Raw genomic sequence first — 72,089 nt, 5'->3', positions numbered from 1 at the left:
ACTACAAAGGATGAAAACAGAGACAAATGGGAGAATGAGTGGACACGCTCTGAAGATTAGATCCTGGATCTCTTATCTCCTCTGCAGCTTGAGAACAAGATAGGAAGAATGCCAGAGAGCTCTTATCCCATGCTTCATCTCCTAGTGCACTTCGACCTCTCCTGCTTGCCATATGGCCCAGTAAGGGTCTTGGAATCTGACCAATCAGTTTCATGTTTACCCCTCCTGGTGAGAAGTGAGATGGAAAGAGATGTTGAACAAGGACGTAGATGTTCTCCTTTCCTCTATTCTGGGGACACTTGGGCTAAGTATAAGAGGTTAATATGGAACCCAAGTTACTAATGTTCTAATAGAACCCACTACTTAATATGTCAAAGAGGATAGGACTGATGAAATTGTTTCAGATAAGAGAATAGTTTTGTTCAATGTGAAACAGGAATATAGTTTAGGCCCCCTTCATATTAGGCCCACCTTAATAACCAGAACTATTTCTAGACTAGTTAGATACACACGTTCCACTGTTGTAAATAGAAAGATGATTCTTCTTCTTCCCCACTTAATATGTTACGTTGTCACTTACTAGGAGCAACCTAAATAGAAACTTGACTATGTCATTTAATAGTTGTCAGAAAACTTTGGCTTGAGATCAACTATACTAATCCAAAAGCATTATTTTTTGGCAGTTATTCTTTATCACTTAATTAATTTCTATGCAACACTCTAACAGAGCAAGTCAAGTCATTCAGTTACCTGGCAGTACATTGTATAACTAATCGATCTTGAAGGATTCCCCAAGAAACTACTTTGTGTAAAATGAGATCTTATATGGGTTTTATTGAAAATATATTAAGTCAATAGTGGGATAATGTTAAAAACCATATTGAAATTTTTCCATGGTCAAATCATTTTGGCCATGCTCTCTGGGGTGGAGTACTGAGCCTCCTTCATATGTATACTGGAAAGACCAGAACTTTTTCAAGCACATATTTAGCCTATCTATAGATGCCTATGTGTCACATCTCCTTATGAAGTTGGGGTGGCTACATTTTTACACCCATGTCTGGACACATTTTCATAAGAAGATGCCAATCATACCCAACTCTCCTTGTGCTGAAAGTTGAAACGTATGACTCTTCTGTCAATAACATAAAATATTTGTATCTAGAGTCATATCAGAGAATACAAACTCAAAATTTGTCTCCAATTTTTTTCCAAAACCCTAATTATATATATTTCTTTTGACATCCTAAATCGTATTCTTAAATTCCGTCAGACCTTTAGAAACCAGCTTACTTGGACTATATCAAGTGTCTTTATGAAAATACACACAAACATGCAAATTTCTGCATGACCTCAAGCCATGCTTTTGCTGAGAATTAATTTGTTTTTTTTTTTTATCATAGGGGTACTGTGAGTGTATTTCACTTTTTGCTTTGGCTAACTAGGAAGCTCAAAGTCATATTTTCACCCAGCTTTAACAATTGCAGACTTTGTGGTCTGGCTTTCAAGTATTAATCCTAAATTTACTTTTTCATTCTGATACTCCACTGGTCCCTAAATTTTCATTTTTTCCTTTCCTATTCTTCTATTTTGTTCATCAATGACCACATTTATGTAGCAAAGCAAAAATCATTTTGGGGAAGGAAGTAGGCACTCCAGTAGCTTTGCCTTCAGCTAGGAGGCCACATCACATCAGATGTTAAAACATCAGCAACAACAAAAAACCTCTTCACAGTTCCTTTTTCTGTGACATATACCCCACCGAGAAATGCCCTCTGAGTGAGGGCAGAAATACTCAAATACTTGACACTTCAGTTTGTTTCTCATGACCTTGCAAACTATCAGTTTTTGTTCCTTTGACTAAGAGATTTTGGAAATTCAATGGAGAAGTTCAGTTAGGTTTACAAATTATTAAATGAATATTTTCAAAAGCACCACACAGTTTCCCCCTCACCTCTCCTGTCCCTTGGAGTCACAGCACAAACCCACATTTAGGTCTTTACTACTTTCCTCATTGAATGTATAGAGATACATTATTACTTCTTTAGGATTCCCTCTCAAGATTCTGGAATTCCAGAGCCTGGCTCTTCTGTAATGCTTCTTTTGGGACTCATGCCCTCTTTCCCTTCATATTTTCCCCCTGATGCCTGACTCTAATTATTAATCAACACCTTGATTGTTGTTGGGACTGTTCACTAATGATTTTGTATGGTGATTATAAATGCAATCTTTAGCCTATAGAAGATCATAAGGGAAAAAACTTATCAGCATAATCACCCCAATTTATAGGGTTTATAGCATTGGGACATGTAGTCGTGGTAAAGCAGTAAAAATAAAACACATGGAATCGGGTCTGGGTCTTGGGAACTTAGGAAATTTTACTGATCTTACGATGCCATCCCATTCCGGGCTTGACCAAGGAAAGGGAACTCTTTATAAAGACTCATGGATAAGCCCTTGGAGATGAGCATAATGGCTTCTGCAGTCAGTTTTCAACTCTGTAAAACACTCCCTTTCATCCTAACATTACAATTCGCACCTTAAAGTGAAGTACCAGCACTGTTCATTAATTCCACAAATGTTTATTTAATGCCTATTAAGGGCAAGGCATCATACAAAGCACTTAATAAATATTAACAAATGAGGTAGAAAAGATGTTTCCATTTCCAAGTGGCTTATCGTTTTTAAAAAATTCTAAGGTTTATAATTTTACCTATTAAGCGAAAGTCTTCAATCATTCCAGCCTTCTTATCAATCACCAACATATTTTAATCCTGAATTCTCCCAGTAACCAATATTTATGCGTCAAAATCCTTAAGTTGAACAAATTTTTATAGAACAGAAAGAATAGGCTTGAACTCCTTCACCTCTTTTTTTATCTATCACTGGGATAGTCACAGGTTTTTAACAACTAGAGAATGACCCTGGCTTTCTGGGGATTAGGAGAAATATAGTGAGTGGGAAAGTTATACTTCATCATGAAAACTTTCAACTGGGAAAAATAGAGGTGACTGATATACAGTTCCAATATACATTACACATTACATTTGGTGTGTGTGTGTGAGTTACAAAAAAAAAAATTCCATTTAGTTATTTCACTTCAGTATAAAAGTTTTTTCTCTGTTAGCACATGCAACTTTGCTTTACATGGCTGTTTCAATGACTGTTCCTGTTTATGATATCGCCTATTTAAACATTCTCTTATTAATTATCATTTAAATCATTGCCAGCTTTTCCTATTGTCAACACTGCTGCAGTTAACAAGTTATACATGCTCTTGGTGAACATATGCAAGAACAACTCTAGGACCCATAGGTAGAATCAGAAGATTCAAGTCCTACCTATACATACTCTATTTTGTATGAAGTTCTTCAAATTTTGCACTGACTTTTCTCTGAAACTGTAGCACACTGATTTTTAGAGATTGGTATTTAACATGTCACAAATTCAAAAGAAGGACTTTGAAGAATTCCAATGGAAACATTGTCTCCTTTCCAGAAGAGAGATTTTTAATTTATTTTCTTTGCATTATCTTCAGATATTAACAGTTCACCTCATATGGATTGATGAGTTCTCAAAATGTATAGAATATTTTTATTGAGTTATTCTTCATTTTCCATCATGCCTAAAAGTACCAAATCAAAAAATGTCTAAGAAAATCATCAATGTTACTGGCAATAAAATGGCGAATTTAGTAAGAATGTAGTTACGAAATAAGGTCTTTTTAAAAAATCTTCTGAAAATGTCTCCATGACAGAGTATCATGAGGAAGGAGCATTTTTTTATAGAAGCTTTATTCATAATTTCCAATAAGTAGAGGCAACCAAGATGTTCATCAGTAGGTGAATGAAGAAACAAACTATGATACATCCATTAATGGAGTAAGGAAGGAAGGAGCATTTATATCTAGGTTTCACAAACAAGTTCTAAATGGGTACATTTTCCCAAAATTGCCTTTTTAGTCAAATGCTTCTTACAATGCCAGTATGATTCTTAGTCTCCTCAAGTGGCTTAAATTAAGGAGAGTTGAAATAAAAGTGTTGAAGAGAAAATGAATTTAGAAAATCCAAGGTCAGCTGGCAAATTTTATGCCCTAGTGTAACCTTTTGGTGGTTGTCTCCTCTTCACAGGCTATAGGAACCCTGTGGGAGACTTTGTGCTGTCTTAGAACACAACAAAGAAAATGTTTCCGAAGAATTGTTTCCTGTGATAAGTTTGCTTTCTAGCCAAACAGTGACACAAAGAGACCCATCAACGATGTGTAAAGGCTGCCCTGTAGAGTTTAGAATAGTCTAGGCAGGAGCACTTAGAGTGGATTGCAGGAATTGACCTGTGCAACGTCTCATTTTAACTTTGTAAAGCATAAGTTTTCTAGTATTGCATACTTCTCAACTGACCTTTGCCTAAAATGGAAGATCTGTCCCATAAGGCTGGAAGAAGTTATTCTGTATTGCATGTGCTTTGATGTATATTTCAAAGATTTCTGCTACAGTCAGACATGCTGTGTTTGCTCAGATGCAGTGGAAAGCCTCTGTGTCTGGCATGCCCTTGCAGATGAATTTGTCTATTTCCCTTCACAATGAAACAGCATTTCATGAAATTTAATTCCTGATTAGTTCCCAAAGGCATACTTCCACCGGTCACAGAATAATTTAAAATATTCCATGCCTGGGATAATTTTGGAAACCCTAAAAAGTGCCAAACATCAATTAAATGAACTGGGTTCTGTGTCTAGGACAAAGCAGGGGACAGGAAGTTATCTTTTGAGCCCTCAATATATGAAATCAAAGCCTCCTCAATGGGTTGTGTGAGTCTTGCTGTATCCTCCCTTCAGGAAATAGTGAAAATCCTCAGGTCCCTCTAATACTGTTGAACTTGTAACATCTAATACTATTTATTGCTGAGGACTTTCCCTTTTTTTCTCAGCATGTAATATCAACTTCAGCATGTTTGGAGAGAGGTAGTTTTATTATTTTTTAACACCTTTATTGGAGTATAATTGCTTTACAATGTTGTATTAGTTTCTGCTATACAAAAAACGGAATCACCTATATGTATACATGTATCCCCATATCTCTTCCCTCTTGAGTCTCCTTCCCACGCTCCCTATCCCACCCCTCTAGGTGGTAAGAAAGCACCGAGCTGATCTCCCTGTACAATGCAGCTGCTTCCCACTAGCTATCTATTTTACATTTGGTAGTGTATGTCCATGACACTCTTTCACTTCGTCCCAGCTTACCCTTCCCCCTCCTGGTGTCCTCAAGTCCATTCTCTATGTCTGTGTCTTTATTCCTGTCCTGCCCCGAAGTTTGTCAGAACCTTTTTATTTATTTATTTATTTATTTAGGTTCCATATATATGTGTTAGAATATGGTATTTGTTTTTCTCTTCTTAACTTCACTCTGTGTGACAGTCTAGGTACATCCACCTCACTACAAATAACTCAATTTCGTTTCCTTATATGGCTGAGAAATATTCCATTGTATATTGTGCACATCTTCTTTATCCATTCAAATGTTGATGGACACTTAGTTTGCTTCCATGTCCTGGCTATTGTAAATAGTGCTGCAATGAACATGTGGTACATGAATGTTTTTGAATTATGGTTTTCTTAGGGTATATGCCCAGTAGTGGGATTTCTGGGTCATATGATAGTTCTATTTTTAGTTTTTTAAGGAACCTCCATACTGTTCTCCATAGTGGCTGTATCAATTTACATTCCCACCAACAGTGCAAGAGGGTTTCCTTTTCTTCAACCCTCTCCAGCATTTATTATTTGTAGATTTTTTGATGATGGCCATTCTGACTGGTGTGAGGTGATACCTCATTGTAGTTTTGATTTGTATTTCGCTAATGATTAGTGACGTTGAGCATCCTTTCATGTGTTTGTTGCAATCTGTATATCTTCTTTGGAGAAATTTCTATTTAGGTTTTCTGCCCATTTTTGGATTGAGTTGTTTGTCTTTCTGATATGGAGCTGCATGTGCTGCTTGTAAATTTTGGAGATTAATCCTTTGTCAGTTGCTTCATTTGCAAGTATTTTCTCTCATTCTCAGGGTTGTCTTTTGGTCTTGTTTATGGTTTCCTTTGCTGTGCAAAAGTTTTGAGTTTCATTAGGTCCCATTTGTTTATTTTTGTTTTTATTTCCATTTCTATAGGAGGTGGGTCAAAAAGGAACTTGCTGTGATTTATGTTATAGAGTGTTTGTCTATGTTTTCCTCTAAGAGTTTTATAGTGTCTGGCCTTACATTTAGGGCTTTAATCCATTTTGAGTTTATTTTTGTGCATGGTTTTAGGGAGTGTTCTAATTTCATTCTTTTATATGTAGCTGTCCAGTTTTCCCAGCACCACTTATTGAAGAGGCTGTTTTTTCTCCATTGTATATTCTTGCCTCCTTTATCAAAGTTAAGGTGACCATATGTGTGTGTGTTTATCTCTGGGCTTTGTAATCCTGTTCCATTGATCTATATTTCTATTTTTGTGCCAGTACCATACTGTCTTGATTACTGTCGCTTTGTAGTATAGTCTGAAGTCAGGAAACATGATTACCCCAGCTCTGTTTTTCTTTCTCAAGATTGCTTTCGCTATTCGGGGTCTTCTGTGTTTCCATACAAATTGTGAAACTTTTTGCTCTAGTTCTGTGAAAAAATGCCATTGGTATTTTGATAGGAATGGCACTGAATCTGTAGATTGCTTTGCATAGTATAGTCATTTTCACAATGTTGATTCTTCCGATCCAAGAACATGGTATATCTCTCCATCTGTTTCTATCATCTTTATTTTCTTTCATCAGTGTCTTATAGTTTTCTGCATACAGGTCTTTTGTCTCCTTAGGTAGGTTTATTCCTAGGTATTTATTCTTTTACTGCAATGGTAAATGGTAGTGTTTCCTTATTTTTTCTTTCATATGTTTCATCATTAGTGTATAAGAATGCAAGAGATTTCTGTACATTAATTTTGTATCCTACTACTTTACCAAATTCATTGATTAGCTCTAGTAGTTTTCTGGTGGCATCTTTAGGATTCTCTATGTATAGTATCATGTCATCTGCAAACAGTGACAGCTTTACTTCTTCTTTTCCGATTTGGATTCCTTTTATTTGTTTTTCTTCTCTGATTGCTGTGGCTAAAACTTCCAAAACTATGTTGAATAATAGTGGTGAGAGTGGTCAACCTTGTCTTGTTCCTGATCTTAGTGGAAACGGTTTCAGTTTTTCACCATTGAGAATGATTTTGGCTGTGGGTTTGTCATATATGGCCTTTATTATGTTGAGGTAAGTTCCTTCTATGCCTACTTTCTGCAGGGTTTTTATCATAAATGGGCACTGAATTTTGTCAAAAGCTTTTTCTGCATCTATTGAGATGATCAAAGGTTTTTATCCTTCAGTGTTTTAATATAGTGTATCACATTGATTGATTTGCATATATTGAAGAATCCTTGCATTCCTGGGATAAACCCCACTTGATCATGTTGTATGATCCTTTTAATGTGCTGTTGGATTCTGTTTGCTAGTATTTTGTTGAGGAGTTTTGCATCTATGTTCATCAGTGGTATTGGCCTGTAGTTTTCTTTTTTTTGTGACATCTTTTTCTGGTTTTGCTATCAGGGTGTTGGTGGCCTCGTAGAATTAGTGTTGGAGTATTCTTCCCTCTGCTGTATTTTGGAAGAATTTGAGAAGGGTAGGTGTTAGCTCTTCCCTAAATGTTTGATAAAATTAACCTGTGAATCCATCTGGTCCTGGGCTTTTGTTTGTTGGAAGATTTTTAATCACAGTTTCAATTTCAGTGCTTGTGATTGGTCTGTTTATATTTTCTATTTCTTCCTGGTTCAGTCTCAGAAGGTTGTGCTTTTCTAAGTATTTGCCCATTTCTTCCAGGTTGTCCATTACATTGGCATATAGTTACATGTAGTAATGTCTCATGCTCCTTTGTAATTCTGCAGTGTCAGATGTTACTTCTTTTTCATTTCTAATTCTGTTGATTTGAGTCTTCTCCCTTTTTTTCTTGATGAGTCTGGCTAATGGTTTGTTGATCTTCTTATAGAACAAGCTTTTAGTTTTGTTGATCTTTGCTCTTGTTTCCTTCATTTCTTTTTCATTTATTTCTGATCTGATTTTTATGATTCCTTTCCTTTGCTAACGGGTTTTTTTTTTTTTTGTTCTTCTTTCTCTAATTGCTTTAGGTGTAAGGTTATGTTGTTTACTTGAGATTTTTCTTGTTTCTTGAGGTAGGATTGTATTGCTATCAAATTCCCTCTTAGAACTGCTTTTGCTGCATCCCATAGGTTTTGAGTCATCGTGTTTTCATTTGTTTCTAGGTATTTTTGATTTCCTCTTTAATTTATTCAGTGATCTCTTGGTTATTTAGTAGTGTATTGTTTAGCCTCCATGTGTTTGGGTTTTTTTTTACTATTTTTTTCCTGTAATTGATATCTAGTCTCATAGCATTGTGGTCAGAAATAATACTTGATATGATTTCAATGTTCTGTAATTTACCAAGGCTTGATTTGTGATCCAAGACATGATCTATCCTGGAGAATATTCCATGAGCACTTGAGAAGAAAGTGTATTCTGTTGTTTTTGGATGGAATATCCTATAAATATCAATTAAGTCCATCTTGTTTATGTGTCATTTAAAGCTTGTGTTGCCTTATTTATAATCACTTTGGATGATCTGTCCATTGGTAAAAGTGGGGTGTTAAAGTCCCCTACTATGATTGTGTTACTGTCGCTTTCCCCTTTTATAGCTGTTAGCATTTGCCTTATGTACTGAGGTGCTCCTATGTTGGATGCATAAATATTTCCATTTGTAATATCTTCTTTGTGGATTGATCCCTTGATCATTATGTTGTGTCCTTCTTTAGCTCTTTTAATAGTCTTTATTTTAAAGTCCATTTTATCTGATATGAGAATTGCCACTCCAGCTTTCTTTTGATTTCCTTTTGCATGGAATATCTTTTTCCATCCCCTCACTTTTAGGCTGTATGTGTTCCTAGGTCTGAGTGGGTGTCTTCTAGACTGCATATATATGGGTCTTGTTTTTGTGTCTATTCAGCCAGTGTATGTCTTTTGATTGGAGCATTTAATCCATTTACATTTAAGGTAAGTATCAATATGTATGTTCCTATTCCCATTTTCTTAATTGTTTTGGGTTTGTTATTGTAAGTCTTTTCCTTCCTTGTGTTTTGTGCCTAGAGAAGTTCCTTTAGCATTTGTTGTAAAGCTGGTTTGGTGGTGCTGGATTCTCTTAGCTTTTGCCTTTTCTGTAAAGGTTTTCATTTCTCTGTCAAATCTGAATGAGATCCTTGCTGGGTAAAGTAATCTTGGTTGTATGTGTTTCTCCTTCATCACTTTAAATATGTCCTGCCACTCCCTTCTGGCTTGCAGACTTTCTGCTGAAAGATCAGCTGTTAACCTTATGGGATTCCCTTCTATGTTATTTGTTGCTGCTTTTAATATTTTTTCTTTGTATTTAATTTTTGATAGTTTGTTTCATATGTGTCTTGGCGTGTTTCTCCTTAGATTTATCCTGTATGGGACTCTCTGTGCTTCCTGGACTTGATTATCTATTTCCTTTCCCATATTAGGGAACTTTTCAACTATAATCTCTTCAAATATTTTCTCAGTCCCTTTCTTTTTCTCTTCTTCTTCTGGGACCCCTATAATTCGGATGTTGGTGCATTTAATGTTGTCCCAGAAGTGTCTGAGACTGTCCTCAATTCTTTTCAGTCTTTTTTCTTTTTTCTGCTCTGCAGTAGTTATTTCCACTATTTTATCTTCCAGGTCACTTCTCCGTTCTTCTGCCTGTGTTACTCTGCTGTTGATTCCTTGTAGGGAATTTTTAATTTCATTTATTGTGTTGTTCATCATTGTTTTTTGCTCTTAGTTCTTCTAGGTCCTTGTTAAACATTCCTTGTTTTTTCTCTATTCTATTTCCAAGATTTTCTATCATCTTTACTATCATTACTCTGAATTCTTTTTCACGTAGACTGCCTATTTCCTCTTCATTTGTTTGGTCTGGTGGGTTTTTACTTTGCTCCTTCTTCTCATGTGTATTTCTCTGTCTTCTCATTTTGTTTAACTTACTGTGTTTGGGGTCTCCTTTTCGCAGGTTGCAGGTTCGTAGTTGCCGTTGTTTTTGGTGTTTCCCCCCAGTGCATTGTTTTGTTCAGTGGGTTGTGTAGGCTTCCTGGTGGAGGGGACTTGGTGCATGTATTCTGGTGGATGAGGCTGGATCTTGTCTTTCTGGTGGTCACGACTGCGTCTAGTGATGTGTGTTGGGGTGTCTGTGAACTTATTTTGATTTTATGCAGCCTCTCTGCTAATGGGTGGTGTTGTGTCCCTGTCTTGCTAGTAGCTTTTCACAGGGTGTACAGCACTTGAGATTGCTGGTCATTGAGTGGAGCTGGGTCTTAGTGTTGAGAGGGAAATCTGTGGGAGAGCTCTCACTGACTCATATTACGTGGTGCTGGGCAGTCTCTGGTGTTCCAGTGTCCTGAACTCGGCTCTCCCACCACAGAGGCTCAGACCTGACACCTGGCCAGAGCACCAAGACCCTTTCAACCGCACAGCTCAGAAGAAAAGGGAGAAAAGAAAAAGAAAGAAAGAAAACAGTAAAGAAATAAAATAAAATAAAAAGTTATTAAAATTAAAAAATATTATTAAAATTAAAAAAATTTTAAAGTAATTTAAAAAAATCGGAGCAACCAAATGAATAAACAAATCCACCAATGGTAACACGCACTGAAAACTATAATAAGATAAATATAAAAATCAGAAACTTGTCAGTTACATACAGCAAACCTCAAGTCTAGAATTGCTCCCAAAGTCCACCGTCTCAATTTGGGGATGATTTGTTGTCTATTCAGGTATTCCACAGATGCCGGGTACATCAAGTTGATTGTGGAGATTTAATCCGCTGCTCCTGAGGCTGTGCAGAGAAATTTCCCTTTCTCTTCTTTGTTCGCACAGCTCCTGGGGTTCAGCTTTGGATTTGGCCCTACCTCTGCCTGTAGGTCACCCTCTGGCATATGTTCTTTGCCCAGACAGGAAGGGGTTAAAAGAGCAGCTGATTAGGGGCTCTGGCTCACTCAGGTGGGGGGAGCCTACGGCAACAGAGGCCAGTATGACGTTGCCACAGTCTGGTGTGAGCAGTGTGTTCTCCTGGGGAAGTTGTCCTTGGATCATTGGACTCTGGCAGTGGCCGGCTGCACAGGCCTCCGGGAGAGGAGGTATGGATAGTGACCTGTGCTTGCACACAGGCTTCTTGGTGGCTGCAGCAGCAGCCGCGTTAGCATTTCATGCCTGTCTCTGGTGTCCACGCTGATAGCCAGCCTGTGCCCGTCTGGTATAGGCGGTGCGCTGAATCTCCTCTCCTCACGCACCCCTAAACAATGGTCTCTTGCCTCTTAGGCAGGTCCAGACTTTTTCCTGGACTCCCTGCCGACTAGCTGTGGCGCACTAGCCCCCTTCAGGCTGTGTTCACGCCGCCAGCCCCAGTCCTCTCCCTGGGATCTGACCTCCGAAGCCCGAGTCTCAGCTCCCAGCCCGCCCCCCCCGTCCCGGCGGGTGAGCAGACAAGCCTCTCGGGCTGGTGAGTGCCGGTCGGCACCGATCCTCTGTGCGGGAATCTCTCCGCTTTGCCCTCCGCACCCCTGTTGCTGTGCTCTCCTCCGTGGCTCCGAAGCTTCCCGCCTCCGCCACCCGCAGTCTCCGCCTGCGAAGGGGCTTCCTAGTGTGTGGAAACCTTTCCTCCTTCACAGCTCCCTCTCAGAGGTGCAGGTCCTATCCCTAATCGTTTGTCTCTGTTTTTCCTTTTTTCTTTTGCCCTACCCAGGTACGTGGGGGAGTTTCTTGCCTTTTGAGAGGTCTGAGGTCTGCCAGCGTTCAGTAGGTGTTCTGTAGGAGTTGTTCCACATGTAGATGTATTTTTGATGTATTTGTGGGGAGGAAGGTGATCTCCACATCTTACTCCTCCGCCATCTTGAAGCTCTCTCGAGAGGTAGTTTATAAGCTGTGGTTTTAGTAGTATTTTTCTCAAAAGGCTAGAATGATTAATTTTATCATGTTAATAACTGTTCTCCCTTTAGGCTAGAATTATGGGGAATTCTTTTTTAATATTCTGACACATAAGGAAAATGTTATATCCTGCCACTTATATGTATCACGAAGTTTCTCCGTAAGGATTGGAGGTCTGTTTCTGCCTATAATTGTACTTCTACAGATTTTGAGTCTCTGTCCCATTAAGTTGTGCTAGGCATAGAGATTTTTGTTTCTTAAAAATGACATGCTCATGAATCTCTGAACATACTCCTATAAAGTCAGGTGTATGTATCAAAGGTGAATAAGATTTTACAGTTGGATATGGTGGGATCTGCATAGCTTTTGAAAGGGTAAGGATTTTGTTGCTTTGTCCAAAGAGAAGAGCCTGGTAGGATTCTTTTTCCAGTGAAAACCCTGGTAAAAAAAAGACAATTCTGTAAATGAAATAATTACTCAATTCCAGTAGTGAATGTTGAAAGGAAATATAATGTACAGTGTACAGGTATACGCATGGACACATACTTTCCAGGGGGAAAATAGACACTTTGTCCCAAAATTCTTGTGGTTAATGACCAAAGATGAAATTAAATCTATGAAATATTTCATTTCTTTTGAGAGTTAACGTAACCCATAAACCTAAGAGCAATTTTACTTTAATTGAATTGCTGTATAATTCATCATTTGGCCAAAGTTATTGTGAAAAGTGAAAAGAATTTGCTATTCTTAATATTCTACACTTATTCTGAAATGAATCACAAGTTACATTACCTGAAACAGAGTGAGTTTCAAAGGTAATTTCTATACTATTATTTCTTAAGCTAATATATTCTCATACATATTTTTTATTGGAGAAAATTACATTTCTTCTGTCATTGTCTTCCCCTTTGTTTTCGCCTGACAATTCCTCAACTAATTTTTCCACTGTAGACGGTGTTTCTTAAACTTAGTACTACTGATATTTTGATCTGGCTAATTCTTTGTTGTTGGACCTGTCTTGTGCAATGTAGGCTCTTTAGCAGCATCTGTGGCCTCTGATCACAAGATGCCAGTAGCACCTTCCCCCTAGTTTTGGGAACCAAACATGTCATCAGGTGATGCCAAATATCCCCTGGAGAGTCAAATTGCCCCTTGCTGCAGACAAAGCAATAGACCATGTCTAATTTTTTGGTCCCTTAACTACTGGTTCACTTGGAAATAATTTGTCATTTATTCATGTCAAAATAAATTATGAACAGTGAGCCTACTTTTCCTAGGGCTTGAAAAGCTTTGTAAGGTTGAACATGTAAGTTTAGTTTACAAAACATTTTACTCAGGGGCAGAGCTCCTCAAATACTTTACATTCTAAATATGAAGAAAGCATCATGTGTATGACTGAGAAGAAAGGAATTGCTTGTGATGATACATTTTTAATAAGGCAGTGCTATTATTATTATTACTAGAAGCTATTAGCCATTAGTCATGACTTTCATTTAAATACAAAATTAACACATGTTAAACATTTCTTTCATTTAACACATAATTAATAAGGGAATCAGTAAGATGTTAAACTGGTCCAAAGAGCATTTGAGAAGCAGGTATTCATAGGCAATTTAATAAATGCATCTTAGACACAGAACTGGTTAATGTTGTCTGAGGGTAGTAAGGAATAACTTTTGGGGATTTATTTTCCATCAAACAGAAATGGTATGTATCTTTACAAGATAAAAGTCTACAAGTTAACATAGAACTTCACTAAGGTGTGGACCTTTAATCAATATTCTTAATACTGTTTAAACAGCTTCTATTCATACACAGAGATATTTACCCTTTTTCAAGGTAAATCCCTCCAGATCCAGAATCTCTCTCTCCCCCATGGGCAGTCTTCTCCATTTTCTTTCTTCTTCCTTCAAAATAAAGGCCTTTTGAAAAATAGACTTGAGGTCTTTGTAAAACAGCATATGTTATGACCCATCTTCAGAATCCTGCCCATTTTAGATAAGCCTGTCTTAAACTTAGATGCCTTTGCAGTTTTAATGCGTGACATTGTTTCTCATTCAGCCCTGAAATACAATAAACCTAACCTTAAATGTCACTCCTTTTGCATCCTTCCTATTCACTACCCATCCCCCACCACCAAGGAAGAAAATGAATAATCTTGCTAAAATAAGTCAGTAAAATGTTCTTTACATTTTTGTCAGCCTTTAAATAAGAAATACACAGACTTTTTTTTTTGTGGTACGCGGGCCTCTCACTGCTGTGGCCTCTCCCATTGCGGAGCACAGGCTCCGGACGCGCAGGCCCAGTGGCCATGGCTCACAGGCCCAGCCACTCCACGGCATGTGGGATCCTCCCGGACCGGGGCACGAACCCGTGTCTGCTGCATCGGCAGGTGGACTCTCAACCACTGCACCACCAGGGAAGCCCCAGAAATACACAGACTTTTTGATGTGTGTGTCTTATGACTTCTACAGAGGCTCATATTTTTCCATAACTTAAAAATTGTAATATAGGTGGAAGGTGGTCAAATGATAGTTCCATAAACTATATGCTAACAATTCCTTCCACTTTGGTATGATTTGCTTCATTTGATGGTAGAATGTGTCCAACTGAAGATAGATGAATTAACATATAGCACAGCTATATAATCATGTTACAGTTTCTCCTGAAATGTATGTGGTCAAACACGTTGAAGATAGTTTCTATGGAAGCACAATAACTTTCAAAGCTTTTAAAAGATTATCAGAAACTATAGATGAAAAATTCCAGATACAATCACCTTTTCCCTCTCCAAAGCCTGATCTCTGTTTATTTCCATGCAATAAGAACCTCTTAAATGCCTAACCTTTTCACTTCAATTCATTTAGTGTTTTAGGAGGGTCCTGTTGGTTTTATGGAACACTATTCTTTTGAAAAATTTAAGTGCTTCCTTTTTTTTTTGGCGTTACGCGGGCCTCTCTCTGTTGTGGCCTCTCCCGTTGTGGAGCACAGGCTCCGGACACGCAGGCTCAGCAGCCATGGCTCATGGGTCCAGCCGCTTCACGGCATGTGGGATCTTCCCGGATCAGGGCACGAACCCGTGTCCCCTGCATCGGCAGGCGGACTCTCTACCACTGCACCATGAGGGAAGCCCTAAGTGCTTCCTTTTAACAATTCCAAGAGTACAGCAGTTAATTTCCCATTGCATTTTATCTCACTCTACAATTTAGGTTAGTCATGGAGTTAGGGTTTCATTTGTCATTTTGTTAAGGAGGTCACATCATGTGGTTGTATTAAACTTCGGTTGTACTTTGATGTTCTGGGTTGATGTATTTTCTGAGTTAGGACCAGAATTACTTGGCAAACGAATTATCTTTCCTGCTTTCTTTTTTTCTGTGACCTCCCATCTTCTCTAATTCTGGTAGTAGTTTAAGAGGGAGTATGGAAGTGGTTTAGCCCTTGGAGACTGAAAGCAAAAACAGTAGCATCTGTAGGTTTGTTGAGATTCCTCCAAGACAATTCATCTGAAAGAACATAGACTTAAGGAACTGTTTTAGTTATCCATTGCTGTGTAACAAATTGACCCCCAAATTTAGCAATTTGAAACAATAAACATTTATTATCTCACAGTTTCTGAGGGGCAGAAATCTGGCTATGGCTGAACCAGATGGTTCTGGCTCAGGTTCTCTCACAAAGTTTTAGGGAAGCTGTTGGCTAGGGCTGTGGTTCTCATCACTCAACTGGAGCTGGTGAGTCTGTGTGCATGATCACTGCAGTGGATATTGGCATGCCTCACTTCCTTGCTGGCTGTTGGCTGGAGTCTTTGGTTTCATGTGTGCATCTCCACAGGGTTGATCACAACCTGGGAACTTGCTTTTCCCAAAGTGATATGAGTGAGAGGGAGGAGGAATAAAGACCATGTCCAAGACAGAAGCCACAGTCTTTATAAGAATTTGTCCATTTCCTCTAGGTTGTCCATTTTGTTGGCATATAGTTGCTCATAGTATCTCTTACTATCCTTTGTATTTCTGTTGTGTTGGTTGATCGGCACTGCCCAAGAGCCTTTGGAAATGCTTTGATTGGTGAGGAATTCAGAAGTGATGACATAACTGGCAAAACCCCCAAATGTTACCAGATTGGTAACAATATTGATAAATTCTTCAAGTGCAAATAAAGCAACTGAGCCAGATCAAAATATCATAAAAATATCTATAGAAATAAAAGTGGAACTGTAAGATTTTTAAAATTTCAAATTCTACAATCACGAACGAACTATATGCCATTTTTTCGGAATTATTGAGAAAAGTTTGTAATGCCCAGTATGAGTTATTCTTTAGAATATTATTATAGGATGGCCCTATGCTGTGACATTTTAATCAAATTAACCTTGGCTACAAGGTTAAGAATCCTTGCTTATATTTAAGAATCTGTGCTGATGTTTTAAAAATTAAGTCAAAATAACTAGCTAGTGAAGTTCTAGTGATTCCCTTTTGTTTAAAGGTTAATTGAGATAAATGATGGACAGTGCTTACCATTCTCCTATCTCCATCTCCATTAACATTCAAGATAGGCACTAAAATAATGTTAGGTATCTGACCCCGTTCTCCTTACCATACTAACCATAATTTCTGAGATTTCAGATTATCCTTAAAATGACTCCTTTTGGAATTGATTTTGTAATAGGTGTAATTTTATTGAATTTAAGGGGTTTTTGTTTTTGTAACATGTCTGTGCATTATTTAGCAGCAATTATTTTAACTCACTTGTTTACAACAGAAAATTATAAGGAACCATAAATCTACTAGTCTAGCCAGGCCGTTTGCACTACTTTAGTTGAATGCTGCAATAAACTTTATTTCAGTTTTTTAGAAAGATTGGTGGTTTATGACAAATAAGTATGGCTCTTGATTCTCATGAGCATCTTGTACTATTTTCTAGGTGATTCAGGATTCTGAAGTTAAAAAAGGGAAAAAGGAAAGAAGGGAATACGTGAAACAGTGGAAAAAGCACAGGACTAGGAGTAAGTAGAATTGAGCTCAAGGCCTGCTCTAACATTATCTACATGTATGTTTCCTAGTGCAAGTTATTTAACCTTTCTTGGCCTAAATATTCTCTTCCAAAAAAATGTTAAGAGTAATTATTAGATGTAAGATTCTATTCATCCTTATATATGAATATTATTATAGACCATATGGCAATCTTGAAAAATAAGATAGTAATTAATTCAGTAGGGAAATGAGACTTGCATTTTATCTATCAACAAAATTTGGATGATTGCCCAAATTCAAGGAATTTGACTACTGGCAAGGAGGGGCCAAAGCAGAAGGACCATGTTAAAATGTGCTCATCAGCTGGTCTGGGTAAAACATTTTGTTTGACTTGGTTGAAGACTGTCGTGTTGGGAGCAGGCTGAAATATAATGGTTACTGCCTTAAGGAGACAATTGGAAATTTTAAATTTTGCTTTGTATAGTAAAAGTTCAGATGAACTCTGTAGCTGAGACCGAAGTTTTTAGAGCAGAATGAGAGCAGCCTGATGTATATTGTTCATTTCTCTGTATTTTTCATGTGGCTGATTAATTATTTAATTTCTAGCAAATGTAAATGTCAGTTTCCTTCCTCTTCCTTTTGACTAAGGAATTGTGGAATGTCTGCAATCTTAGACACCATCTGTTAGTGGAAAATTACAGTCTAGTTTTATGACAAAATACACTAAATAAATACATGTTTATAAACGTTTTCTGCCTCACAATTTGGTGTCATCAGATAGTCCTGGTAATTTGGCTACAGTATGACACCCCCCAAAAATACAGATGAAAAAGTGCTGGATTGTATATGATAGTACTTACAAAAGTATATCCTCACATTAATGCATCAAAAATTGGAATAAAGAGCTTAGAAAAGGGTAAAAACAATCAATGAGAGAGAAAAATGAAGTGTAGTTTTCTGGTCAATATGAAAGAGTGAGCTAATATAAGAACTATCATTCATACTGGATAAAATGTAATCAATCAATCAGTAAGTCTGAGCTTAAAAGCAAAAAGGGGAAGGTCCCAGATACAAAAATTAATGCAAAGCCAGGAAGATGCTTCTGTACTAAAGTTGAAAGTCTACAAAGGATAATTAATATCAGTCTTAGGACCTACTATATAACTTAATTTTGAAAGCATAAATGAAGTGTACGATTCATTTGGAAATTATAAATGACAAAAATTGACTTGAGAAGAAATAAACTATTAAGCACTAAAGATTTTGAACCAGTTGCCCTTTCCCCTCCCCCATCAAGACACCAGACCCAGATGGTATTACAGAATATATTAAATAATCCTTCAAGGGACAGATGATTTTTATTTTGTGCAAGCTGTCACAGAGAAAGAAGCTAGAACTACCCACCCAGTTATTAAGCTCATATAACTATAATACCAAACTTGATAGAAAAAGGTAATAAAATCACAAGAGTCTCCATATGAACATTGATGCGGAAGTTCAAAATATAATGTTGGTACATCCATCATTAAAAATGTTTAAAATTAGATATATTATCATTAATTAGGGTTTGTCTCAGGAAGGCAGAAATGTTTAATATTAGAAAAATCTAATGTGGTGAGTTTTTAATATTCATGTTCATTAATTTTATACTGAATGGCCAATGAGGCATTCTGAATGAGAGATAGGTTTATTATTAGTTGTCTTTAATAAATAATAGGCACATCACTTCTCCTACCCCATTCATTCCAGGCCTTACCCTTGTTTTAACACAATGAAAGCCAGGTGGACAAACCTACATGAGTAGCCTGACACTCCATAGGCGAGGGTTGGAGAACAAAGAATTTAATCTTTTTTATATAGAGGAAAGAGACAGCCACCTCCTTGCCTCGTGAAAGAGAAGAAACCCATGTATTTTTACTTAATTGAGAGGGGATAGAAATGATCCTGGGTTCTCAGTCTAACCTTTTGAAATGTAAATATATTTTTCCAAGGGCCTGATAAATGGCTGGTGTCTCTGGCTTTTAAGACCTGGAGATGTGTTCAAGGTCTGGCGTTTATATTATTTGAAATGTAAATACTTAGGGAAGTAGGGCTTCATTCTTCCTGGCACCTTAGGGACCTAGACCAGCCTATAACCATTTGGCCCTCTTGATTCTTTTAGATCAGAGCAATTAACTAGGCAAATGGCCACAGACGTATTTCTTATAGCATGTTTCTACAGACAGTGAAGGCAAACATTATCTTTATACCATTATACATTCCTGTGTCTCAGAACACTAGGACATTAATAATAAGCCAGTATAAAAGTTTTACTGTAAGTCTTAAACAATACAAAAGATAAGAATAATAAAAATATACAAGGATTAAAAAAAAGACAATCCTGGTTATAGATTGCAGTCTAAACAGTGTGTACACAGAACATTCAAGGTACCATACAAAGAAATTATTAATACTAATAAAAAGTAGAGAAAGTTTGAATGCAAAATCCATATATAAAACTTGACAGAATCCCAATGCTGTAACAGATTGAAACTGAATTTGTACAATAAAATTTTGTTATAGTAAAAAAAAAAAACAGTAACTAGGAATTAACCTTATGAAAACTATCTAAGTTCATCGTGTGGAAAATTAAAATATTTAATTGGAAAAAAGAAGACAAAAAAAGAGGGGGGACAGATATAAAAGGCTCATGAAGGTCAGACTCAGTCTTGTGAGATCTCAATTCTCCCAATTCTGTGAACTCACTGCATTTCTAATTCAAATCATCAGGGACCTTTTGAGGAATTTGAAAAGCTGATTCCAAAAGTCATAGGAAAAAGTGAAGGTCTAAGGAAGTGAGGAAAATTTTGAACAAGAAAGAAAATTTCGTCTATCAAAAATCAAAAAGTAAATAAACTTAGGGTTGGGAACGGGAAGAAGAAAAAGAAGAAGGAGAGGAAGGTGGTGAAGGTAAAGGTGGAGGAGAAGAAGATCATTACAATGAATTGGCTCACGCAATTATGGAGGCTGAGAAGTCCCAAGATTTGCAGTTAGCAAGCTGGAAACCTAGGAGAGGCAGTGGTGTAGTTCCATTCAGCATTCAAAGACCTGAGAAACAAGAGAGCTGATAGTGTAAGTTCCAGTCTCGGCACAGGAAAAGATGGATACCCAGCTCATGCAGTCAGGCAGAAGAAGTTCCTTTTTATGCAGCCTTTTGGGCCTATTCAGGTCTTCAGTTGATTAGGTGAGGGCCACCCACATTAGGAAGGGCAATCCGCTTAACCCAATTTACCAGTTCATATGTTAATCTTGTGTGAAAACACTCACATATATATGTCTACAACAATGTTTGACCAGTTGTCTGCATGCCCTGCACGGCTTAGTCAAATTGATACATAAAATTAACCATTACAATAGCTAGTTGTATATTTTACTTACTATATACCAGACACTATTCTAAACACTCTGGGTATGTTAATTTAATTTAATTCTCAAAGCAATCTATGAAATAGGTACAATTTTATCTCCATTTTATTAATGAAACTGAGGCTCACTGTGATTAAAATCCTAAACATTTATTCTAGTGGTATAGAATAGACAGCTCAGAAAGACACCCACAGGTATGTGGAATCTTTTTTTTTTTTTTTTACATCTTTATTGGAGTATAATTGCTTTACAATGGTGTGTTAGTTTCTGCTCTATAACAAAGTGAATCAACCATACATATACATATGCTCCCATATCTCTTCCCCTCTTGTGTCTCCCTCCCTCCCTCCCACCCTCCCTATCCCACCCCTCTAGGTGGTCACAAAGCACTGAGATGATCTCCCTGTGCTATGCAGCTGCTTCCCACTAGCTATCTATTTTACGTTTGGTAGTGTATATATGTCCATGCCACTCTCTCGCTTTGTCACAGCTTACCCTTCCCCCTCCCCATATCCTCAAGTCCATTCTGTAGTAGGTCTGTGTCTTTATTCCCATCTTACCCCTAGGTTCTTCATGACATTTTTTTTTCTTAAATTCCATATATATGTGTTAGCATACGGTATTTGTCTTTCTCTTTCTGACTTACTTCACTCTGTATGACAGACTCTAGGTCCATCCACCTCATTACAAATAGCTCAGTTTCGTTTCTTTTTATGGCTGAGTAGTATTCCATTGTATATATGTGCCACATCTTCTTTATCCATTCATCCGATGATGGACACTTAGGTTGTTTCCATCTCCGGGTTATTATAAATAGAGCTGCAATGAACATTTTGGTACATGACTCTTTTTGAATTATGTTTTTCTCAGGGTATATGCCCAGTAGTGGGATTTCTGGGTCATATGGTAGTTCTATTTGTAGTTTTTTAAGGAACCTCCATACTGTTCTCCATAGTGGCTGTACCAATTCACATTCCCACCAGCAGTGCAAGAGTGTTCCCTTTTCTCCACACCCTCTCCAGCATTTATTGTTTGTAGATTTTTTGATGATGGCCATTCTGACCGGTGTGAGATGATATATCATTGTAGTTTCGATTTGCATTTCTCTAATGATTAATGATGTTGAGCATTCTTTCATGTGTTTGTTGGCAGTCTGTATATCTTCTTTGGAGAAATGTCTATTTAGGTCTTCTGCCCATTTTTGGATTGGGTTGTTTGTTTTTTTGTTATTGAGCTGCATGAGTTGCTTGTAAATTTTGGAGATTAATCCTTTGTCAGTTGCTTCATTTACAATATTTTCTCCCATTCTGAGGGTTGTCTTTTGGTTTTGTTTATGGTTTCCTTTGCTGTGCAAAAGCTTTGAAGTGGTATGTGGAATCTTGGAAAAAGTTGAAGGTAGCACTGCCAATCAGTTGGGGAAAAGATGGTGTTGAGATGATTGCTTATCCTTAATGAAAATTTACTATTTGGGGTCACAGCACACACACAACAAATTCCATATGAATTAAAAATCTCAAAGTGAAAACAAAAGTTCAAAGAGTTAACAAAAAATGTGGAAAAATATCTTTACAACATAGTAGGGAAGGAATTCTCTGAAACAAGATGCTAAAAAAAAATTGTTAGTTTGCATCAAAATATAAAACATCTATAGTCACTATACCCTAAATGTTTAACAGTTGCTTCTCCCCTGCCAAGCATTGCTAATCACTTTAATATATTAACTCAGTTAAGCTTCACAAAACAAGCTGAAGACGTACATACCAATGACCTAGCAATTCTGCTTGTAGGAAGATACATTAGAGAAATTCTTGCATATCTTCACCACTGTTCTGCTTGTAATCACCCCAAATTGAAAGCAATCTAAATATACCATCAGGAATCAAACTGACAAATAGATATATAATAGTGGCATATTCATATAATTGAACATTTTCAGATTAATGAACTTTATATAACTCAGCATAGATACAGCCCACAAAATAATGTTGAGTGAAAAAAAAGTTGTGGAGCCGTACATAGGTATAATATCATTATCTACTTTTATAAACAAATACTATTTTGCATATTGTTTGGTAATATGTAAAATTTTAAAAATATAGAAATGCGTAAGAAAATTTAAACAATATATAGTGAGCTTCTACTGTATCTTTAATATTTTTTTAAAAATGAGAATATCAAATGTTAACATTTATAAATTCTGGGTGATGAGTATATAGATTTAAAAAAATATTACCATCTTTAATTATTTATAGTTTTGAAATATGTAATACTAATTGAAATCAAATAAGAGATAAAAAATTTTACCAAAGAGACGGAGTGGAGTAGTTATGGTATTTTTATATGCTTGCAGTGATTTTGATTAGATATTGACTAGAGAAGGATGATAGGTTAAAAGAAGGAGAAAGCTGTCATTCTTCATACTCCCCTTCTACATCCGTGGAACCTAAGGTTATTGGCTCTCAGAGTAGATCATCAGACTATTTTAGGATGAAATTATAAAGCAAAGAAAAACAGTTCTGACAGAGATTACAGATTGGAGCTGAAGAGTTCCAAACAGATTCATGGTGGCAGTCCTTGATTATTTTAGTTATGACCATGTCAGGACATAGATGTAAAGAACTTAGCAGAGTATCTGCCACATTATAAATGTTTAGTAAATGTTAGTAATTATTATTACTACTACTACTACTACTATGTGACTTGAGTTATTGGTAAACTTGAACTTTATTTTTCAGTGTGTATGTAAGGTATAAAGCCTCTATAAGTCTTCAGAGGTTGGGCCAAATGTGAAGATCAAGAGTTAGAAGAGTTTAGAAATGACTGTTAGAGATGTGTTACCTCCCTGCCAGCAACAATCTATTATTTAATAGGAATTTGTTCTTTCACCTAAAGCATCCCCATACCTTATTTATGGCTCAGTGTCTGCCTGCAATAACTAAGGAACTTAAGCCTCTAAAATCAAAGATGCTTCCCTAACTGCTCCCCAGTGCCCTGCTGTTGCAATTCTGTAGTTTCTGACAAGAGCCATTCATAGTTAAGAGATCTGCCTCAACCTAACAGAAACATTTATGTAGTGTAAGGTATGTGGGAAGAAGTGGTTCACTTAATTAATCCAAAAAATTACAGTTTGGGTCCTGAGCATTTACAAATGAAACAGAGATGAGGCTATGGATAATTGATAATGTCTTTCAGCTGGGCTAATACAGCAGTCAGAGCACAGGAATGTTAACTCTATTAATAGATTCAGAACTACAAGGTAATCTACCATGTACATTACCTGGTTGCTGGCCAGGAATGGAGGAGAATTAAGCAATGTGATGGGAAGACCATATTATGTCAGTTTAAAGGATTTCTTTTAACCTAGGAACACTGTGCATTTCTGTTTGAAGGAGGTAGGCAATGAACTCTGAGGCATTGCCCCAGAAGGCTGGCTGTCTGGACAGGTCACCAAAGGCTTTCCTTGGGCCATTCACCACATCGCAGAAGCTGGTCTTCAGTGTTTTAGACTGTGAAACCTGATTGGTTTATTAATGTGATGAGAGTGGATCTGCCTCTCAGGGGAGGACTCACCTTTAACTAAACTCACAGAGGCTAAGGTACACAAGCCAGAATGTAGGGCTATTGATTTACAGTGACCTGAATGCTCAGGTCGGTCTGACCAGCACATTTTCACCTTATTGGAAAGGCTCATGGAGAGTTTACTAGCCAAACAAACGATAATGCTTCTGTCCTGCTTAGCCAAGATCTGTACTTTTAGGACATTGCTTTGACAGACACTATCAGCTTTTCCTTCTGAATTTATTTACCCAGGCTTCCACATTTGATGAATTCTGTTATAGTCACATAACTAAATCACCCTCACATTCCATGTCTACCTCCCTGAGGTCACCCGCACATCATGTTGATTGAATTTTTTGGTTGCTCTCTAATGCTTTAGTTACACATTATAAGTCATCACTTGGTTTACCCCCCAAGTGACAAATCACGCTCTTTAGGGTAGGTTTTGCTAGTTTAACTCTGAGGACACCCACCCTTATTTCTGAGTTCTCGGGGACTACTTGCTTTCCATGTATGTGTGGACATTAGCTTTGCCTTTTCTCATTCCCCTGTGTTTCTGAGACCTTCAGTTGTCATGGAAGTACCATTTCTCTTCTATTTCTTTGAGGTAGATTTCACAGGGTGGCTCCATTAGAGACGTCTCAGAGTCATCAGGGGTGAGAATCTACAACCTTATGTGTTTGAGAGGTCCAGTCAGAAAGTGTCATCATTTAGGAGTCCTGAAGGGAACAGGTTCTTGAAGCCATTACCCAGGGTCATATGTTAGCCTGGGAATAATCTTCACATGGCTCAGGGAAGTTCTTAAATGTTTACATCATGAGAAATGCAGTATAAAGAACTCAAAGCACCCTATATTATGCCCACAGTGGCTATGTATTTTTAATGATTTCTTTACTCAAGGCTACAAAATTGAGCTACAGAGCCCTCTAAAAAAACCTGCTGCTGTAGGCTCTTCCAACATTTGTCCCAAGTCTTCCTCGCCTACTATCCCAATCTTCATCTCTTGGAGCTTCTCCGTCTCTTCCCAGCCTTTGCAATTGCCAACTGATTGTCCAGATATTTCACTAATCAATTTGGTCCCTTGGATTAGAGTTGCCATATTTAGCAAACATAAATACAAATAAAGATACCAAATTAGCAAATAAAAATATGTCCATGCAAAATTTGGGGCATCCTTAAACTAAAAAAGAATGTTTGTTGTATATCTGAAATTCAGATTTAACTGGGTGTCCTGTTTTTGTTTTTTTTTTAATCTGGCAACCCTACTTCAGATCCTTCCCCTGTCATCCAGCTCCTCAAATGCCTCAACTCCATGACCAACTACATTATCTGAGATTCTACACTGAGCTCAGCTCAGTCTCTGGGCCTTTGAGTCCTCAGAAGAAGAAGCTGGATTTGTTTTGCTCAACTATGCCCTCATATTTTACTCACATTGCTAGAGAATTGTCTCTGGGCAAATTGAAACAGGTTATGCTAAGAATACATCACGAGTACTGAGACACTTACTTAGTACTGATACTCCTTATCCGTTTTCTCTTGCCCCAAATTCTTCAACTCATCCCACTCCCTGGAGGGAGAACCCAAGCCTTAATCAGGTAATTGTGTTCCAGCACAACAAGGCGATCCTTTGAGTTAGTGCTGTTCAGATCCCACTCTTAATATCTCCTTGGCTGATGATAAAGAGCTATATAAAATAGACTGAGATTCTTCCACAATAAAACTATAACCAGGGAAATTTCTTCAGAAATATGTGTTTTGCTCTGTTGGTTTGTGTGTGCATGTGTGTGTGTGTGTGTATGGGGGCGGTTGTTTCTTTTGTCTACAGTGATGGTAAATAAACTTATTCCTTTGAAGTTTTGTGAATCAGTTCCTAAATGTTGAATAATATCCTCTTTTGCAACCAGTCTCTCTGCTTCAGGACTGTCCCTGTCCCAGGATTCAAGCTCTGGAAACACAGAAATGAGAAAAGATATTTGTTTTCAGAATGAGTGCAGCCTGTAAATGTGTGTGATTTTATACTTAACATTTTTTAAACAGCTTTATTGAGATATAATTCACATGCTATACCATTCATCCATTTAAAGTGTAAAATTCAATGTTTTTTAGTATATCCACAGGGATATGCATGCATCACACAATATGATTTTAGATTTTAGAACACTTTCATCCCCCCAAAAGGAACCCTTATCCATTACCAATCACTCCCCATTTCTCCCCTTTTCCCACTTCCCCTATTCTAGGCAACCACTAATTTAGTTTCAGTCTCTATAGATTTGTCTATTCTGGATATTTCATATAAATGGAATCATACAATATGAGGCCTTCTGTAACTGGCTTCTTTCCCTTAACATGTTTTCAAGTTTCATTTATGTTGTAGCATGTGTCAGTTATTTTATCTCCTTTTATGGCTGAATAATACTCCATTGTATGAATATAACTCATTTTTACCCATTCCTTTGTTGATGGACACTTTTTGGTTTGTGTGAGTGATACTGCTATGAACATTCACGTACAAGTTTTTGTAGGAACATATGCCATATGTTTTCATTTCTCTTGTGCTGATACCTGGGAGTGGAATGGTAATTCTGTGTTTAACCATTTAAAGAACTGCTGAATTGTTTACCAATGTGACTGCATCATTTTACATTCCTACCAACATATGAGGTTGCCAATTTCTCTACATAGTTACCAACGCTTAATATTGTCTTTCTTTTTTATTATAGCCATCCTAGTAAAGTGAAGTGGTATCTCATTGTGGTTTTGATTTACATTTCTCTGATGGTGACTGATGTTGAACATTTTATTTGTTCATAAGTTTATTGGCTATTTGTATATCTTTTTTAGCGAAATGTCCATTCAGATCCTTTCCCCATTTTTTTTTTTTTTTTTTTTTTTTTGCGGTACGCGGGCCTCTCACTGCTGTGGCCTCTCCCGCTGTGGAGCACAAGCTCCAGATGCGCAGGCTCAGCGGCCATGGCTCACGGGACCAGCCGCTCCGTGGCATGTGGGATCCTCCCGGACTGGGGCACGAACCCGCGTCCCCTGCATCGGCAGGTGGACTCTCAACCACTGCGCCACCAGGGAAGCCCCCCATTTTTAAATTGAGTTGTCTTTTTAGTATTAAATTGCGTTTTATATATTCTGAATATAAATCTTTTATCAGATATATTCCTTGTGAATGTCTTCTCCTGTTCATTGGGTTCTCGTTGCACTTTCTTGTTATTATTTGCAGCTTAAAAGTTTTAAATTTTGATATAATCTGTCTTTTTTTTTTCTTTTTGTCACTTGTGTTTTCGATGTCATATCTAAGAATACATTACCTAGCCCAAAGTAGTAATTCCTTGTTTTCTTCTAAGAATTTATAATTTTAGGTCTTACATTTAGATCTGTGATCCATTTTTAGTTAACTTTTGTATATAATGTGAGGAAGGAGCCTAATTACATTCTTTTGCATGTGGCTATCCTGTTCTTCCAGCACCACTTATCGAGAAGACTATTCTTTCTCCATTCAGTTATCTTGGCATCCTTGTGCAAAATCAGTTGACCATAACGTAAGGGTTTATTTTTGTACTCTCAATTCTGCTTCATTGATCTATATGTCTATCTTCCTGGGAGTGACACTTTTGTGTTAATACTGTAACTCTGCAGTTAAGTTTTGAAATAAAAAAGTGTGAGTGCTTCAACTGTGTTCTTATTTTTCCAAGATTGTTTTAGCTCTTTTGGGTTTCTTGTATTTACATATGAATTTTAAGATCAGTCTATCAATTTCTGCACAAAAAAAAAAAGCCAGCTGGAATTTTAATATGATTGCATTGAACCTTTAAATCAATTTGAGAAGTATTGACAGCAGTATTTTGTTTTCTGATCCATGAACATGAGCTGTCTTTTCATTTATGTAGAACTTCTTCAATTTCTTTTAATGATGTTTTATAGTTTTAAGGTATGTTTTGCCCTTCATTTGTAGAATGCATATCTAAGAATTTTTTTTCTCTTTGATGCCGTTATAAATGAAGTTGGTTTCTTAATCTTATTTTTGGATTTTTTATTGCTGGTGTATAAAAATTTACCAGATTTTTGTAATTTATCATTTACCTCAGAACTTTGCTGAACTTGTTTATTAGTTCTAATAATATTTCAGTTGAGTCCTGAGTATTTTCTATGTACAAGATCATGTCATATATGAATAGAGATAGTTTCATCTCTTCCTTTTCGATCTAGATGTCTTTTATTTCTTTCTGCTGGCTAACTACTATGACTAGCACCTCCAGTACAATGTATTTTTATTCCCTCTTTCATTTATTTCTGCTCTAGTCATTATTTCTTTCCTTCTGCTTGGTTTGTATTTGGTTTACTCTTATTTTTCTAGTTTCTCAGGATGGAACATGAGGTTATTCATTGAGATCTTTCTTCTTTGTTAATGTAGGCATTTACCAGTATAAGTTTAACTCTGAGCATTGATTTAGTTATGTCCCATAAGTTTTGTTTTGTTTCATTTTCATTTATTCATTCATATTTTCTAATATCCTTTATGATTTCTTTTTTTGCCAATTGGCTATTAGTATGTTTAACTTCTAGATATTTGTCAGCGTCTCAAATTTCTTTCAGTTATTGATTTCTGATTTAATTCCCATATGGTCTGAAAACGTATATTCTATTATTTCAATTATTTTAGATTAATCAATCTAAAGGTTTGTTTTATGGCTTAGTACTTTGTCTACTCTGAAGAATGTTGTGTGTGCTTGAGAAGAATGTGTATTCTATTGTTTAGTGGCATTTTCTAGAGAGATTTGTTAGTTCTAGTTGGTTTATAGAATTATCTAAGTCTTTTACTTCCTGTTGATCTTCTGCCAGGTTGTTCTACCCATTATTGAGGTATTAAAGTCTTCAACTATTATTGTTGAATTGCCTATTTTTCCCTACAATTCTGTCAGTTTTGCCTCTTTTCACATTGCCTCTCTCAGTGCAGAACTTCCATCCTGTGAGTGAGTGGGGATGGAGGTGATCAGGGCCCAGTATTCTCAGCCTATAGCAATGGGGATAAGGCTTCTACACTACAAGTTGTAGCTGGGTGGGGAAATACAGACCTAGTCCTTTTGGTCTCACCTGCAATGTGGGGCTTGCAGGAGAGTGAGACGAGCAATGCAGAAGCCTACTTTTCCTGTTGTGAAGTTGTGATTTCAAACTGGGAGCTGTAGGGAGAGGGAACTCTTGTCTTCTTGGCTGCACAAGCCTGGGATAGAGTTTTCTGGGAGCTGGGGAATGGGTGTAATGGACTGGGTTACAGATCAAATGCCAAAGTCTCAGTCTTCTTACTGAGATTTAGTGTATTTTCTTGAATGAATGTTTCTCCATTTGTTATATGCATTTAGGGCAATTTTCAGAGAATATGAATGATTAATGATTTTTTTAAAAATAATTTGATCCTGTTAAATTGTTGTTTTTCTTTGGAAAGAGTCTGCCCTGGTCCTTACTCCTTCATTCCCAAAGTTCACTCCCCTCTGTTTGAAAATTCTGAAATATAATGATTTTTTCCTTCCTTATATTTCCTCCCCCACTTTTGGTTTACTTTATTAATTATTTTATAAGGAGATAATTTCAGTATTAATAACATGAAATGAAATTTTAGAAGGTTTATTCAATAAATAGTTTCTTCTCTGTGGGATCTGTATCTGCCATTTCTTAGCTAATTCATGAACACAGATGGCTTTGTTGAGATTTATGAGTTTGAGTCTGATGGAAATCATAGATAATATAACATTGAATCTGTTCTGTTTCCTATAAAACACAGATGTACTACAGTCAGTGAGCTTCTTCATGGAGCACTGTGAGGACCGAATCTTAGAACTTTATCCAGGCAAATCATCACATCCTTCAGTTCTTGTACAATGTCTTGTTACATGGCATTAAATTTCAGGCCAAACCTGAAATTGGTCTCTGATTCTTACGTGGATTTAAGATTGGAGCTACAGTATTACCCCCAATCCAGACATAGTGTACATCTTTATAATTTTAATAGCTTACCAATTATATTTCCCCCTAGTAGCCATGGCTCCTGTGGTCCTGGTATAATTCAAATTAAGGCAGAAATCATTTGCATGACAAAATTGATTTCATTGGACACAAGGCTTTCCCCATATCATGAGAATCAAGCACAGACCTAGATAATTGTGTCTCAGAGAAAGATGTATTCTCAAATATTTTATAAAACCCCAAATTAAAACAATTTTCTAGGTCTTTCCTATCAATTCCAATAATTTTCTAATATAATACTTTACTCATATCTGTATAATGGCAGCAGGCATAGTGGGGATAGTAGAAACCTTACCAAGGGAAATAGTATAATGGAGTCCCTTTCTTTTTATTCTTAGAGTTCTAGAAAATCATCTTGTTATTGTGAGTTCCTGATATTTTATGATACTGTATTTCCATCCCAAAACATTAAAGAATCCTGGTTTTATTAGATATCTTGTTTAACATTAAAATTTATGATTAAAAATCATAAATATTGGGTAGTATATAATATATAGAATGAGGAAAAGACATTATTTACCTTTTTAAAAAAAATTTCTGAGGACTCCAACTGGGTCCAAACTCTGGAAGTATCCTGTTTAACAGAGGAATTCCAACTTAACAGGAAAGGAAAGCTGTTAAATGTTTGTCCCACCATTCAAGGCAACTTTGCTGAGTGGAAGTTGCTCCTGACAGTGAAGGAGGGAGGGAGGAGAGTTTTAAGTTTTTTGGCCCTTTTGGATTTAATGTGTAATTCTATTTTAGTTTTAGACCTCTTTTGTTTATTATTGTAAGAAAATTCTTACAACATGGCAAAGCTCACCATCTAAAGCCTTGAGCCTTGTGTGACAGGACAAGTTTCTAACATCCTAATGTTCCTCTTCCCACAATCTCATCTAAATGCCTCATTTTGCAGCTTAAGGCCCAGGAAAGCCAAGTGTCTTGTCCAAAATTAGACAGTTTCTTGCCGCCAAGTCTAGTGATCCTCTGAGCTCACCATGCTGCCTCAAGGAGAGGTAACTTTTCAGGATGTAAAGACAGTTCTTAGAGTTCAGCATGTCTTTTTCTCCTCCTGGGTTTCCTAGACAACTTTGCCAAGTGAGTAGAAGTGAAAATGAGGGTGAGAGTTCTTCATGTTCTATCTTCCTTTCCACAGTGTATGCTGGAGCCACTTTTTTTTGAAATGGCAGTGTCACCTTATAGGGGAGCCTCCAAAACCCTGAGTGATTTCGTGGAGCAGGCTCTGGGCTTACCAATTCTAGACATAAAGAATGAGAAAAACATACATTTTGTTGTGTTAATCCTCTGACATTTTGGGGTCAATTTGTTACCATAGCATAACCTGCTATATCCTTATTAGTACAAGTTCCAAAAATTAGTAGGCGATCACTTCAAGCCACTGTTGCATAAAAGACTCCGTTTGAAAATGGTATGCTGAGTTCTTTGAAAATGAGGAGAACTGAGAAGGACACAGCATCAAGCTGGCCAACTGAGGCATAGCAGGAAGAAGTAAGCCAAAATGAAGGCAAAAGCATGGGAGGATTCTTCAAGTTTTTCTTCTAATTCTTCTAATTCAGAATTCCTATGTTTTGGTGAAACACTGTCCATCCTGGTGTATAGGTAAAGTTGACTAAGGTTTAGTTGTTGTGTAACACAAAGAGCTCATAGGACATGCACTTAAACTTGAGGTTCTTTCTTTTTAAAAAAATATTTTTAAACATATTTGAGAATAGTCTGGTCAAAATCACGCAGTGTGGGAGACACTGAGGATATTAAGTTTGCTGAATGACTTTGCAGTGACTCCTCATGACACTGAAGTATTTACCAGTAATCTGATTTCTTTGTATGCTGCACAGTCATTTTTATGTTGCATTAACTTCATTTCGTATTTTTTGGATCATTCCAATGCTGTTTAGAGTGTGCTGGTTTGTGGCCTAATTGCCTTATTATGCAGTATTAAATAATCTATAAAAAATGAGTAGAACTGAGAATTAAAAGGAATGAGACTTGGTCACTGTAGGTAGGATAGGAGAGCAAAATGGTAGAACCATCACAAATGTAAATGGAATATTAAGCAGAACATAGCACTAGACTAAAGATATTTCAGAAGATTTTTTTGGGGAAAGAAACCCCCCAAAACACACTAATCGTGACTTATTTAAATCTTAACGAAATGAAGAATAAATATAACTCATTTAAGGATAGTCTCTATTTTACAAACAGTATTTCTTTCTCAATATTTTACTCAATTTAAAATGTCCAGATCCTAACTGCTCTCAGCAGTATATTAGAAAACATAAGTGATGATACTTACAGGCTTTAAAAAAAATTACCTAAGTCATTCCATTCCAAAGGCATCTGCTTCCTACTATAATTAGATAGGAGAGAGTATGAAAAAGACAGATTTATTTTGTTATTTTTCAAAAGTAAGATTGTTAATGTGCTAGATAGTCCTAAATAGTAATTTCCCACTGTGAGTGTTCTTTAGTTCATTCAAGGAAAGACCTCAAGCCCAAAGTTCATAAAGATTGCTGATTAGTTGGGTTTGTTTCCTCCTTCTTTGACTGTATTTTTTGTTTGTTTGCCTTGTTTTTATTTTTATGAAGTAGGCAACTGTAAAAGACTACTTAAATTCAATCTAAAACAAGAAAAAACTTGATGTATTTGCTAACTGGCCTAACCAAGATACTTGTTTCTGTGACTTCAGCTATCAGCTCCAAGTATATGAACTCCCACATCTAGAGCCCTTAAGACTTTCCCCCATTTTCTAGGATTAGTTCTAATCTCTATCCCCTCTCTGAGTACTTCCATTTGGATCTTAGGATACACCTAAATTCAATGTGTCTAAAACCAACTTCAGATTTTTTCCTTCCTAGTATCATTTCTGTCAGCGACACCATCTATCTTCACTGCCCCAGGCCTGGATTTTCCAAAAGACCTTTCTACCTGTCTTTCCTTTACTTCCTCCCTCCCCCTCCCCCTCTTTTTTTAAGCACCACATCTTCTTCCTTGTGAATTTCTCTCAAGTATCTCCTTCTTTCCCTCACCCTCCTCAGCCCTTCCAGACTCTCCTCAGCTCACCAGCACTAGCTCAGGGGCTCCCTTGCTGGTCCCTCACCTCCCTGTCCTGAACCCAGTCTGTCCTCCACATGACCATAGCAGCCCTCCTCAAGTCCTTCTTTCATCGTGGCTTTCACCTGTGTAACACCCTCATGCATTTCTTTTGCTTGTGGAGTAGACTGAAAAGATCACAGCCTCAAGGATTTACATAGGTCTGGCCACATTCTGTTTTTCCCTCTCACTTTGTGTCATTTCTTAACCCAAAGTCTCTCTACTCCAGCTGAGCCAATCTGTTGTCTAGACAGCAAAATCATCGTTCCTCTTTCTGATTCTGAGTCATTTTGTCCTTATTCCTCACTTAGAATTTCACACCCGTGCCCACCCAGATCCATCTTAGTGTGTATTTACCACACTCCTTTCCTTTTGTAGACTTTTTTCTTTACTAAGCATGTATTTAGTGAACATCTACAATGGATCCTATCTCCATAGCTGTTCTTGATGGGAGCTGAGGGAAGTGTCTTTGTGCCTCGCTTTCTTGTGACTAGTTCCCCCTTTGCACTGTAGCAGAAAGAACACTGAACTGTGCGGAGGCCTCTCACAATAACTGCTCTCTGAACTTATATACACCCTCATGTCGTTCACTTTCTCACCACCTCATGGTGTCAGTAGATAAAATTGGTACCCAGTGTATTTTTTGTTGATGAATAAACTACCTTGGACAAGTTCTTCCTTTCCTAGGACTCAGTCTCCTCACGTGTGGAAGAATTGAAAATAGTGTATTATTGATGTAATTCCATGATTCTGGTCATTGCACATGTATTTTCTATGACCATGAATTGCTGGCCAACTTTCTATACCCATACCTATTGTATTGTGTTGTCTTTGCAGAAAGATCTGTAAATTCTCAGTTGATGTGTGTTGCTTGATTTTCAGCATCTTAAGCCTTTTAATTTAGATCTTGTCTACCCTCCCCACCCCCCAACCCTTCTTAAAATCACTGTAGGAGTTTTTCCTTGTCCTTGAAAGAAAGGCAAATAGGAACATTCCTAGCACACTGTGTCTATCTCAGGATGACTTTCAGGAACATTAAATCTGCTTATGTTTACTTCTTGAGGACAGTTTAGGAAAGAAAACATTAGGTTGTTCTCCTAAATGATTTTCATCTCTCCAGTGATACTCAACACACCAGTTGCCCAGCCCTGACATTTACATGATGAAAGGCGTGTTAGAATGGGGATGTCTTATCACAAGGAATCAAAGTGATAGCAAATTCAGTTGTTTGACTAAAAGCCGCATCTCGGTCACAAGTGATTTAAAGATGTATGAAGCCCAGAAGAAGCAATACATGTCAGGGCTAAATTCCACAGTGGGAATTTAGGTAGTAAGCGGGACTAGCACTGGATTCTAGGCCTTTTTATGCCACTTACTGACTCTGTACAGATTAGCATTACCAACATCATATCATAGGCTCAGAGATTCAAACAGAAATGAGAATAATTCACATTTTGTTGGTACAATAAGACATACACACTTCTCTCCATCTATGACAGAAAATCAAACATAGATACAAATCAGTGCTGCTACAAATTCAAGGTTTCTTACTTCCTCTTGGTCCTCAAATCTTCCAGAAAATATCTCTGTGTCAACTGTGTCTCCCAGTTGTTGGGATAAATGATCCAGACTCCTGTCCCTTTCTTAAATCTCCTCCTTCTGGCCTCACTCTCAGTAGAAGATTTTACCTTTAACTTCCTGGAGAGGATAAAAGCCATGAAGTGCTAATTCCCATAAATTCCATCCCTTTTCATCCATCTTATGCTGACTTCTTTCACTCTTGTTTAAATGCATGAGGACGGTGTCCAAGGTCAGATCTAGTACATGGCTGTGAAGTGTATTGATCAACCCATCCATCTTTCTAGAACAGTAGATCTCAACCCTAGCTGTACTAGAGAATGACCTGGCATCCTTTTATGAAACTGATGCTCAGGCTCCACCTCTGGCCAATGAAGTCGGAGTCTCTGAGAGTGAAACTTATGTATCAGTGCTTTTTAAAAGTTCCCTGGGTGAGTCCCATGAACAGCCAGGCTTACAAATTGGTCCTTAGCCTAAAACCTCTGCAAGGGCAGGCATCTTTGTGTGCTGAAACAGATCCATTCAACACTATGCAGAGCACATCTCCATCCAGTCATAATCTTGGTATAATGTTTTTCTTCACATCCATACCCTTATTACTATATCTGACTTGAGTGAATTTTACTCTTCATTTAACCAAAGTAAAAAAAAAAAGTATAATGCTACAGTAATTTTAAAATTTAAACTCTATAGAAGGTTCCAAATACCCATCAAACAAAAGTGTAGTTACTAGTGATAGTGAGAAGCACAGGGAGGTGAATAGTTTGTGCCTTGATTAGTAGTTTTGATATGTGCACTATTTCTCAAGTATACACTTGACCTCAGAAATTTTAACCAGTTCTCACTAAGAAAAGTAACTACTCAGTGCTTTGTTCACTGAATGCTAGGGTCCTTTGCTCTGAAAAAACTGTAATGTTTAAGGTGGTATAGTGATTGGTCCACTAAGAGATAACTTTACTGAGAATGTTATTTCCTCTGTAGACAGAAAAAGATCCATGAAACTTCTTTCTTTCCTTCCCCCTTGTGTATCTGCCTGGACCTCTAACAGGGCTCATTACTTCTCCATATTGATACCCATATTTGTGGTTGGTTTCATGAAGTACTCAACATTTTACTTCAATTAAGTATTGGAGTTTTATTAAAATAAAATATTTTATATTAAAGTATGAAATACTTCCTACTCTTACAGTATTAAATATATTTTCTTGTTATATTAAATATATTCTCTACTTGTTAAGTATATATTAAACATCATACTTAATATGATAACCATATCAAGTATAATGCTGATAAGAGAAAAAAACTGAGTCAAACCATTTCTTAAAAATTTTTGTCAACTCTTATTTCCATTCAAATGTTAATTCTACTTGCTTGATTCTACATATACAGTGGAATATTATTCAGCCATAAAAGGAAATGAAGTACTGATACCTGCTATAACATTGCTTAACCTCAAAAACATTGTGCTAAATGAAAGAAACCAGTTACAGAAGACTATATAATGCATTATTCCATTTCTATGAAATGCCCATAACATGCAAATCTGTACAGACAGAAGATAGTAGTTGCCTAGGGTTGGAGTTGCAGGGAAATGAGTGGTGACTGATAATGGTGAAAAGTTCCTTTTTGTAGTGATGAAAAGGTTCTAAAATTGATTGTGGTACTGGTTGAACAACCTTGGGAATATACTAAAAACCAATGAATTGTAAACATTAAGTGGGTAAATTGTATTATATGTGAATTATATCTCAATAAATCTGTCATAAAAATTTACTAACAAAAAGGAAACATGAATCACATTTTATCTTCAGTCTACCTGAACTTTAAGTGTAAAGGCTGAGTAGAACTCCTATGAACATGCAGACTCAAGGCATATTGCTATCATGAGCTCTTCCTGCAGAATACACTAGACGATGGCCTTCAGGAGACCAAAATGACTGGAGAGATATCAGTGTAGGAACAGGTAATAAGTGTTAAGTATATATTTACCTGTAGTAGTAAGACTAAATGGTTGTTACAAATAGGATGATCATATGTCTAGTTTGCCAATACAGTCCAGTTTATACCTCTTGTCTTGGTCTAATCAGTAGTGGCCACCTTCACTCTCAAAACTTTTCTGATTTTGTAGATCATATGAATGTCTTCAAGCTATGGGACCATAGTTGATTGTGTAAAGGCTATATTCTCTAACAATTCAGATATAACTTATTAGTGATAGGGGGAAAAGTGGGTATGTTTACAAAAAGTAGCATAAGCCTCATAACTGCCTTTGAAGTGTTGCTGAGAGAAAAAGGGTATTCCTTTAAATTAGATGCAGAGGAAGAGGAGGTTATTAACTAATTTTAGACTAGGAAACCAATAGAAAATTTGAATGTTTGGTTCCTCCAGCTCTCAAGGCCATTAGAAATTCCTTTATCTCTCCCACCTACCCCCCAACCCCAACTTTCCAATATGTTTCATCCCACACTACTGTTGATAAAATTCAGGTCTTACTACTTCAGTGGTCCTTCCCCACTCACTCATATTTCATGATGTTGGAAGAGGTATTGTAGGGGTTTGTTGTAGGTGTTGTCCATCCCATTAGTTTTTGTTTAATTTATTCTATTGGTTTTTTCTTTGGGGGTAATTCAGGGAGATTTAAAATCTGCACTGCAAGCCTCAGCTTCTTCCCAGAGTGCTCCAAAAACCACATCTCCCTCTTTTTTTTTCTTCTGTGGCATATGCTCCAATAAATTGCCAAGAAGGAGCTTAGGGGAAGTTTGGTTTGGTTTTGGTTTGTGTTTTTAAATTTGAATTCCTGAAATGTCCTTATTTTATCCTTGCATTTAGATGATAGTTTGCCTAAGGAGAGAATTCTGGTTAAAAGTCCATTTCCTTCAAGATGTTGAAAGCATGTCTTCATTTCCTCTTAGCCCCCCAGCATTGTTATTGAGAAGTCCATTGTTGTTAAGGTCTTCCATCCATCATAGGTCATCTGTCTCACTATTACTGAGGGTCTTGCTGTTCTCTGAGAATTCTAAGGATTTCTCTTTGTCTCTGGTGTTCTGAAATTTCACTGTGTTATATCTCAGCATAATATTTTCTTCTTTCATCGTGCTGGGGACTTGATAGGTCCTCCATTTCATTCTGGGAAATGTCCTCATATTATTTCCTTCAAATTTTCCTCCTTTCAGTAATCTCTCTTATTTCTTCCTCAGATACCTAGTCAGGTGGTGGCTCTTCTAGATTCATCTTCTAATTCTGATTTTTCCCTTATTTTTCATAACTCTTGTGTTTTTTTCTGTCCTATAAAACATTACCTTATCTTCTAATATTTCTTTTGATTTTTTTAAAGAAATTATTTTTCATTAAAGTATAGTTGATATTCTTTTGATTTTTTTATTGTCCTCCCATCATATATTTAATTTCTAAGAACTATTTTTCATTCCTATGTCCTTTTTCTTATAGCATACCATTTTAGCTTAATGGGTATATTAAAATTAAATACAAAATGGAGATGGGACTTGAGTATTCCCTGACCGGATAAAACCATTTAAGCCACTAAAGTGGCAAAGTAAGCAAAACTAAATCTAGCTAATTTCACGAACTTAAGTGAAACTTAGGTTACTTCTTGTAAATGCCTCTGATAGTCATAAAAGAAACCTAAGTCATCTTCCTAAAATTGGTGTGGGATTATCACTTTTAACCAATTCTCTGCTGTCTAGAGACACCCATTGTAATAACCAATCATTAAAAACATTAAACAATGTCCTCTTTTTCACTTTATAAGTCATCCTGTGACAGCATCCCCCTGAGCTTCATATCAGTTTTTAATTTGAAAGCTCTGAGTTCATGAACTGTTCTTATATGCACAATAAACTCTTTAAATACTATTCATTGTTTGGTGGCTTGATTTTTGCTATCTCTGGATCTTTGATAAATGTAAGTATATTTCTTTTCTTGCCAAGGATATTAATTGAGTATTTTTGAAGTCTTCTCTGGTAGCTTTGGGTTTTTTTGTTTGTTTGTTTGTTTAACTTTTTATTTTATATTGGAATATAGCCGATTAACAATGTTGTGATAGTTTCAGGTGCACGGCAAAGGGACTCAGCCATACATATACATGTATCCATTCTCCCCCAAACTCCCCTGCCATCCAGGCTGCAACATAACATTGAGTAGAGTTCCTGGTGCTATACAGTAGGTCCTTGTTGGTTATCTATTTTAAATATAGCCATGTGTACATGTTGATCCCAAACTCCCTAACTATCCCTTCCCCCCATGCTTCCCCCCAGTAACCATAAGTTCATTCTCTAAGTCTGTGAGTCTGTTTCTGTTTTGTAAATAATTTCATTTGTATCATTTCTTTTTCAATTCTACCTATAAGGGATATCATATGATATTTCTCTTTTTCTGTCTGACTTCACTCAGTATGACAATCTCTAGGTCCATCCATGTTGCTGCAAATGACATTATTTCATTCTTTTTTATGGCTGAGTAATATTCCATTGTATGTATGTACCACATCTTCTTTTTTTTTTTTTTTTTTTTGTGGTATGCGGGCCTCTCACTGTTGTGGCCTCTCCCGTTGCGGAGCACAGGCTCCGGACGCGCAGGCTCAGCGGCCATGGCTCACGGGCCCAGCCGCTCCGTGGCATGTGGGATCCTCCCAGACCGGGGCACGAACCCGTGTCCCCTGCATCGGCAGGCGGACTCTCAACCTCTGCGCCACCAGGGAAGCCCCCCCACATCTTCTTTATCCATGCCTCTGTCAATGGACATTTAAGTTGCTTTGAAATTTTGTTTCTACCATGATTTTAACGTTTGTCTGTCTTGGTGTCATTGGTATGAGGTGTTTTATTTCAATGTCTTTAGGCCTTTGATGTTTGTTCTTGTTTAAGCATGAGGTACTAGGAAGCTCACTGGAAGGTTTGTTGATTGCTGAGCCGCACAGCAGCATGAGGATGTGCGATAACACCCTCCTATGGTCCCAATATTCAAGAGCTGTTTCATGACTCAGGAAGTTTCTCTACAGAGAAATCCTTTGCTCTCCTGCTAGGGAACTAAGACTGCCAGGCTTCTCGGAGGCAAGTAGGAAAGGAGGGTGGGAATCTCACCATATACATGTATACTTCCACTTAATCTCCCTGCTTTCAGCATGACAACATCTACTTGTGAACATCACTGCTTTATGCTGAATTCAGAGTCCCTCTGGTTTCAGTCTTCCAGTCTTATGACAGAACAGGAGAGGTGAAGTAGTGCCCTAACAGCTTCTTTTTTTTTTTTTTTTTTTTTTTGCGGTACGCGGGCCTCTCACTGTTGTGGCCATTCCCGTTGCAGAGCACAGGCTCCGGACGCGCAGGCTCAGCGGCCATGGCTCACGGGCCCAGCCGCTCCGCGGCATGTGGGATCTTCCCAGACCGGGGCACGAACCCGTATCCCCTGCATCGGCAGGCGGACTCTCAACCACTGCGCCACCAGGGAAGCCCCCCTAACAGCTTCTTAAACAAACACCCATCCACCTCCTGAGATTCTTTGTTCCTCCCTTTTCTCAGTCCTTTCATCTAGACTTGAGTGGCTTGGCTTGCTTTTTATCTTCCCCCATTGTCCACATTTAGCTTGCAGCTTTCTCTAACCAGTTCCTTCTTAAGATTCTGATTTCTGGCTTGTAAATATTTGTTGGCATTTCCTACCTGCTTCATCTTTTCACCAGTGCTCTTTGATTTTGTAGAGTTGGGGCTTTTTACTTCTTTTCTGTCTTTTTAATTAGACATTGGAAAGAGATATGCATTTAATCTGTCATGTGTACAACTACCCTCCATGGTAGCTTTCATTATTTCCATGATATAGATAAAATGATAAAGGTAAAATAACTTGCTTAAAGTAGTATAAGTAATAACCTGTACTATAGGGATTGAACCCAGATTTGAAGGTCTTGTTCTCTGTACTAACTGCTTCACAAGGAATAGTTCAAATTGATAGCTTCAAACAAGACATCAAGTCCCAACAATACTAACATTTATTGAGTACTTCTGCAGACCCTGTGCTGAGTGCTTCCCATGCATTATCTAGTTTCATCCTCACAAGAACCCTATGAGAGAGGTCGATTTCTATCCTCAGTTTACAGATGAGAAAACTGAGCTGTAGAATGGTCACACAGAAGTAAGAGAAAATCCTAAATAAATTGTATCAGGACCCTAGACCAGAGATGTGCGAACATTTCTTGTAAAGGGATAGTAAATATTTTAAGCTTTGTTTGCTGTATGGTTTCTGTTGCAATTATTCAACTTTGCCATTGTAGCAAGAAAACAGCCATAGGAAAATGTGTAAAGAAAGAACATGGTTGTGTTCCAGTAAAACTGTTTACAAAAAAAAGATGGTGGCCTGAATTTGGCCTGTGGGCTGTAGTTTGTGCATCCTTGCCTTAGATAATTTTTAAAAAGTAGAAATAATGAACACCTGGTGATGAAGCTGAGTTCTGCTCCAACCAGAAAGATTATTACACTCTTGCTATTAGGCAGAGAGTCAGAAAATGCATGGGCATTTCAGAGCCTCAAATGAGATTGTCAGATTTTAGAACTTGACTAAAAGGAGGAGGAAGTTGACAGAGGTAAGGGCCAATACTAGTAGCAACAGTGCTTGAAGAAGAGAGGGAGGATTCACCACAACTTGGGCAGGTTCTTCCTGTGCTCACTGCTCTGTTCCTTTGGGGGTCTGTGGCTCCCCATATGGGTCAGATACTTACTTTCAAAGAATTAATAATGAAAAGGGACTAATGACACCAAAATCAGAAGTTGTCATTTGGACAAGATGCAGCTCCACCTGAGTGCCTTTCAGTCCTCTAACACCTTAAAAACAAACACACAAAAAAACTTTATCAGGAAAAATTAAAAGCAACTTCAAAGTTAATCAAAAGGAGTAATTCAGTAAAGTCATCAACAATTAACTTTTAGGCTACAGCCACGTGGTTTTGGTAACAAGAAACAGATGGTATCATCAGTTCCAAATGAATAATACCAGACATTATTGCTCATATTTTTCATTTGGAATCAAGATCAGAGGAAGGGTTTACTTATCGCCACCATATAACCCAGGGCTTAAGAAATGTTCTGGTTTGGGGACAGAACAATTTTGCTTTGCCAGCAGTATAACTTGGATAGACTTAATGAAATATTTCAGTTTTTCAAAAGAACTGGGGTCACAGTTTGTATTGTATAGGAAGCCAGCAAGATAGCAATCACTTGAGATTTTATTCCTACTAGAGTATAGACTTGTCAGCTGTAACCAGGATCTGAGGCTCAGGATAGAAACTATAATCACTTTTTATCTTCTTTGCCACAGTGAATAAGAACAAAATTCCTAAAGGGTGATTTTTAAAGTGGAAAATGTACTTTATATTCAGTTGGGAGAAAGAAACTGGTAGCTAGATAAAGAATAGCAAAGGAGAGTTACTTTTCTTTCTTCATTGTGAAACATATTCCTTACGCTCTGTAACACAAAACACTTTCAGCATGATTATGGACTAAGAGTCTAAGATGGGAAGGGATCATGCTGTATCCAGGCTTTGAAAAATAGACAAGTGTAGTCACTATGTTTAAATCAACAAATCAGATTAGAACCCAAGCCACAGAACTACGTTACAATTCAGACCTCCCTTTACATTCCCTCCTTGAGCCACTCTCTCTGCACATCAAAACTTCCACCAGTGTTTCTGCAGTCGATTAGTTCCTGGACTGCCTGCCTCTGAGAAGAGAAAGATGGCAAGTAAAGACTATTTTCTCAACACAAACTGAAATTTACCATGGCCTTCACATGTTTGAAAACTAGCTCTCTAAGCAATTTTAGAAGCTCTTCTTGCCCCTCTATGTTAGAAAAGGGATGTAAATTTGCCCTGCAACATTTCTGTCTTAGCCAAAAATTTTCAGCAGTTTTTAATACCTAGAATTAGACTAAGAAATAAAGTTTTAGGGCTCCACCATCTAGAATTGGAAGCATTTTTATTAACTGGCCTGCTTTCCAAACTATACTCAGGGGCAAATGTAGCATTTGGTTCTTTTTAGTTCTAAAATAGAACTCAGTTATTTTGAAAAGAATGTTAAGTTTGGTCTGATGAATTTATTACTTCAACTGGGATTCTCCTCTCTGGCTATGGTTTTCAAACATTCTTGATTTAGTGACTCATTTTTTCAGCCAGGAAAAATGAAATATGGAATGAGAAAAGAGGAGGAATTTTCTCTTTGGATGTATATATATATATATATGCTAACACGTATGTATGGAATCTAAAAGAAATAAAAAGGTTCTGAAGAACCTAAGGGTAAGACAGGAATAAAGATGCAGACTTAGAGAATGGACTTGAGGACACAGGGAGGGGGAAGGGTGAGCTGGGACGAAGTGAGAGTGTCATTTACATATATATAGACTACCAGATGTAAAATAGATAGCTAGTGGGACACAGCCGCATAGCATAGGGAGATCAGCTTGATGCTTTGTGACCACCTAGAGGGGTGGGATAAGGGAGGGTGGGAAGGAGACACAAGAGGGAGGAGATATGGGGATATATATGTATACGTATAGTTGATTCACTTTGTTATACAAGAGAAAGTAACACAACAATGTAAAGCAATTATAGTCCAATGAAGAAGATAAAAATAAATAATTAAATAAATTAATTAATAAAAGAGACTGAAGCAGAAAAAAAATCTACCACTAACATCATATTTAATGCTGTGATCCTTGCAGTTTTCCCACTGATATCAGGAACAAGGCAAGAATGTTACCTTTCACAACTATTTTTCAACTACACACTTAAAGTCCAAACTAATGTAGTAAGAAAAGTAATGAATAGGTATTCCTAGATTGGTAAGGAAGAAATAAGACTGTTCACAGATGACATGATTTTCTATGTTAAAAATTCAAAAGAATTGCCAAAAAGTTTCAGGAACTAATAAGCAATTATAGCAAAGTTGCAGGAAACAAGGTTAATATACCAAAGTAAATTGCTTTCCTATATCCCAGCAGTGAACAAGTGGAATTTGAAATTAAAAACAGAATACCATATACATTAGCATCCTCCAAAAGTAAATACCTAGGAAGAAATCTAATAATATATATATAATATCTGTAAGAAGAAAACTACAAAACTCTGATAAAAGAAATCAAAGAATAAATATAGAGTGCGTCAATGTTTATGGATAGGAAAACTCAATATTGTGAAGATGTCAGTTCTTCCTACCTTGATCTATGGATTCAATGCAATTCTTTTTTTTTTTTAATTTATGTTTTTGGCTGCCTTGGGTCTTCGTTGCTTCGCACGGGCTTTCTCTAGTTGCGGCAAGCGGGAGCTACTCTTCGTTGTGGTATGTGGGCTTCTCATTGCGGTGGCTTCTCTTGTTGCAGAGCACGTGCTTTAGGTGCATGGGCTTCAGTAGTTGTGGCACATGGGCTCAGTAGCTGTGGCACACGGGCTTAATTGCTCTGTGGCATGTGGGATCTTCCTGGACCAGAGCTTGAATGCATGTCCCCTGCATTGGCAGGAGGATTCTTAACCACTGAGCAACCAGGGAAGTCCCTCAATGCAATTCTAATCAAATCCCAGCAAGTTATTTTGTGGATATTGACAAACTGACTCTAAAGTTTATATAGAATGGTAAAAGACCCAGCATAGCCAACACAGTATTGAAGGAAAAGAACAAAGTTGGAGGACTAACGTTACCTGGCTTCAAGAATTCCTATAAGATACAGTGATTGGGAAAGTGTGCTATTGGTGAAAGAATGGAAAAATAGATCAATTGAACACAATAGAAAGCCCAGAAACAACCCCCACACAAATACAGTCAACTGATCTTTTACAAAAGAGCAAAGGTAATATAATGGAGAAAAGATAGTCTTTTCAACAAATTGTACTGGAACAACTGGACCATCCACATGCAAAAAAAAAAAAAAAAAAGGATCTAGACAAATCCTTACGTCCCTCACAAAATTAACTCAAAATGGATCATATACCTAAATGTAAAATGCAAATCTATAAAAATCCTAGAGATAACATAGGAGAAAATCTAGATGACCTTGAGTTTTAGGTATAACGCCAAAAGATGAACCATAAAATAAGAATTGATAAATTGGACGTCATTGAAATTAAAATTTTTTCTGCTCTGTGAAAGACACTGTGAAGAGAATGAAAAGATAAACCACAGACTGGGAGAAAATATATGCAAAAGACATGTCTGATAAACAACTGTTATCCAAAATATACAAAGTATCCTTAAAACTCAACAATAAAAGCCATCAACCTGATTTTAAAATAGGCCAAAAACTTTAATAGATACCTCACCAAAGAAGGTATACAGATGACAAATAAGCATGTGAAAAGATATTCAACATCAAATGTCATTAGGGAAATGCAAATTAAAGCAATGAGATACATTTCATACCTGTTAAAATGGCCAAAATCCAGAACCACTGACAACACCTGAAGCTGAAGAGGACAGAGAACAGTAGGAATTCTCATACACTGCTGGAGGCAATGCAAAATAGTGCGGCCACTTTGGAATACAGTTTGGTGGTGTCTTATAGAAAACCAAATATACTCTTACCATGTGATTTGGCAATTACACTCCTTGATATTTACCCAAAGGAGTTGAAAACACGTCCACACACTATCCTGCACACAGGTGTTCATAGCAGTTTTATAATTGCCAAAACTTTGAAGCAATCTAGATGTCCTTTCAAAGTGAATGGACAAATAAACTATGGTGCATACAATGGAATATTATTTAGTGCTGTGAAAAATTAGCTATCAAGCCATGAAAAAAAAGGAGGAACCTTAAAGGCATATTATTGAATGAAATAAGCAAGTCTGAAAAGGCTACGTAATGTAGGATTCCAGCTATATGACATCATGGAAAAGGCAAAACTATGGAGACAGGGAAAACAGTGGTCTTTGCCAGGGGATAGTGAGGAGGGAGGGATAAATAGATGGAGCACAGACAATTTTTAGGGCAGTGAAACTACTCTGTATGATTCTCTGATAGTGAATACATATTATTATACATTTGTCCAAACTCAGAGAATGTACAACACCGAGAATGAACCCTAGTGTAAACTATGGACATTAGCTAATAATGATGTGTCAATGTAGGTTCATCAAATGTGACAAAAGTACCACTCCGGTGGGGATGTTGATAATGAGGGAGGCTATGCATGTTCTGGGGCAGGGATTTTATGGAAAATCTCTATACCTTCCACTCAATTTTGCTGTGAACCTAAAACTCTAAAAAATTATGTCTCTTTTTAAAAAAATTAGGGAACAAAGTCATTGGGATGGTAGTCAAAGAAAGACTATGGCAGGGGTCAGCAAACGTTTTCTGTAAAGGGCCAAGTATGGTCTTTATTGCACATTATTCTTTTGTTTTTTGACAATTCCCTAAAAAGGCAAAAACAATCGGCAGCTGATTGCCTTAAAAATCAGGTGGCAGTTTGGATTAGGTCATAGCTTGCTGGTCTCTGAACTGTGTAATTAGAAACATTGGTCTTTCAGAAAAAGTTCTGAATGCTAACTTTGCAAATAGATAAAATATTTTTGAGTACCTCCTGGTTTAACAAATAATACATTAGAAATGTATATTCTAATTAAAATGGTATTGTTAAGGGATGCATTGTCCATCTCCCTGAACACCCCCAACATAGCAATGCTAGACAAAATATTTTAAGTATATATTTAAAGTATCTAGATGCTACATCACTATGACAGTGAGCAAAAGGAGAGAGGAGTCTTACCCAAGAAGAGGAAAACAAAACTTCATGAAAGATGGCTGATGAACACAATAAGCAGGTGAATTGTCATTCAAAGAAATACAATTACTAAGACAGTCTTCCAAAACAGATTTTAAAAACAAGTATCTTTGAAATCCTAAAAGGGATACAAGAATAAGTAATATTTTACAATAAGATAAAGGAATCATGAAATACAGACAGATGTGACCCAAGAATAAGGAAAACTAAAAAGAACCAATTAGAGATTCTGGAATTGAAAATTATTGTCATGTTTTAATTAATAGGTGAACATATCTAAAGAGATAATAAATTGGAAGACCTAAAACAAAACACTGAAATTTGGGGAAAAAAGTGAAAATAAATTAAAGACCCAGGTCAGAAAATAGATTTGAGAAATTCTAACCTATACCTAATATATGTTCCAAAAATAAGAAATATAGCCATAGGAAAGAGTCTAGATTTGAAGAAATGAGAGAGTGTCTTCTGAGTTGAAGAAAGACATAGATCCTCAAATAGATAGTGACCTAACTGGTAAATATGAGAAATAAAAATTCAGTCCTATATACACTATAGTGATACCACCACCCTGTATGACACTTTTGCATGAAACAGGAAGCAGTACTTTCTGGCAGGTGCTGTCCATTAACTTCGTGATTTGGGTGGGTAGCTCATGACCTAGTTTTTGCCTCCACTTGCTCCCTTAGCCACATTCCTCTGTGCAGGGCAAGAATTATAGAACTGTACATGGTATGACAGTAGGTGAAAAATAGAAGAATCTAATTAAAAGTTGTTTTATAGATTCCCTACAAAGTAGCAACACTTATGCTGACTGTAGTGTTTTTCTCCATATGTGTGTGATAATGCATGCTAGAAGGCAATAGAATAAACTCTTTAAATGCGGAGGAAAAAGGATTCACACCCTGAGGCACTAAAGTATCCTTCAAGAGTAAGGATGAAATAGTTTTGGACAAAATCTAATAGAATTTACCTCTTACAGATTCTTGCTGAGAGAACTACAAAAGGATGGATTCCAGCAAGAGAAAAAGTGAATCTAAGGAATGGAGTGGGATATAAGTAATAGTGGTGAGTACAAAATAGTAGTAAAATGTGTGCATTTAATTCTAATGTAACACACAGTGATTTTATTGAAAAAAGAATGTTAAATTTAGGTCAGCTGAATTTACTTCAGTTGGATACTACTCTCTGCCTATGGTTTCAACTATTTTCAATATAGTGACTCACTCATTTTCAACAATTAAGTATCCATTTCTCCTGCTAGCTGACTACCACTACACTAAGAAAAGGTAAACAGTTGATATTTCAATAATACACGGGAAAAAAACAAAGTATTTTTCTTTGTAACCCCTGATTAAGCTCACCTAGTACTTATAAAAGTGCCTATCATGTAAAAGGTACTCAAAAATATTGATTGAATGAATAAATATATTCTCCCTTATATTTTAAGAATAGTTTCCAGCACTTAGTAAGATTAGTTATTGGCACAGAGATTCGTATCCTTGGTTTGTTTTTCTCATAAGACAGTGATAAAACCACTGTGATTTAAAACATGTTACAAAGTCTACATTTTTAAGAACTTATGGCAAGCTTCAAAGAATAATTTTGGGGGAGATGGTTTTCTGGGTGTTCTCTTTTAGGTCTTGAATAGATTAATCTTAGGTTAAAAAATAGTTGTTTTTTTAAATTTAATTTATTTTATACAGCAGGTTCTTATTAGTTATCTATTTTATACATGTTAGTATATGTATGTCAATCCCAATCTCCCAATTCATCCCACCACCAACACCCCATTTGAGCAACAAAGAAGACTGGTTCTTGGTTGGAAAGGAGATGCGTGTTTTTAAAGTTCTTCACGAAGTATTCTTTCGTGATATGTCACCCAGTTATTTTTATATGGAACAGGCAGACAAGCTTCTCACCGTCATCCCAGAAGCAATTTCTGTGTCCAGGCTGCATTGCTGCCCTAGTATTCATTTAGGGCAATCTCAAAGATGGCCTGGCAGCTCCAACCTTGTGGTAAAATCATCACCTTGGCAGAGTACTGGTCATTTCCTTACACTTTTGCTCCATACCCAGCTTGCCAGTCACTAGTTGGGTACCTTTAAGGTACCAGCACTAATAGTCAAGGTTCCTCACCTAATTTTCTGATTACCTTAGAAAGAAATGGCTTTTGTCCATATTCTCATGGTCGCCAAGCTATGTGAGACATTTATGTTAAAAGCCAGACTTTTCATGAAGCAGCTGGTTAAGTCCCAAAATATGCATGTTTTTGTATTTCTTGGTGAGTCAGCTATGAAAAAGTCCGGGTCTTGTATATGTTGTGTTGTTGTTTCATCTGGAGTTTTTGATTCTTAAAACTGGTGATGTGGCTACCTGCTGAGATTGAGCTGCCATAGAGAGCATGTATTTGGACTCAAATATTTAACCACTTAGGGCATCAGGGTGAAAGCCACAGCACATAATCCACATTGAAGTCTCTTCTGCTTTCATGCCTTCTGTCTTTCTGACTACTAACAACTAGTTAGCATCCATTGATTTTTACAAAAATAAAACATAAACCTAATAAATATCTAATCAGTTTTTGCTTTCTTTTGCTACCTATTTAAAAGAAAATTTATAATTTAGATCAAGAGTTAAAGAAATATAAATACAATTCAACTGATAGCATCCATTTGATATTAACACTTTCCCAGTCTTGGATAGAAAAGTACCCTGATTTATTGGAATAAAAAGATTTCCAAAGACATATAGTGAGGAGTTTGGTGCTTTGGGGCTTCAGAAAAACTTGTTTAGAGAAAATTTTTATGGAAATGCTTTTATTTACACTTTCAAACTCATTTCTTTGAAATTATTAGAGAGAGGGGACCATGTCCATTTTCCTTTAACTGTATTTTTCAATGTTTCAATAAAACATATAGTATATATTTTTCACATGTAATAAAAGTAATGGTTATTTTGACAGTAAGACAGAAGGCTCACTAAGCATTTGAAAACAGCCATGATAAGTAGGGAAGTATATTATTCAGAGTCCACATAGTTGATAGAAACCAGAGTAATTTTAACAAGGGAATTTAATATAAAGAATGGTCATCCAGGAATTGGACATCTGATAAAGGGAACACTAAGGTTTCACAGACCGTCCCTAGAACTGAGAAAATTAAGCGAAGAGATTAGGATTATCAAAAATTTAGAATCTTGGCTGAGGGACTCACAGAGCTTAGGCTCAGATTTCTGAGGAGAGGGTGTGGCTGAGCCGAGTTAATGCCTCAGGAATGCCACAGAGATGCTGCACGGGGCTGGGAACCAGACTTAAGGAGGAGATACCAACTGGCTACAGATGGGGCCAGTGAGAAGCCACAGTGATGTTGGTTCTGCCAGTGTTGGAAAAAATGTAACTGGAATCAGCTGCACTTACTGGAATAACCAGCCACTGCCAGGTGTATCTTTGTTGGATGGTGATGAACGTAACAGGAATCAAAACAGGAAGAGGAAATAACCTAGAAGGACAGTATCCTTTTTCTCTTCTGTTGTCTACTCTCTCTCTAGTGCCCCCTATTGTCAGGGCCTAATGGTGATCCCGCTAGCCAAAGAGAAATGGTTTGCAGAGTCCCAGCCCCGGAATCACAAAAAGTGAAGAACAGAAGAGTGGATTTGAAGCTAAGAGATGATAGTTTAATAATGAGCACAGGAGAAAATAAAATAAAACTGACTTGTCTTGCTTGCCATCTCTATGATTATTTCATGAAAAATAAGTTTAATACTTTTAGCCTTCATATTTTAGGTAAAAATAATCATTTTTGAGAAAGTATTTTTCTTGCTCAATTAACTTAATGGAGTCTCAAAGAAATTAGTTGGATAAAGATGGTTGGCTCAACATATGCATGTGCTTTCCCACATTTCTTAAAATAGCTGAAGAGGTATTTTTAAAAATAATCTTAATTATATTAAAAATAATAATTCATGACAGAAAGAAAGCAGAGGGGGGGGAAAAAGAAAGCTGATGAATTTGAAAAGGCACATCAACACAGAAAGCAGGATAATGTCACTGCAGATGTGGGAGAGGTTCCCAGGGAGCTGCAACCCCAAAATCAATGAATATGAGAAGCAGATAAGGTTTCTGGGACATTGGGATGAGTAATAGGGTAATTGCTTTATGAGGAGGAAAACCAGTCAGTCCCCACCTTTTATCTCCAAAGGTGCTGAGCAGTGGGCAAAAGGAGTTTGCTGTCAAGATAAAATGATGTGTGTAGGCTGTGAGGCCAGAGAGGGAGTCTCTTGCATGGCTAGTGACCCCTGGAAGGGGCATAGAGTCAGAGTAGAAGACCAGCTACAAACTCACCTACAAAACATGCCCTGCCCTTTTCCCACAAACACCTGAGGTAACTATCTAAGAAAGGAACAGGTCAAACAGTGACTCTGCAATACAAAGATGAACAGACAGCCAAGAATTGCATGAGGAAATCTGTCACTATGGAAGAGTCACCAAATTCACCAAATAGATGACTTTACACCTGAAAATTTAGCTATTTGAATAAACAAAAGTTAAACTATAATCGTTATTGAAGAGATGATATAACATCTATTTTTTAATTTGAAACATTTACTATAGATATTCCAAAATATGAACAAAGTATAAGCATATGTATATCGACTCATCCATTCCAGGAAGAATTGTAAAAGGACTTTGGGTTACAAGCAGATACACCTGCGTTTGAACTCTGACTGCCCATTAATATATGTGTGATATTAAAATCTTGAAAATGACAATCTGTTATAGCATCTATTTGTAAAAAGCCATTATCAGAAGAAAAATGATTATCTTGGTAATTATAAATCATTGGTAATTTTAAAATAATCTTAATTGTTCTGTAAAACAGTAATTCATGACAGAAATCAGGTGGGGGAAAAAGGAAGCAGATGAATTTAATTCATACAGAACAACATGAATCAACAACAGTATTTATATCAATATAAATATCTTGGTAGAAATTTTAAGATCTCATTAGTTAGCTTAAAGGCAGAATAAACACAGCTAAAGAATGAATTAATATTGGGGTGCTTGTATCATTACATAAATTAGAGTTTTCTTTTTTTCCAGATATATGCCCAGGAGTGGGATTACAGGATCATATAGTAACTCTGATTTTAGGTTTTTTTCCTCCATTTAAGAAACCTCCATAACTGTTCTCCATGGTGGCTGTAGAAATTTACATTCCCATCAACAGTATAGAAGGGTTCCCTTTCTCCACACCCTCTCCAGCATTTATTATTTGTAGACTTTTTGATCATAATCATTCTGACTAGTGTGAGGTGATACCTCATTGTGGTTTTGATTTGCATTTCTCTAATAATGAGTGCTGTTGAGCATCTTTTCATGTGGCTGTTGGCCATCTGTATATCTTCTTTGGAGAAATGTCTATTCAGGTCTTCTGCCCATTTTTTGACTGAGTTGTTTGTTTTTTTGATATTGAGTTGTATGAGCTGTTTGTATATTTTGGATATTGACCCCTTGTTAGTTGCATCTTTTGCAAATATTTTCTTCCATTCCATAGGTTATTTTTTTCATTTTGCTGATGGTTTCCTTTGCTGTGCAAAAGCTTTTAAGTTTGATTAGGTCCTATTTGTTTATTTTTGATTTTATTTCTTTTACCTTGGGAGATAGACCTAAGAAGATATTGCTATGATTTATGTCCAAGAATATTTTGCCTATGTTCTCTTCTAGGAGTTTTATGGTGTCATGTCTTGTATTTAGATATTTAAATCATTTTGAGTTTATTTTTGTATATAGTGTGAGGGAGTGTTCCAGTTTCATTGATTTACGTGTAGCTGTTGAGCTTTCCCAACACCACTTGTTGAAGACACTGTCTTTTCTCCATTGTATAGTCTTGCCTCCTTTGACATAGATTAATTGAATGTAGGTACGTGGGTTTATTTCTGAGCCCTCTATTCTGTTCCATTGATCTATATGTCTGCTTTTGTGCCAGCATGATGCTGTTTTGATTCCTGTAGCTTTGTAGTATTGTCTGAAGTCTGGGAGGGTCCTGCCTCCAGCTTTGTTCTTTTCCCTCAGGATTGCTTTGCCAATTCTTGGTCTTTGGTGGTTGCATATAAATGCTAGGATAATTTGTTCTAGTTCTGTGAAAAATGTCATGGGTAATTTGATAATGATTGCATTAAATATGTAGATTGCTCTGGTAGTATGGCCATTTTAACAATATTAATTCTTCCAGTCTAAGAGCATGGGGTATCTTTCTATTTCTTTGAAAGTATTACCATAAGTACCTTAATGCTTTAATAGGCTTAGTAGAAAAATATTCAAATTTGGAACCAGAAAATAAAGAGTATGAAACTTACTTCTTTCACTCTTAGCTGTATAACTCTGTTTGGATCAAACTCCACATACCTCTTTCCTTTTTGTAAATGAGGATTATAATCCCTAACTTGCAAGGTTACGTGTGAAGAGTAAATATAAAACATGTAAATGTGAGGTACACATGAGGCGTATGTATGAAGCATAGTTTTTGGAACATAGTAGATGGGTATTTGTTGATTTTTCATTATCTCAGTAAACACTGAGTGCTTGCTCTGTGCCAGACAATTATGACGATGATTATGATTAAAAAGTCCCAAGGCTTAGAATTTTCATTGAGAGATGTTTGTAATTTGGGGAAGGATAAAAACAAGGATAAAAAATAAGCATTTTCCTTTAAGTGATTAAGAGGTTTGAAGCTCAGGTACACACTATGTTGGAGTAAAAGACATCTCCAGTCTTAAGATGTCTTTTTAATTTATTTGAGATCAAATTCTATTTCATTAAAAAATTATTAAACATAGAGTCTCCTCTTGATATAAGCCTCAAAATAGATTGAAGAATATATGAACTACTTTTGAGGTCTTGTTAGGTGAAGTAAGCAAAATCTATTTATATAAAGTTTATTAGCATGTGGAGTACCAGAGAAAATCTTGAATATTGCATTTACCAAAACAGTATAATAAAACTACATTTAATGACTGTATTTCAGATTTTTAAAATGTTGTCAACCAAACTCATTTAAAAAGCAGTCAGCTTAAAATGTATAAACTTTAATTGTCTATCTAATTACTTGAAATAAAATCATGGTGTTGTATTCTGCTTCTTAGGTAGAATGTTTTCTTTCAACAAAACATAGACCAAATAGCAGTATAATGTCTGAAATTTAAGTTTTGGTAATTTACTTTACGTTGCTCCATTTCTTTTATGTAAAATGAACTTTCTTCTTACTCAGCTCCTTACTTGGAAAGTGTATAGTCATGATTTTTCACACTGTGTCTTCTCCATTATTTAATTAGGGGCTCAGAAATTTCAGAATGTTGTCAATCATATAGAAGAAAAAAGTGATTTTGGGGTTTATGTAATTTAAGCTTTATATTGTGACTTTCTCTTTTGACACATAAAATCTGTCATTTATATTTTCTCTTTATAAGTATTATGATTTTTTTTACTTTAAAAAATAAAAGACAATAACAGCAAAAAATCATTATAATCTATATCATAATAAATATTCATGGCATACTGCCCAATGCCCCTAATATTTAAAAAACATTAGAATAGATTATTTCTGAATATAACAATTAAAATAGCTCAAAGAGAAATTAATTTGGTTTCCTTAATTATTTCAATTATTACAATTATTATTTAATTAGTTTAATTAAATAAGAGAAAAGGTAAATCTTCAAAAATATAAGGTTGCCCAGAAGTAAAAAAAAAAAAAATTCACTGATCCCTTTTTAGTACTTCAGATAAAGCTATTTTCCTTTACATTACTCAGTGTTCATTTTCACAAGGATTCATAACAATAATGATTTCTTTTTAGAATTTTGATTCCTGGAAAATGTGAACTACTTGCTTGTTTTCTTCTCTCATCTGCTAAGATTTCTGCCATCACTTTTTGCATTTCCTATTTAGCTTTTGTTGTCTAGGAGCTCTCCACTGAACTTACTATTCAAACACAGCAATTATATTCTCACTGACATAGTTAACTCCTCCTTTTTCCTAAAGGGCCCTTGCTTTTTATCTTTATGTTAATTTCCTAGTGTACTCATGCATTTCACATGTAAATTTCTGAAATTCTTTTAAATGTTATAAATTCATAAAAGGCTTTTCCTTAAAAATTCTATTTGTGATTATTTGATGTAGCAGATGAAGAAATGGAAGTGACAGTTAAATCTCTCTACACACACACACACACACACACACACACACACACAGAGTTTTGATTAAACAAAGATAACCTTGTTTAAGTTTACTCACTGGAAAAAAATATTATTATTGTGGTGCCACTGAGAAAAATGGAAGCAACTGGATCTTTGAAAACATTTGGCAGTCTGGGGAAGATGGGACAGAGAGAAATAAGACTCCATTTTAAAGCCAGAGACAAAGGGGGAGAGTAAAGACTGAAAGAGGACTGAGTCCCGGGAATGAACTTGAGCTTGCACTGAGTACATCCTCACAGCTGGAGCACACCTCACAGAATTTTTCTATTTTTACTTGCGTTGAATACTAGGTATTTTAGATAGATATACCACATAGACTTCTGTTAAAGTCTATCTGTTAAAACAAATAGACTTAAAAGTGAAAAATATCTCAAACACAATAGAAGTTAAAAGTTATTATGTTTCTTTTGAGATTGATTGGCAGTTAATTTTGTCCTTTAAATGTATTTACAAACAGAATTACGAAAGGTAAATTTAACACTGAAGTAGGATTCTTCATGTCCAAGGGATATTGATAAAGGTAGACCCAAGGATTGGTGGTGTCCTTATGTTAAATTTACCTGGAGAAACTGGTTTATTCTTTGATTTTCAGTCTCTTATTATACGTGATAGATGAGATTATGATCAATTCTGCTGACAGTGACCCCCAGGGTCACATTTATTAGCCTTCTACTTCTAGTGTTTTTCTAACCCAAGTGTAAATTAAGTTTGCCAGTTATGGTTTAAAAACTGTGACAGCTAATTAAGAGAAAATTTAGGTTGAGTTGGTTGGCTGAATTTTGTGTAAATAGGAAAGGTGAATCCTCCAGAGCGGTGTTCATCACTGGATGACTTAATCACTTATCCTATTCTCCGATTTCTACCTTCCCATGAAACTCCTTGTTTTTCTGTTAAACTCTTCTACTTGGCATTAGGCTGTTACAAGTACACAGATCCATAGGATAATTGGATTCAAGACTACTAGCATCTGAATTGGCAAAAATATGTTTAAATGAATTGAATTTAAAGTATTGAATTCAGTTAAAACACATAATTCTATTCCACTGATTTCATTTTTTTTTTTTTACTTGTAAGACTTGTACTGATATCCCAATGATAAGTAATGTTGCAAAAATTGTGAGAGTCCCACTAACTTTATATGCCACTGAGAATATCTGTGATTTGGCCACACTTTTTGTTGTTTTGAGTTGAAATAGAACATGGCACATTGGAGTAAATTTTTAAGGTAAGAGGCTTCATGGAATAGAGAACTGATGATCTTGCCTGAATTGGAAATAGAACACATGTCATCAATCCTATTTACTCTGCAGTTATTACATTAAATTTAATTCTAAATTAATGTTATAAAAATGTATAAAATTAATGGTCCATCTTAAATCATGCAGTATTTCCTTCTCTTCCTTTATACATTATTAAAAATTTCATTAAAAAAAGAAAACTAAATAGTCACTGGTAACCATCAATAATCTTTCCAAATTTGCATATTGCCTTCCAATCTGTCCCCTTGTACTCCTGGCTTGTAACTTCCTGTTTACAGCAGGCCTTGTTATGTATTCATGAGGATGCATAACTATATTCACGATAAGGAATATATCACAATAAATCAGGATTAACTAAAATTTTCCTCATATCTTCTTTATTTATCTTTAGATGATCTTGTTTGTTGAAGTTTTTAATAAAGAATTCCCATTGAATTATTTTCTCTAGGTTAAAAAGTCCTGGTCTTTAACCCTGTGATGTCACATAGTTTTATCTTAAGGCCAATTCTAATAAATTGATAGTGAGGGCTCAGAACACTGTGCTGAGAAGGATTCTGAGTCTTCATAAAATCTCAGCAGGTGATTGATTAGCAGTGATGTTCACAGTGGCAGGAGGGTGTTTTGAAGGAGACAGTATTTATTACTGATTTTTAGAGGTATTTTTTATATAATATTCTTATGAAATACAAAAATTATGTAGTCTTTTGCCTTTTAAACCTGGTTTTACTGTTTAAAATAGTTCTTTTTTTATGGTGATGGGCAATTTTGAATTCTTGATTATGCTCTATTTCTGGGTTGATTGGAGTACCTCTTCATATACCTTAACATACAAATACTAGGTATTATGATCACTCACATGTCTGAGAACAGATTTCTGCCTTAGTTCATGAAAAACAGATTTCATAGATTTTTAAAAATTAGGCCACAATCTTCTTTTATCATTATTTACATGTTTCTTCCTTGACTCGTAGTCTATACAATGGTGAAAATATTTGGAGTCAGCCTGGTTTGTGTCCTTTGTGGGAAACCACTTTCTTTTTTCTGAACTAACATATGCAGAATTTATTTCTTCATTCTTATAGCTTAAAAAGTATCAGAATTCCCTTGTTTTTCTTATAGTTCAACAATTTGTCAATAGGTATATTTTAATCAGTCATATTAGAACACAGTGAGACTTTTCAGTTTGCTCAGAAAACATTGATTGTGCTTTTCTCTGATTGCTTTTGTTCTGATCCTTCTCTCCTTTAAGAAAATTATTTGTTTGCCTGCTTTGTTCTGTTTCCCATCCTCTACCTTAGTCATCTTCTTTTGCATTTAATTTTGTCCCATTCTTCTGAGTTCTGAGAAGGCTCTTGAGTTTTTTTATACACTTACCTGATATACACCTGTTTAGAATTGACACTTCTTGCTACAACACAGATTTTAACTTGTCTATAGCATTATTTTTTAACAATTCATACTGTTTCATTCATTTGACTTTTTGCCTCAACCAGTTATTTATAATAGCCTCCTTTCATTTAATAGCAGCCATGTCTCTTGAACTTTCCTGAATATGTCAAACAGTTCCTGGAATTTTTCTTCTGATTTCTACTCTTAATTATTTTCAGAAGTGTCATTTATCTTCTGAATCATTACCTTATTTGACAATGTTTTTCATAGGTCACATGTCATTTTTTTCCTCACTCTCATACTCAAATAATGTAAGATCAGAATTTTCAACAAACAGAGAAGACTGACCTTGGTCTTGCGCTTTGTCCACAGGTGTGATAGAAAGTTTCTATTCTCAGATAAACAAATTGGGTTGAGGAGCAGACAAAGTAATGTCCACTTAAATTCTAAGATTCTGTCAGATTTTCATATAGTATATTCTCTTTTGCTCAGGTGCCCCTTTTCTTTCTTCCCCAAGGCCTTGTTATTGCTATGATATTGAATGAATGCAGTATATCAAACAGAACAATTTCCAGAAGAATTAGAGCATTTCTTTATTCAGAGATTCTTCACCCAATAAGACATTGTTCTGAGAAACACTGACCAAAAATACACTGTGCTACTTCACTGTTGTCAGGGATCTGCAGTCTCAGTTGTATGTGTGTGAGAGGGGAGGGAGGAAGAGTGGCCAAGGAAGCATTCTACCTACCCGGAGGGGTGGTAGCTAGGGACTGGAGCAGGACAGCTGCCAACCTAGTGAATAGTGGGCCTTCCTGGAACTAATGAGGAAAGATGGTCAAGTGCATCAGCCTCTTCCACTCTTTTTTATGATAATTTTTATATCATGAAGCAATTCAGAACATTTCATGAGCTAAAGCCTTGAAAGGATTTTCTCAATCTAGATTTTCACTCAATCAATTAAACATTTATGTCACGCATGGGGGCAATGGAAAAACTGCTTCAAGTTTCATGTCATTAACTTCTATGTAAATATGAATATTTTTTGAACGCTTTATTTTCTAATCTTCTCCCATATGAGAGCAAAGGAGGACACCCAGGACATCATTTCAAAGTCACCCTTCTTCACCCTTCCCTCCCCCAAGGAAACTGAGCTCTGTCTTTCATCAACACATGATTAACCTAACTACAATTCCAAACAAAATAGCACAGTTACTTTCCTGAGCATGTTTATAAAATATGCAAATCCAACTTGTCCTTTGCTTCATTATTGCATTCATTACTTAGTTTCATTATAAAACATTTGAGGATAAGAAAGGATAATGAATGCAATTAAGTTTCCATGGTTTAAAATTTTCCTAATTTTAATAAATGTTTTAATGGAACTCTAGCACAAAAATGAAGATAAAATTCATTACCTTTATTATCACAGCACCAAATAGAACAAAATAATTATTCTGAAACTCAAAATATGCTATAAATGAACACTGATTATTTAATAGAAAGTCACTACACTATACCTATAGATTACCAACGTATGCACATTTTCTGTGTTTCTGGATGGACAGTTTAGGGAAAGTGGGAGGAATGAGGCTTAGCTAGTTCTTTTTAAAGGACTTACATCTGTATTATCAGATTATAGCATTCCTGAAACATCACTGACTATGCATCTCAATTTTCTTTTCCTTTTGGTCTACTTTGAGATGAAAATTTAACCAACATTTTTTTGAAAATGTTTAAGTATCAGACCCTGTACTAATAATTTTATTCATTTCCTAATGTTCATGTCAGTGGGGAAGAAATTTTCCTCTACCCTTCTATGTTCTTCTAGCGGGTATAAAAATTAAATTGAGGGGCTTCCCTGGTGGTGCAGTGGTTGAGAGTCCTCCTGCCGATGCAGGGGACATGGGTTCATGCCCCGGTCCGGGAGGATCCCACATGCCGTGGAGCGGCTGGGCCCGTGAGCCATGACCGCTGAGCCTGTGTGTCTGGAGCCTGTGCTCCACAACGGGAGGGGCCACAGCAGTGAGAGGCCCGTGTACCACAAAAAAACCAACAACAACAAAAAATTAAATTGACATGAGACATATTAACAGGAGAAAAATCCAACAAAAGTTTAATAACATGTATACATGGGAGAGACCCAGGAAAACTAAGTAAGTTGCCAAAATGGCCAAAGCCCTCACCTTAAATACCATCTTCAGCTAAAGGCAAAAGAAAATGTTGCAGATAGTGGTTTGGGACTTCAAAGGGGAGGAAGGCAATTCACATGAAGATAGAAAAGCAAATTCTTGGTAAATAAATGTCTACTGGGCCATGAAGAGACAGTAGGACACAGAATGGACTCTGATCTCTAGGCCCTGCTGAGTTTCCCCCACCACTTTAGCCCATATTCTTTGCAGATACCTCTGGTGATAGCTCTGTTCCAGAAACAGGCCTAGAATCTATCTAAATTCTTTAGGCAGTTAAGGGGGAGGTAAAAAGAAAAACTTTCTGAGTTTTCTGTTTCTTAAAAATTATCAGCTTGAATTAATCCTCATGCCAAAGAGACACATTTTGGGGTGGAAAATTTTTCTCCCCTGCACTCACAACAACCAATGGGGAAACTGGGGTATGAAAACTGGTTGGTCAATGTGCTCAAGATTACCCACCTGGTCAGAGGGGAAACCTAGGCAGAGTGGAAGTACACTATGCTAGTGCTCAGGATGTGAAATGAAAAGTGTGGAGTGCATTCAAAGACTGTTTATTTTTTTGCTATTGAGCTGCATGAGCTGTTTATAAATTTTGGAGATTAATCCTTTGTCAGTTGCTTCATTTGCAAATATTTTCTCCCATTCTGAGGGTTGTCTTTTGGTCTTGTTTATGGTTTCCTTTGCTGTGCAAAAGCTTTGAAGTTTCATTAGGTCCCATTTGTTTATCTTTGTTTTTAGTTCCATTTGGTACAGCCACTATGGAGAACAGTATGGAGGTTCCTTAAAAAACTAAAAATAGAACTACCATATGACCCAGCAATCCCACTACTAGGCATATACCCTGAGAAAACCATAATTCAAAAAGAGACATGTGGGCCTCCCTGGTGGCGCAGTGGTTGAGAGTCCGCCTGCCGATGCAGGGGATACGGGTTCGTGCCCCGGTCCGGGAGGATCCCATATGCCGCGGAGCGGCTGGGCCCGTGAGCCACGGCCGCTAAGCCTGCGCATCCGGAGCCTGTGCCCCGCAACGGGAGAGGCCACAACAGTGAGAGGCCCGCGTACCGCAAAAAAAAAAAAAAAAAAAGAGAGACATGTACCAAAATGTTCATTGCAGCTCTATTCACAATAGCCCGGAGCTGGAAACAACCTAAGTGTCCATCATCGGATGAATGGATAAAGAAGATGTGGCACATATATACAATGGAATATTACTCAGCCATAAAAAGAAATGAAACTGAGCTATTTGTAATGAGGTGGATAGACCTAGAGTCTGTCATACAGAGTGAAGTAAGTCAGAAAGAGAAAGACAAATACCGTATGCTAACACATATATATGGAATTTAAAAAAAAAATGTCATGAAGAACCTAGGGGTAAAACGGGAATAAAGACACAGACCTACTTGAGAATGGACTTGAGGATATGGGGAGGGGGAAGGGTAAGCTGTGACAAAGCGAAAGAGAGGCATGGACATATATACAGTACCAAACGTAAGGTAGATAGATAGTGGGAAGCAGCCACAGAGCACAGGGAGATCAGCTCGGTGCTCTGTGACCGACTGGAGGGGTGGGATGGGGAGGGTGGGAGGGAGGGAGATGCATGAGGGAAGGGATGTGGGAACAGATGTATATGTATGACTAATTCACTTTGTTATAAAGCAGAAACTAATAATAAAAAAATAAAATAAAATAAAATAAATTTTAAAAAAAAGACTGTTTAAACTATTCTGGTGCCATTTTATCCTCCTTAGGTGAAGTGTATGTGAATGTTTGTATGTTAACATCCATAATTGAATGGATCATATATATTTTTCTCCTCCTTGAGGCATGAATGTCCATTTTTATTCTTTTTTGTTTTGTTTTGTTTTGTTTTGCCGTACGCGGGTCTCTCACTGTTGCGGCCTCTCCCGTTGCGGAGCACAGGCTCCGGACGCGCAGGCTCAGTGGCCATGGCTCACGGACCTAGCCACACTCCGTGGCATGTGGGATCTTCCTGGACCGGGGCACGAACCCGTGTCCCCTGCATTGACAGGCGGACTCTCAACCACTGCACCACCAGGGAAGCCCCATTGTTATTCTTAAATTGGGTATCATTTACCATTTGTACTCTTTAGGTCACCTAGAATAGTTCTTTATCTGTCTTTCCAAAAGCTACTGATATTATCAGATAATTGCTAATTTGCCCTTCAATAATTAAACCAAGAGTAGCCAAATATGTGTTTGGTATGCTTATGGAGAGATAGAGAAGCAAGTTTTGCTTCCATTTTTGTCCTAAAATCCATTGGAGTCCTTTAACATTATTTTTTTTCCTTTAGACCTAAGTCCCAGAATTGAATTCAAATCACAGACTTGGTTCAAATTACATGCTCATTGTTGGTCCACATCTATCTGTCTAACTATCTAAAAATAATAAGCACATGTGAACACAAAACATAAGCCAAAGCTAAGACCTTGGAAATAATGACTGGCATCTAACCGTATTCTCTCCATTCCTTTGTCTCTGTTAATCCAGGCTAAATATTATCCTTCCTTTCTATATGTGAAAGCTGTATCTATTGCTTCCATGTATATTACACATAGTCATTTACACACACATACACAATACACACAAACACACTTATTTGTTTAAACTTATGAGAAAGAATATCATACCATATGTAGTTATTTTGGGGAATTAATTTTTAAAAATATTACATTGCCAAGATTCATCTGTATTTTCTATGATACTATAGTTTGTTCATTTTAACTTCTGTGAAATGTACCACATCAGAGTCATCAACTCTCCAATGGAAGATCGCTATTCAAAATAGGTTCTTTCAATAGTGAACAGTGCTGCTAACATATTTTTGAATGGGAATTCTGTTGTAAATGTGTGTGTATTTCTCTTGGGAATATATTCATAGAATTGGAATGTCTGGGTCCCAGGAATTATGTGGCTCGTCTCTAGGATATAACATCAGACTCATTTCCATATGCCTGCAGTACTTCCCATTTACATTTAAAAATTTTTATTGGTACCTTGGATATATACAAACATTGATGGGTCTTCTGATAAATATGCAACCAGTGAATATTCATTGAACATCAACAGGTAGTTAGTGGGCTGGACTTCACCCTAGAGGCAAACCAATAAATCATCATCACGACCCCTCTTCTCAAAAATTTTACCATCTGGTAGAATTCAACCTTCATTTTATGATGAAAAAATTCACACACACACACACACACACACACACACACACACACAGAAATAGCCCTGTTTTGGCTATGTGTAAGAAAGAACATGGGCAAGACATATAAGCTCCCAGAACTTCTGCAAATTGAGGGAGCTGGGCTAGATTAGTACCTTTCAAACTGTGTCCCGTGACGACCTTGCTCTGTATGTCTATGAAAGTGTGGATGTTGGAGATTTTGGGGTAGCTGAAGGTGGAGGTAGGGGAGGGGAAGAAGAGACAAGGCTGGGACTCTAGGAGATCCATCAACACTGCTAACAAAGCAGATTCACTTTCATCTCTAAGTTTTTTGTATTTTATGTGATGAAGTTTTTCTGTTGATAAGATAAATCAAAAGTTTGAAACTTGCTGGAATAGGTGATCTCTTAAGTCCCATTCTGCCCTAATGTTCTGTGATTATGCATTGTATTATTTAGGACAATTGATGCTAGCTGCTACAACTGATAAAGCCCTAAATCTCAATGGCTTAGTCAACACAGATATATTTTTAACTCACACATAGCATGCTATGGGTTGGCAGAGGCTTTCCTTCATCAGGTGACTGAGGGACACAGCTCTCTCAGTCTTGTGATGCTGTGCTCTCACCCTGTGGCCTCTTAGGTTGTAGCAGCATAGGAAGAGAAGAATGGAGGAAGCACACCCAGCTTTAATTGACTCCGCTTAGAAGTGACACTTGAGTTCACAGCCCATTGGCTAAACCAAGTCACATGGCCCCAACTTTACCCCAAAGCAGGCTGGAACATGTTGGGGAACACATGGGATATTTGGTATGCAGTAACGCTAGTTCATGTACCAAGTGCAAGAAGCATAATGCAGATGCAAAATGGCAGGTGATCAGAGTCAGTGTGACATACAGTTAAATAGTGGAGATTTTCTCAGTAAAGTACTTTGTTCTCCTCAAATAAGGTATTCTTTTCAAAAGATTTCCAATGTGGTCTCTTGTTTTCTGGAAAATATACAGTGTTCCTCTGAGAGCCCATAATTTTCTTGCTTTTAGGGTTGAAAGATAAAATACAGAAATTGGATTATTGGTCTTTATTGTACTAAAATTCAATTTTAAAAAAAAAGCAATTTCTGGGCTCTACCAGAGGGAGTAGGTACAGCAGTACATCAGCCCAAGCAATCTGTTTCCTTCTATGAGGATCAAAATGCATGGCCCTTTCCTCATGAAGTGTGTGCCTGTTTTTTTCTGCGTTGCTCTGAGATGAAGGAGAATACAGGGTACAAACTATCTTTCTGACCATCGTGTTGTGACTTTATTTTATTTTTGAGCTTGACGATATTGCCTTTATCATCCTGTTCTGCATCTCATCTCTCAGTGGTACAGCATGCTTGATATGGATCACTTTCTCAAACAACAGATTTAACTTTGACATTGCTGATGATCAGGAGAGGTTCAAAGATTGCATCAGAAGTGTTTAAGTTATTTCAGGAAAGGACCACTGCTGAGTTACTGTGCTCTTTGGAGGGTGATTCTGGTGACTCTAAGCAACAGTAGAGCACAATGAAAAGAAGCCTATGCCTGGTGTGAGGGTATAGCTGACAGGAGGATTGGGAAAATAGTTCACTTAGAGAAGCAAAGATAAAATTATAAACAGAGTGATGTAGGAAATGGCTGACATTAGGGGACATGCTTCAGCTGCCTGATTAAAAACAAAACAAAACAAAACACTGAAGACTATGAGAAGGAAGAGGGGAGAAATTAACTGGTGTGAGGGAGAGAGGCCAGAAAGGAGATGCTTATTGAAATATTTAGAGAAATATCTTTAGGAGCTTAAACAATTAGTCCTGCAAAGGAAATGACCATTTTGTTTCCTAACCTTATTTTAAAATATTGCCTAACTGGGGCAAAGCAAATCTGGGGACAAAGAAAATGGGATAGGATGCTTGTTTTTCTTCCTGTCAGTTGAAGGAGCACTCAACAAAGGAGCAAATAAAGCTTCTTGTTTGGGTTCAACAATTTGGATCATTTGGTTGTTTGTCCTGTTGCTTCCTGTGTTTACTCGAATCCAAGTAGGAAAGGTGGTTCTTTGCAGTGTGAGCTAATGAAGCAACTCCCCAGTGGTTTTCTCCTAGGATTTTGCTCTTCCCAACAATGTACTTTACCAGTTTTCTTGAGAAAACCTTTTGAGATCTTCACTTAATGTCCCAGGTGTTAAAGCCTTTGAATCATCAGCTGTAAACACCAAACAGACAATGGCCATAGGAGATTTAGAAAGATAATTAGAAATCTAAACTTTTTGCCATATTAGACTGAGATAAATTTATAGCTGAATTCTGACTGAACATTTTTCAAATGTTTGGATTGTGGCTTGGAAGAAAGGTATTGTAAATTCTTAATGGAAAGGAAAAGAAAAAAAAACCTACAGTGACATGTAGTGTCAACCACATAACAACAATTCACAAATATGTCTACTTAGGTTACAGATGACCAAAGGAGGTTTCACTTTGGACAGGAGTAAACAGGAGATGAGCAAGCTTCTATCCAGAGTCCTTTATTGGTATAAAAACACCTTTAAATCCCAGTCTTCAACCACTGCCGCTTACAAGTACAGGATCCCAAAAGGAAGGATTCACTAAAAATAACTACAGGATGAATGTAGTTAATGTTGAATTTCAATGACGCCTGACAAACCTAACCTCAGTGGTTGGTCCACTGATATATAAGCGCACATGAGGATGCTCCTGAGTGCTGAGTGATGTGGTCATGCAAATTCAGCATGAAAAGGCAACTTCTTAAGAAGCTTCATTCATATCCACTTAGGGCTGTCCCCAAATTCTAGAATTTCTGAAAATCTGAAGTGGAAGTCAAAGTGACTGCACCATTTTTCTTTTGGAGCAGGTAGTAAAGAGAGTCCAGACAGTACCATCAGTAGAATAATTGGACCTAATAGCGAGAAAGATTTTTTGCTTGTTTCTTTAACAAAGAGAGAGAGAGAGAGAAAAGGAAGTGTGTGAATTTCTCCAGACACTAGTCCAGACATATTTCCTTGCTCAAGTTCTGGACGACAGCAGCAGTTTCTTGGTTTTATATTTATGTCTTTGATTAACTATGCTATCTTCAGCTTTGCTCATTGAGTCTAATACCTCAGGTTATGGGTCCCTAAAGTTGTAAATTCAAATTCATATTCTTAGTGGGATTGCTTATCACTTAAAATGGTGCTTTCATTTTGGAGCTCCTAAAACTGCTAGATTATTCTGTAACTTAATGATAACTATGCAGGTGAAACCCTTAAATAAAATAAAGCCAAAAGTGTTAATGGCTGTCAAATTACTCAGCATAAAAGCCAAGAAATAATGGGTTTACAATGCATTAGCTGTTTCGAAAGAATTGTCAATTAAAGCGCTCAGCCAGCTGCAAACAAATTCATCAGACAAAAGTAGGTACTGGTAAAATATTTAAATCCTTAAAATAATAAAGGAAGATTAAGGTGTCAAAGTTGATGAAAATAATTATCCCATGGTAAAAGCAGGGTCATTTTCTTCCTTAATCAAAAACTCTGATCCTACAGTCACTGTAGGTGCATTTGGTATGCAGGTGAGAGAAGTAGAGAGGAATTTGGGTGTCTGGTCAGATTTAAAGTAGCCCAAATGTTAGCAGGATTATTGATGGATGTGATATCTCTGTAGGCTCATAAAACACCTTGTATTTGTTTAGCATTTTGTACTTCACCAAATACTTTCACATGTATTATTTCACTTAATCTTCTCAAGACTTGTTACTAACAAGAAGTTCAGAGAGGAAAGATGAATTGCCCAAGTTTACATGGAGACTATATCAAAAGTCAATTTTCTAATTTCTCTCACAGCATGCTTTCAGCCACGGTATAGCTGTCTTTTCGGTTAAGGCAGCTATGATGAGCTGCTTGCCTGTTTGCTCTAGTGCAATTTATATGACTGCAAAATAACAATATAAGCAATTTTCTTGACAAATTTCAATATTCTTTGTCAAAAAAATGAAAGAAAAAAAACCCCACAGAGCTGCCTGAGATGATGTAGTTCAAGCCGTTCATTTTACAGATGAGGAAAGCAAGGTCCAGAATGGCTAAACAATTGGCCATTGAGCAAGTTGGAGAAGAGTTGAAGAGAGTTGGGAATGAACCAACATGCCTTACATACAAAGCCAGGGAGTGTTCTTCTGGTCTCCTGGGATGCCTCCACCTTCCTCGTCTCCCCTCTTGCTCATGCCACCTCCACTAAAACTCACAGAGAACTCACTCTGAAGGTCAAGTAAGTTATTGTGGCCTCACATCCCTCAGGGATATTGAGGCATACAAACAGATTTCCTAAAATAGAAATGACTTCTTGCTGCATGAGGGTGGGCTCCGGGCTTCAGTGCAGCACCATGATTTTGATTCCTGGTTTCCTCTGATCTGTTGGTTGAATTGTCCCTGATTTGAATTCCTGCCTTCATGAATGTGAGTAGCTCCTCTACAACATTGTTTCAGTAAATCCTCAAGTATTTTGAGATAAGAGTGTATCTAATACTAAAGAGGCCAAGAAATGCTGTCTTTTTAAAATTTACACTCATAAAAAACACCTACTAAATGTAATTTGGGGTGGTTATATATCCTGTTTGATAAAATCATTTGTGATTGCTTTAGGCAGCAAGAGTGGTCTAAACTTTAAGGTAGAGATAAATTGTGTTTTTGAAATTTCAGAAGAGAAACAATGTCAGGGTCATTTTCATGTCTATGAACTTCTACCTATTGTAATGATGTATTTTGGGCTCTGAACTGAATTGTTTATAGAATAGAATAAGTCACTGAGAAACCAGAAAGGCTGTACAGTGATCAATAATTATGCCAAGTTAAATCAACATTATCATCATATGAAACTAAAAAAACCTAACATTTTGTATTATATGACTGAGTCTTGTATATTTTAAGGTTGATTAAACAGGAGAGCATTTGTGATCATCATAATCCAAAGCTATTTCCAAAGCCAGTTGGTTTTTAACTTTCAAATGAAGAACACAGTGTTACTTTTACTTCATTTATAAGCCTCAGTGAATAACGACTTTATCATCTAAATAATTTAATAGGAATTTCTAAAATCTAAATTGATAAATTATTGGAATGTATTTAATTGATAAAGAAGAAAATAACACTTTTGTTGGAATATAGTTTCTCTTATCTGCCTCATCATTCTGAGAACAAAAAATCAAACAAAACTTATGTTATCTGGAAATGCTAAGATTACATCACTGGCTAATGAGTAGTATCAGTGATGAGGACTAAAGGAGTGAGAAAGAGCCAGTGCCAGCCCTGCCTGCAAGGGACAGTTCCCTACACCTGCCTGATTCTCTTGTGGTTCACTTGAGGGATGAATCTTGGTCATCATCTGCCTATCAATATTCCCAAAGTTCCATTTAGACTAAAAGACATCAACAAGACACTATAAAGTTTATTTACATTCAAAATCTGGCTCTGTTATTGGCAAGCACCAAAAAGCTAGCAGAATGCTGAAAATAAGGCCCAAATTGTCCTCTTGTATAACTTCTGAAGACTTTTTATAAAGGACCAAGATTGCAAACAGATTTAGGATTCTCTTTTAAGTAAATGATTGAATACTTAGATCAACTGCAAAAAGTCATTAACTCATCTGATCTTTTTCAGTACACTGAACTTGCTAAGAACATGCTAACACAGGCCTTTCCATGATGGGATTTGGCAGGCTGTTTTGAGTTCTTATATTCTTCTCCACTGTGCTCCAGCAAGAATGTCTGGAGCAATGTCTCCAGCTGTGGTGCAGGTGTATAGAAAGGATAGTGACTTGATGTCCATGGGAGTAGGTATAGGACGTCTCAGCTCATTTGTACACTGTACCCACTCCAGTTTTCATAAGGGACTGGTAACATAAGCTTGATCAAAACACAGTGTCCTGGTCTGGAAAAGAGGGGCAAAAGGAAAAAGAAAAAAAAGAGGGCCAATAAAGTATTTGTCATATAGTTATCCTCATGACCAGTGGTCCCCAACCTTTTTCGCACCAGAGACCAGTTTCGTGGAAGACAATTTTTCCATGAACTGGGGGGTTGGGGATAGTTTTGGGATGATTCAAGCACATTACATTTATTGTGCACTTTATTTCTATTGTTATTACATTGTAATATATAATGAAATAATTATACGACTCACCATAATGCAGAATAAGTGGGAGCCCTGAGCTTGTCTTCATTTGCCACTCACTGATAGGGTTTTGATATGAGTCTGCAAGCAATTGATTTATTATGGTCTCTGTGCAGTCAAACCTCTCTGCTAATGATAATCTGTATTTGCAGCTGCTCCCCAGTTTTAGCATCACTGGCTCAGCTCCACCTCAGATCATCAGGCATTAGATTCTCATAAGAAGCGTGTAACCTGGATCCCTTGCATGCGCAGTTCACAGTAGGGTTCATGCTCCTTTGAGAACCTAATGCTGCCGTCGATCTGACAGGAGGCAGAGCTCAGGCGGTAATGCAAGTGATGGGGAGCGTCCTTAAATACAGATGAAGCTTTGCACACTCACCCGCCACTCACCTCCTGCTGTGCGGCCTGGTTCCTAACAGGCCACGGACCGGTACCGGTGCATGGCCCGGAGTTTGGGGACCTCTGCTCTAGACTAAGGAAAAAGAGCCTATAAATTAAAACAGCAAACTATACAAACAGTACTCACGTTGCACAGTAGTGCAGGACTATAATAATGACTGTGTAATCTGAAAATATACAAAATGATCCTAATAATCAATGGGAAAAATTAGAATTGTCCCACGACCTTTACAATTTTTCATCAAAACATTAAAAAAATTTCTTACTTTTGGAGAAAAATGAAAAAAAAACTAATATTTAGTACACTGTAATTTAAAACATTAGAAACATTGAGAATTAAAGTGTTTCAACTTCCTGTATAAAATTTCTTAAGAATAATTTGAACAGTACTTGCCACCTTGTTCTCATCAAATACCTTAATATATGGAACAGCATGTATTCTATGTCTTGGTGTATTGTCACACTCCTTTCTAATCATGGATTAGCTTCCAATATTTTATTCTTTGCAAGTGTCACGGGATTGTTCCAAGGCTTCCTTTAATGTGAAGGTTTTTGCTCATATCACTTCTTCTAAAACATCTTCATTCTTTCGGCCATAAATTCATCTTCACCCAGTTTCTCTGGCTGCATATCAGAGTCTCTTGAATTTTGGCACTGCCACCATTCCTATGATCAGCTATTTCTTCTATGACCCCATTTATTTTCTATGCCAAATTCACTTCCAGAGTTACCACTTTTTGTTTCTTTGCTGTGATTTCATCTTTGTTGATCATTTGTTTCCCTCTGTTGATTACCATTTTTGTAAAATGTCATGTGGGTTTATCACTGGGGGGACAAATAAGCAGTGCAACTACATGCTTTGCTGTCTGTGTGTGAACTGAATAACAGATAGGCAGTAACCAATCAGGGATAGGATTTGGAAAAAGAATTCTGTTTGCAGACTGAAGAGCTAGCATCAAAGTTTGTATCTGTGTGCTTTCTCCTAGTTAATATATGGTGGTAACTGAAATTTCAACCCTGTTGTTTTGGAGGCTGGTGTTATTTAACTAAACCATGGTAACGGAAATGCATGAATGTCTGAACCATGCAAAGTGAAGACCTCTTGCATTACCCTGTAATGTTCATAAAATATATTGGGATTGAGAATGGCCCCTTACAACAAAGAATAACCATCATGGCAGGGAGCACACTGGGGCACATTGGAGCCCTGGAGAGAAACAACTGCTTGAGTAGCACACAGACCAGTCCATATCTGTCCTGCAGAAGAAGCTGGGAGGGGGCATCTTTCTTGGTAGAAATCAGCTGGACATTGTCCCAGCATAGACATCACCAAAGGAAGAAAGAGAGAGGATGTGAAGAAAATTGCAGACCCTAATCAATACCTGAGAGGGCAGTGTTTGTAAGCACAGGTGAGATGATCCTTTGGAACATCCTAAATCAAGTGTGTGGAGATCTCTTGTGAAGGTGGATCTCAAAGATCCTGCAATGGCAGCTGGGGGTAGAGCCAGAGAAAACTAGTTTCTGGCATTGTGACCCAATTGTCCACATCTATTGGTATAGTGAGAGCAATATGATTCCTGATGTCTTGCTTTGGGAGTGCTTAATAGCCATAGAGAAAGTCTAATCTTAAAAGAATACACTTGAGGTATCTTGGAGGGTGTCTTTGGAGAGGCTCTAAGGGTATTTTGACTCCTAAATGAGATTTTTTCAACTGGAAAAGAGAAATTTTTAGTTACCTGTTGAGGAATCAAGTGGCTGTCCCAGGCCATAAATAAAGAGACAAGTCTAGAAAAAGTAGCAAGGGTGTGTAGGGAACTTTCTGGAAAAGGTATTTTGAGAAACCACCTCTCAGCTGCCTCTAGAGAACCATATTTCTATTCATTAACCTCTCAGAGGTATAAAGATTAAGCAGGAAGAAGTACCTTTGAATTTCACCTAATAGTTTAAGTATTGCTCATCTGTGATGTTCACAAAAATTGCCAGTTTTGTGTAAAATCTTATAGGCCCTATATGCAGCAATTGCTGCAGTGTCTGTTACTATGGACACTCACTATTATGGCAGTTTTGCCTTATGAATTGGACCACAAAGCATGAGTAGAAGTTTCACTATTATCTAAGGGGTGAGGGCAGGAAGTACTTACCACTTAACTACCTAAAAGAGAGCTTGTACAGCTCTGGTGAATTTCAGTGGCTCCAAACTGCATTCCCTAAACCTTCTGTACCAGTTCATATCTTTATAAATATCTGACCGAGATGGGTTTCTTCCTCTCAACCAAGAACAGGCACTGGCTAGGTTGGATTGCTGCTATGTTATGCTGGAGTGGGCCAAAGGTAACATTCTGGGCTTCCTTCTGAAGCAGCAGGGGCTGGGAGAGTCAGGGAGAGGTGGGTAGATGAGGCCAGATGCACTTCCAGGGATGGTGATGGATGAGTTAAGCAGGAGACTCCTGTGTGAGGTTCAAGATGCCAGGATTCAAAAGAGAACAAGATGCTGGTTCCAGGAGCCAATGTAGCTTTGTTCAGTGCTTTTGTGCAAGCCATTCCCAGGAAAGCTTGGGATGGAGAGTTTCATTGCCTCATTATCTAGTGGCAGTAACTCATCTCAGGAGTGGAAAATTCCAACACAAACATGCACTTGGGTAGATTCTCTATGGCAACATACTTTAGTATTACCACCTCACCCTCCTTTCCATCTAACTCCCGGGCCAAGCTTAGGTTCTGAAGAGGAGGAAGAACCTCCTTCTACCTTCTTAGGGTCTTCGGTTGGACCTAAAAATTAAACTGATATATGACAAATTAACAGGAGAAAAACATACAAATTTTAT

This window comes from Hyperoodon ampullatus (genome assembly GCF_949752795.1).
Source record: "Hyperoodon ampullatus genome assembly, chromosome: 4".
In the NCBI taxonomy this organism is placed as follows: Eukaryota; Metazoa; Chordata; class Mammalia; order Artiodactyla; family Ziphiidae; genus Hyperoodon; species Hyperoodon ampullatus.
Note: the sequence above shows the minus strand (reverse complement) of the source record.